This window comes from Pomacea canaliculata, linkage group LG7, assembly GCF_003073045.1.
Source record: "Pomacea canaliculata isolate SZHN2017 linkage group LG7, ASM307304v1, whole genome shotgun sequence".
NCBI lineage: Eukaryota > Metazoa > Mollusca > Gastropoda > Architaenioglossa > Ampullariidae > Pomacea > Pomacea canaliculata.
In genome coordinates, this window is record NC_037596.1 from 14,180,844 (window position 1) to 14,238,969 (window position 58,126).

The 58,126-nt window shown below is 41.6% G+C and overlaps 1 long non-coding RNA gene across 1 annotated transcript; it reads right to left on the bottom strand.

Annotated features, from left to right (window-relative positions):
* Positions 1–18,919: 18,919 nt before the first annotated feature.
* On the bottom strand, positions 18,920–42,756 carry LOC112569423. The gene is made up of 3 exons (XR_003100426.1): positions 39,449–42,756; positions 34,807–34,919; positions 18,920–26,594 (listed from the first exon to the last, which is right to left on the bottom strand). It is a non-coding gene; the product is annotated as an uncharacterized LOC112569423 (long non-coding RNA).
* Between the last annotated feature and the right edge of the window lie 15,370 nt (positions 42,757–58,126).

Below are 58,126 nucleotides of genomic sequence, written 5' to 3' on the forward strand. Positions count from 1 at the left end.
TGACCATGCTGGAAAGCATCTGAGCTGGAAAATTCATGGATAAAAGTGTTAAAACAGAAACACGATGAGTCCTACATTTTCTCGCGATTCTCTTCCTTAAACAACAAGAAAGAATTTTCAGATATCCAAGTTTCTTCAGGTCAGAGGTGAGGCTGTTCGTATCGTCCCTCGCTGTGTAACTCCACGAGTTTCGATAATTTTCTTTCAAAAAAGGAAATGTTAGCACAATTGTCACTTGTTTTTGTATTTGTTTTAAATAGTGATCATCAAAAACTGAAGCAAAACTTGACTTGTTTACTTTTGAGTAAACATATTCGTGCTGTATATTTATCAACTTCCTCTTCACATCATTGCACAAAGGTCTGTGTAAAATACGGCTGCAACCAACAGTGTTATGACAAGAGAATTTATTTCCCAAGAGTAATAAGAATTTTGTTTGCTATGAACATTGAAAAATCCTCCCAAAATCTTGGCATGGAGACAAGAAGACCGGCCATATGTCACGCATGGAGAGAGTTGCAAGATTTTTTTTTTTTTTTTTTTTTTTTTTTTGGTCCACTTGAAAACTTTCTGCTTTCACACACTTCACATAAGGAAGTCACAGTCATATAACAGGTCCTGAGAATACATTATAATTTCCCACTTTTGTATGGTTGTAGAATCTCAAGAGAAACGAACAACACTAAAATAAAATTATTATTACTATCTTCAGTAACGTGAAAATCTTCTTATCACAAAAATAACTGGATTTACTTTGTTTTTAAAACAATAAGGTGGCAGCGGTGTATGATCAGTGATTTTTTTTTTTTTTTAGAAAAAGATAGAAGGCGAGTGCGAAATTCAAAAGTGTTTTTTTTTAAAAATTATTATTCTGCGGGAAGACGATTGATTAGGTGGCCACCTGGTACAGGTACAGTTGGCAAAGGGTTGGTAGGAGGAGGAGCACCTTGAGTGAAAGGTGCACGGGTCAAAGCCGGTCGCACCTCCCTTCACTTTGTGCACTGACTGCAGGAGAAACAAAGGTTGGCGGAGCAGCAGAGCGTTGCCCATAGCAACCGCTGGTGCAACAGATTATTTCCGCTTCCAGATGCCACATAAGCAACAAGAATGTCTAATCATTCAGTCGGAAGATGCTAGGTGTGAACAAGATTCGAAATATTATTTTCAATTTTTACTGCTTCACACAAACATATCGTGCGAGTCGAAAGATTCACAAAGGCTCAACAGATTATTTATTATTCCTTTACATGGGGAAAGAAAAAAGATTATTTACTGAGACTATCATATATTGTGATGAACATATCTAAAGCATATTGTTGGATGAGACTATACCTGACAGAGTGGGATGACACTATTAAGACGACGATGAATAATGATGATGAATACTGACGATGATGAGGAGGAGGAGGATGATAATGGCGGCAAAAATAATAACAACACGAAGACAAAAGATTTTGACTGATGTACTGAGAAAGTTTACAGCTTATGCTCTACTCGACAAAGTTTGTTTTGAAAAAAAAAATTAACTGGAGGAGACACGATACTTGTGTCATCTGTCTCTTCTCTGTCATCTCATCTCTCACCTTACCAACACATGTTCGGTAGTGTCACCCAGACGAAAAATCTCCATGTTTCTGTTCTGTCCCCTAATGTAGCTGGAGTGAGAGAAAGGGTCGTTAGCTACAGGAGGAAAAGCAAGACCAAATACTTGGCAAAATGGTTTGAAGAAAACTAACAAGATGATTAAAGACCACCAGACCGAGAGAGTATTGATAGACTTTTTTTTAACACTGCGCAGAGAAAACAATTGTTAACTGAGGTTTTTTTTTCCTCCCAGTTATTGAACTTTTCAGTCCTATTCATATGTTAATGGCACACAGGTTGTTTCGCAGATGTCTGGGTCGTTTTCCTTTCACTCGTTCTGCGGTGTTATTCTCTTCCCCACCCAGTGTCTTTAATTTTCTCTCTTCGCTTCTGTTCGCCTTTGTTCACTTGCCTTCCGTAATGACGGCGTAACTGGTGTTTGCTGGCTATTTATAGCTCCTCAGTCACGAGCTGCGCTGCGGAAGATGCGCAGGGAGTGTGCGCAGTCGTTCGTAATTAGTACTCGTGCTATTTAAAACAACCATCCACCCCACCAAAGAAAAATAAGATCTGGGTTGCACTTCGTGATCTTTGAACGTTCGTCTGTAATTGCCTGAAGACTACTCCCGTCTGTCGTCTGCCACAGGCCTAGTTATTTTCTTTACATTTCACTATGTACACCGCCGACGTCATCAGCGCTGTAATTAAAAGGTAAGGACGGTAGTTGCCGACTATCAGCTCGCGGAAACCTGCTCACAAAGGCTTTGTTTTCAGAGTTGTAGGTAATCTCCTTCGAGCAGACTGTACAGTAGAGAGTATTTGTATTGTGTAACGCTCCCAGGTGGGCTGGCTGTGTAATGGCACGTTACGTGGTGGCCACGTAAAGGTGTAATGCCGCGCTACGTGGTGGCCACGTAACGTGTAATATTCGTTGTTATTTGCGATTGTTCACCCTTGGTCTGGCGTAGCTCCCTCCCACTTTCCTCCTTACATGCCCCTACCCACAGTCTTCTTCCTCCACCTGCCCACCCTTCTTATCTCTTAATAAAACGTCTGGTTCCAATGCCAGTTTAAGAATCAACCAGACAGACAGACGGCCAGCCAGCCAAAAGTCAGTCTCGTACACGTCACCTTGCATTTCTTCTCTCTGTCTCTAATGCAGCATTACATCCTATTCGCACATACTTCATACACAACAACAGAGCAGAGAAGGTAGAATGTTTGAGAATGTTTCTAGACAGAGGAATCCAATAGTTCTTTGTCAAGAGAATCACGTACCCGACATCCCCTAGAGCTAATATCCAGTCGCTCGAGTTACTTCTGCGAGACTTAAGGTAATGCATTCTTACATATATATTATATTGTTACCTACACTCAGGTATGAAATTATCGTTCTACCCGTCCCCAGAATTATCCCTGCAAAACTTCAGACCAGACAGAGCAATCTGTTTTGTCTTTGAATGACCAGCCGGGTAGAAACTTCTCCTAACGATGGGAAAGATAAATTGGATTTCTTTTTTTCTATCGGCTACTTCTCTACCTTCCTATGAGAATCACGATACCCTTAGTTCTTATTACCCGATTCATCTTTGCGTCTTCTGGTTTAGTAATCTTGTCTTAGTCATCAGTACTGTTGTTCATCCTTCCGTCTTCCCTTTGTTGTCCATGTCTCGCTCCTGTCTCACAGGTAAGAGCTTTGTATTTACGAGCGTGAGTATGCACTGTATAAATCACGTGTTTATTATTGTTATTACTATAAATCATCGCTCGGTGCAGGGTACTATCCCCCTGGAGTTCTGGAGATACCCGCCTGTAAATATCGTAACCAAGGGAAAGACAACCGCAACACAGGTGTCACCATTGTAGCTTCAACCAATCATCCGAAAAACAGCTTGCATTCCAACAGTCCTTTAACTAACACTCAAAGTTGAATATTAATAACATTGATTGGTTACTGGTTAATGAACATTGGCTTCAACCAGACTCACCTTTATGACACGGCATTCTGGGAAGATGGGGTGGGTGAGGGTCTGGTCACTCTCAACATCAAGGTCTGACAAAAATATTTGTTCAGTCCTATAATCTCTGAATATAATGACGATTTTAGATATGTCGTTTTAAAAATTATTTCCAATAAACTTTCCTTCTGACAGTTTTTTTTTCATTTACAGATCTGTCTCAGACAAGTACCTACAGCGTCAGCAAGGTAAGCAAACAAAGACCAAAACTAACAACAAACAAACAAAAAATAAACAAGAAACTAACGACAAACAGAAGTGATGACGTCAGCGAAAGGCTGTTGCAGTAGAGGTAGTGGTGGTGGTAGTGGTTGTACGTGCGTGGCGTGTGTGTGTGTGTGGTATATAATGTATGCAATACCTATCTGTTCTCTTGTGTTCGTTTGTTTACATATTTTCGTGCTTACATTTATTTACACTTCAATTCAAATGGCTATCAACAAAACAAAACAACGGATGAACAGGTAAGGAATTTTAAACATAAATATTTTCTTGCCTCCAGACAGCCACAAAGTAATCTTTCGACGACGACGACGACGATGATGATGATGAATGGAACTTCAGTAATAATTTTATTATAACTTTCTAGAGTTCTCACATTGTTTTTTTTTTTTTTTTGGTTTTTTTGCTGTTAACGGATCGAAAGCTGATGGAAAGCCTTCCTGTTAAACTTTGTTTACACATTGCAGCTTTCCGGTCTTTTGTCTCAGCTCACATCACAGCTGTGTACTTCACACAATCACTGTGCCGGTTGTGAGAGTTTCACACACAGCTGTAATCTGTGATCTTTGCTATTGCAACACACAAACGAACGAGCGCGACATGTTTCGAAAAGGCTACTGTAGAATAAACGAAAAAAACAGTGAAAACTATTTCCGAATTTTGGACATCACAGTGACAATTCTTCCCCTCACGAGAAATATGTCACACAAGGTCTTAATGGTTTCAGTCTGGATTAGGTGGGTACGTCACATATCCTTTCCTTCAAGGTTTAGAAGGCTTAAGAGAGAAAAAAAAAAAAACAAAAACAAAAACAAAAACAAAATCTATTCCACGAGTTTTAAACCTGGGTGAAAAAAAAATGTACTGCACAAGTTTTAACCCTTGGTTGAAAAGTGTACCACATACTTTTGATGAAGATTTTCTGCTCGTGATTAAATTGTCACGATGAACTTCTCCTGAGATGTCAGGATACGCGAAAACTGTGCATCGTTAAATATTCTTTAGATAAAAGTATGCACGACAAGTATGCTTTCGAAACATTCCCTCGACGCACGACACTTCCATGTGACAATGTGTTCCCCTGAAACTTTGAATCGGAAGGAGACATGAGTATTAAGTGTGTGACTCAAGGGAAACGCCTGAGGGATAAGTGTGGCGTCACAATTTCCCCCTCGAAGTTTCTGTAAAAAAAGGGGGATTTCCACATCAACTGTGTTCCATAGAGAACCAGGAGCCCAAGATAGAATCGCGTCACAGCTGTATTTTTGGCCATTACGTCACAGCTGTATTTTGTCACTTTCCTGACAACTCTACGTCACAGCTGTATTTTTAAATTTCCTGACAACTCTGCGTCACAGCTGCACACCCTCGACAAACTTCCATTACAGCTGTTTTTTCCCCTTCACACGACTAGCGCTCGGTAGACTAGTGGTTAAAACACAGAGGCCCTGAGTTCAGATCTTGCATCGCACACTCGCTGTCTGTGACACCTGTTCGCATGTTCAAATTTCTCCAGGTACTCCGGTTCCCCACTACCCCACTCCCAAACCCTCATCGTGCGAAATCACCTCGAGGTGGAAACACTTTCCCGCTAACTAATCAACCAGCGACCTCGACAGCCTCACCTTAGTTTTTGCAACATCAGGCCTTGCGGTGGTCGAGGGCGGGGATGAAGGTCGGTGAATGACCCAGTTGTTGGCCACGTCAGCACATTCATGTCACCATCTGGCCAGACCCAGACTCCATAATGGACGTGCTTTGTCTTTCAAATCCACCCGGCTTTCTGCGCATATTAGTGCGAGCTGAGCTAAGACTTCTAAATTACTGTCATTACGCGAGGCTGGGGTCGGTGGTGAGTGGGTGGGTGAGATGTGCGTGTGGTGGTGGTGGCGGGAATGGAGGATACACTTTAAAAAAAATGAGACATGCATAGTCAATGAACGGGAGAAATGCCTGAGTGTAAAATACATGAGTGGGGTAGGTGATGATTGCTCTTGCTACAAAGTAGATCATATTTCATTAACACACACACACATACACATAGAGGTGGGTGTACACAGACCTCATATCTCATATTCTCGCATTTTTGACTTATTGATTGTTTGTGTGTGTTCCATGCGTCATCTTAAATGTTTGTAAGTTTTGCAGAACACACTGACCAACACCACTGTCACGTATTATGCATGTATGTGTAAATGCATGCATTTATGTTTGGTTTGCTGGGTATGACTACAGTTTTCACTCCATCCTTACATTCCAACCGATATTCTAGAACTTTAGTCCTTTATTGTCACAAACTGACAGCCGCAGTCTAATTTTTCGATACTTAATACTGCAAAGTAATTAACAGTCATTAGCACTGGTTTTTTTTTTTAGTTCTACATAGTAAATGGTAAGTAAACGACAGTGGAACTAGCTAAACACACGAGTATACTTGACAGGTCAAAGTGCATGCTAATTAAAGGTCGGCCGGTATTTACCTTTTGTAAGATAATCATGACATAGTCTGGAAATGATAGTGTTTGTGTGTTTGTCCACCTGCATTCATCTATGTGTATACTTGAGACTACTTTCAGAAGTTTCAATAGACTATCAATATAAAGAACTTCTGTCCGTCTGTTCTTCTGTCATCCTCTCAACCCTCCCACCCACTTTCCTTGCTCCTCCTCCTTCCATCACCCTTCCCCTCACCCCATCCACTCCCTCCCATCCAGTCCTGGCACCGTGTTACTAAATCTCGGGCCTGCTGTGTTTTGTCAACCTTTCACCTCCCCCCGACGCCATCTCATGCATAGATTATTCGCGCGGATTAGCATATTCACTCACCGCACGCTACTCGGTCTCGCGAGAAGGGCCGTGGCCAGGCGAGGCGAGGTGCTGACGAGAAAAGACTGCGAGACATACTCTCCGGCCCAGCGTGCTTCCAGCACCCGCCAGCTTCCTTCACCAGCATCCCTCCGTGCTCCGGCACACCAATGGCGTTACGGTTGGTGTCCACGATGACAAAGTTTCCTTTTTTGTTGTTGTTGTTGGGTTTGTTTTTTTCGTTGTTGGTTGTTTTTTTTTTCTTCTCCTTCCTTTCCCTGTAGGAGAGCAGCGAGAGTTGTCGTCCTTTCCAACGCGGAGCAACTTTCGGAGGGTGAGGCTTGATCGAAAGATGGCGGAGAGGCTGAGAGAGAGAGAAGGAAAGAGAATGGTAGGGATAGAGTGGGTTGAGAAGGAATGATAGAGAATGTGTGTGTGTGCGTGTGTGTGACGTGTGTGTGTGTGCACGTGTACGCACGCGCGAGTGATCGGCAGACGACCACGCTTCGCCATTCTGTCGTCTGCACCGCGTCCGACGATGACGACTCGCGCTCGGGTCCAAGTCACGCTCCGAGGCCGTGGCGCTCGCGAGCAAGGGCGACTGTCGTACATCCACAACTAGACAACCGCCCGCCGCCACACGACAATAATTTACACTAATTATCCGCAATATTTGTCTTTTTTTTTTTCTGTGTGTCCTTTTTTCATACATCCTCTTCTTTGTGGGTTCATGTGCCTTGCAGCACCTCTCCCTCTCCTCCCACCCTGCCACCCGTATATGTCAGAGACTGCGAGGCTGACGTGCTCAGGGAACTTGGTGGAAATGGTGCAGTCGTCTGATCTGAAGCTATGACCTGCGGCCATGGTTCAAAGGTCAAGCCCAATCTTACGGAGGGTAGAGTTAAGACAAAAGAGGGATCGTGGGTGGATCCGGAGGTAGGTCCAAACACACATTTGCACATGCACATGCACGCATGCACACACATACAAGAACATCCACGCTCACACACACACACGAGGTCGAATCAAGAATAGTGTTTCATGTACTTGTCCTCCCGGTGATGAAAATTCTTTCTCAGACACATTTGTTTTTACATCACGACCCCGACTGGACAGACAGCTTTAGCAAAACGATCGTGACAATCGACATTATAACAAATAATTCGTGAGGTAATTAATTAAATTAATTAACTAAACATCACTGTCATAATCCTCGTTCTCCTCCTCATCATCATCGTCATCTGCTGGGTATTGGCACCACGCTCAACATAACATTAATTTGTTCTCTTATCTGTCAGTTTTCTGCTGAGAAATATATATATATAAGAATTTTAGAAATGAAACTGAGATACTGGAAGAGAAAACACCAACATGTACGGCGAATGAAGTAGTACCTAGAGAGGAAGAATAATAAATAAACAACAGTTAAGATAGTTAACTTTATGTCTGAATGTAGCTTCACTGGCAACTGCGTGAAAAGTTAGTAGAGAGTTCACTACCTCATAATTTTATTTTAGAATAGCTTACAACAAAAACAAAACTTGTGGACTGTAGTATAGCATTTAAACAGATTTTCACAAACATATTTAATAATATTGTAACTAGGTGGAACACGGGTGGCTGGGTACACAAAAGAGACCGCAAGAGAGCTGAGATTGTGAGCAGGTAACTTCCACCCTAGTCTCACCACCCACTATACTGGTCTGTCTATGGCATGGCACCCACTTCAAGCTCTTTGTGAAAAGTTTATGACCTCAAAGGCTTTAGAAATACGGGTAGAAACATGCACGAGGCTGAAACTGTCTGAACTTTGTGAAAGTTCACCCAGTTTGGCAAGCATACTACAGCATGACCTGTACAATATATTTTGTAAAGTACCCGAGATATCTGCATGAAACTTGGCGCACAACCCCAACACATCAAAGGCTAAATATTGGTTATAAAAAAAATATCTGTCGACTATATATTCTGTGATGTTTGAGGAGTTGGATACAGGTATCTAAGCAAACATAACAAAGTAAGATTGGAGTACCTGTAGATTCTTGACATGAGAGTATAGAGTGTACCCGTTTCACACTGTTTTATATCTCCTTTGTTTGAAATAATGTAACATTAGAAAATGTCAATATAAAAAAAAAGTTATTCTCGACAGGTTTATGTTGAAAAGTAGACCACTGACATTCTCGGCGTTTTTACTACCGAAATGAGTTCAATTTCCTCTGATGTTGAAATTTTTGTACCTATATATCTACATAATAGCAAACCTCTGATTCAACTGTTAATTTGTGGTTTTCCGAGCAGATTTCTGTAATTGCACTTCGTAGTTTTTGTATGACAATTACAACATCCAAACGAACACTGTCGCCTTGTCGTTTAATTGTGTCTCGTCTTTATTTCTGACTTTTTTTTTAAAAAAATGTTAAATTATTTGCTAGTCTCTAATCAAATCCAACATAAATACCAGGGTAAGTGATCAGTGTTTTGCTCAGCCAGCTGGTGGCTTTTTGCTTAAACAGGTTGTCAATACAACAGGTGGAATATATTTGTCATTAAACTGAACATATCAGTGGGTAGACTGAACATACACATGGTAAATAAAATGAACATATTGGTAGGTAAATCACACCTGTAATGTTTTTCTCCCCACTACTATCGGCATGAACTAGAAACAAACATTTCATGGAGTATTTCAAACACTTATGTGTCGTCTGTCAATAATTACCGATGGCCTTATCCACGGAATAAAAAATAGAAATCTTTACACCGAGTTACGAAGATAAAGGAAAGTGTATTCTTGCAACCTTTACCTGCAAGGTGTACATTGACAGGTGCTATAAATATCTTTCCGTGTGTATGAGAGAGAGAGAAAGAGAAAAGAGAAAGAATCCCTGATAATCAAGACTGTGGCAGAGAAATTTTCACCTGAAGAGTCTGGTTTTGTCGAGATACAGTTTGTTTTAATCAATGTATATATGTACATATCTATATAGAGAAACCTTGGCTTGTGTGTAAGGAGAAGAGGATGGGGTTAGAGTTAGAATAAATCTCAAACAATATTTAGTTGTTGATTTTTTAATCTGAATGAACGACCTGTCTAAAATATCTCTCTTGATTTTTATGTCTGACCTCTGAACTATCTGTAAGAGAGAGAGAGAGTGTGTAGAGAGTTTCCGATACCTTGGAGATGGAATAAAAAAAAGAAATATAAATGAATATTCACTTCTTAAAAATATTGTACGTCTTTCATAAATGAATAGAATCTCTCCGTCCTTTAGGATCTGTTTGCTTACTTGTTTATTGTGCTGTTCGGTCCACACATCCACCCCTCCTAAAGTCCTCAAGACAAGCACATGGGAGTTCCTACAAGTATCATCTTGCATTGATGGGATCGTTTCAACAAAAATGGAAGATATCCCTCTGACTTACTGCTCAGTTTTTTAAAAGAATTCCATACGATCAAGCTTTGGTTTTTTTCCAATCCCATATCTTTCTCTTCCTTCAATTGATTCCTTTTTTCCAGCCATATCTCTCTATTTTTCGAACGTTTATCAAAGTTATTTTTCTTCCTTTTGTTTGTCAGCTGTGATGTAGTCTATGTTGCTGACAGGCGTTAAACACCGCCACCCGACATCCCTAGTCCTCTAGTCTTACATCTGTTGCTTTGTCGCATCCTGCCATGATGAACATGAGCACCAGCCAGGCTCATTTCACATCATTTCACATCATTTCACATTCTCTATTGATGCTTAGCCTTTCACAGACTGGCAGTCACCTTCTGCATTTTATTATATCCTTTTTCAGCACTTTGCACACCTGTTCAACAGGTGAGCTTGGTATGCACGTGCACTGAAGTCGTGACTTTACCACCTTTATTTATCAATAATATTCGCATACAAAGATCAGTTTTCAGTCTAAAGATAAGTATCAATCCAACATTATCAACAGTTGATAATAATATTATAGTGATAATGATACATCATTATCATTAACTACCTTACTCCATTATTTGTCTCTTATGAAGCGTTTCCGTGTGTCAGTCCTTTAGCTGTCCTTGTCTGTCCTTATCTCTGTCCTTCCCATTGTGTATATCTGTCTTTACCTACCCGGCAAGTGTGAGTGCCAGTTCACAAATAATGAGATTTATTGTCGTTATTTTTCTGCTTTCTTCTAGTCATCTATACACAGAGTTCATTTGTAGTACTGAACGATGACAAAGTCTTTCTATGAACAGTACCACAACCCAGGTAACACAGTAACCATATTTTTTAGTAATTATGTGATTAGACCTAACTGAAAACCTTGAAATGAGGTTGGTGGAGGAGTAGGAAATGGCAGGGGACGGATATTGGACGGGTGGATGAGAATACAAACAATCGCACTACGGACTGTAAGAACATGAAGACACTTCAGTTGTCGACAAAGAGAGAAAGAAAGAGAAATGAAATGTTTTCACATTTCTCCAACCGTATAACCACTAGCAACACTACAGAGTGTCTGACTTGTCATGGCAACCTGAAATATCTTCTTCTAGCTTAAGAAAAGTAATGAAAAAATATGAAAAAAATGGCCAGTCCAGTGCATCAAGGCGAAACAAAATATTCCATCGTAAACAAACGAAGCAGGTTAGCCAATAAAATGAATACAAAAATAATTGTAAATAAAGTTTAGGTGATATGAGGGGAGGGGCGACAAGTGAAGAAGTATTTTACATGTACAGCAGGCACATACATCAGTGTGAGAGCAGAAAACATATCGTCTTCCGCTTTTTTACAAGAGAAAAAGAAATCTTTACACCGCCCTACTTATGTCAGCTTCTGACATATTTAAATCGTCACTGATACGACCCTTGGAGGTTGTGAGCATGCTCCTTGCCTTTCAAAAAAAAAAAAAGGAAAAAAAAAAACAGCCGTGCTCACTTTGCTGTGGTTCGGATCTTGCACATTGTGGGAATATCGCTTGTGACTTCCATATATCGGGGCTTTTTAAGGGAAAAGGTGGTCCCTGAGTGTTCTTTCTCTCTCTCTCACCTTACACACAAACACACACACAAATCACTCACACATACGCCACACACATGTGCGTGGATATACATATACACAGACGGGAAAGGAGGAACGATGAAGAGATATTCTTCCGAGGCAAAACAATTTTATTCGCTTCTCGGATTTCCCGAAAAAAAAGTACGAGGATGACTTGCAAATAACTTGATTGATTGACTGATTGATTCACTGATTGATTGATTGATTGATTGATTGATTGATTGATTAGGGTGTTCGGAATCGGAAGATATATGTAAAGTTTATTGTCGAGCGTCACAGTCGAGTTGAGAGATGATTCGGACCAACGACTTGACTAGAGTACGATGACAGTCTTGTTGCCGGTGGCAACCGCGTGCTTTTGCAATAAGATTCGCTTCCTCTCACCCAAGCTGTAGTCCTGGAAGGTGTTAGAGAAGAAACAGGATCCGATGGTCAGGAAATGACCAGCTGGCAGACGACAATAACCCAAACAAGAACAAAGGGAGAGACAGAATGAATGAACGAATGGTCCTAAAAATTTGCCGCCCAGGATGAGGACTGGTCGACCTGCAGTCCGTAGACAGAATGCGATCTCTTATTTGCTAATTTCATTGTCTGGACTGCTTCCATCAGTCGGATTTAACGAAGCAAAAGTTGTTTTTTGTATTGTTAGCTTTTTTAATACTTTTTTTTTGTTCGGCGCTTTTCTTGACATGAAGGTTACCAGGCAGCAGATTTCCATATTGCAAGATGAGCAGGGGATAAAGTTTAGCCCAAAGTTCAAAGTGATTTGCACGCGGTGGTAAAGGACAGCCAGGAAGTTGGGTACATGCCACAGTTAAGTTGGCCTCCCACTAACCCCCTTTTTTTAAAAAAAATCTTCAACGTTAACCTGATGTATATTCACCTGGTTTAACCACTACCTACTGTCTACTTCATTTTGATTAAAACCTGTTCTAGCGTTCCCAGCTTGATTCCAACAGAAAACGTTTTCTGTCACGATAAAAAAAGTTCTGATGGTGATGTAATCACAAAGCACGACGAGGAGCACTTGTTTTCCCTCAAAACAAATAGTGTTTGTTTCCCTCTAAATAAACAAATAAATAATTACTTTATTCTGATGAACGATGTTTTGACTCAAGTCTTTGTCGAAAGCGAAACGCCACAAGCGAAATGTTTGTGAAAACTGATGTGGCACATGGCTGACAAACCTTCGCTGCACGTGCCTGACAAACTGACCTTTACCTGTAAAACTGACATCACTGAGAAACCAACGTCACCACTTGTTAGATAAAGTGACGTCACCGAGTGCCTGACAAACTGACGTTATCACGTGCCTGACAAACACACGTCACCATGACAAACTGACGTTACCACATGCGTGACAAACTGGCGTTGTCACCACGACAAACTGACGTGACCATGACAAACCGGTGTTACCACTTGTCTAAATGTACTCGTAAACGGAAAACTGTTACTAGAGATTGCAAATAAATAAAATTAATAATTTTCTGAGTTAGAATATTTTGGAGTTTCTCCCCGAAGGCAGTAAAATGTTTTCCCTTTAAGCTTCAATAGTGAAGTTAATTATTTATTTGTTTATCTGACGGACATCAAAGTGAATATACAATTCTTCACATACCTTTTACACAGACAGTTGATTTCGACATAAATCTTCACTCATCAATCAGTTCTATTATCTTTACCAATAGCGACTGTTATCTAAGCCTTATCTGTGATAATTAAATCCTAATTGCTGCTGATCGATTCAACATTAGACTGGTATTTGACAACAGTTCTTGAGGAAAGACTACTCCTGTGGGTACATCTCACTAAACTATCCTGATCAAACATTTATCCCATTAAATTAATGTTCGCTCAGCCTTTTTGTTACTTGTTTTTTTTTAAAAGATTTGTATCCTTGATTTTGCTTAACTCACAATTTCTTTACCTTTTTAAAATTATTTTTTAGGAAAAGACTTAATTTGCAGTTTATTCTAATGGTTTCTTGTCTCTTTAAAGACAACACAACTGTCTGCTTTTGGATTCCATTATATTTTCCTGAGGAATCTTCTTTTGATTCAATAAGGTTTACATTAGTTATCCTGCTCACGGTTTCTGTAATATTTAACAAAACAGACCGAACATATTGTTAAATATCAGTCAATATTATTACTTTCTATCACCAGGACTTTTTAAAGAATCGTAGAGACGTGCGTGCAGGTTCTTCTACCAGCCAAATAGTAATTTTCTCAGTAGCATGGGCTTTGGTTAAAGCTTCTTATCATGGAATTTTCTGTAAAGCCTTAATGTTCTTTGCTTTTTGACAGAAAATGTCATTTAGTACATCGGTCTTGACCGGATGATCATCATGATAAGATGACTGAAAGCAAAGTTCGTAAGTTGCTTATTCCTCAACCTGTTCACTAATAACAACACTTCCTACCTACATGTTGTCTGCTAACTAGCATCTTTCACTTTTAGTTGTCGACTTTCTCTCTATCTTTCTATGAATGTTTATGAATGTCCAGTCCAGACAGTCTTGTTTCCAGTCTTTCTTCCTGCAAAATTTATCTCCCAAAGCAATATACACCCAACAAAACGCGTCTATCGTTAGGATAATGAATTTATGAAACTTAATTCCAACAGAAGAACAATAAAAATGCAGAGATGACTTCCTTCACCTTCAGCCTGGTTCTAGGGTCAAATTTTTTATTAGGAACTCACATATTCTTCAGTTCTCCCTTCGGATTTTAATCATGTATTGATCACTTATTTATCTATTATTTATTTTTAGCATTTACTTTAATATATTTAGTAGAAATGCAACAAAACACTTGTAGCATTTGTAATGATCTTTTCTGTTATTGTTGACATTGAAGCATCGCTTTTTAACCGAATCTTCACCTGCTTCCCTCACAAGGTGAGGTGTCTGTGAACACATCTTGTGAACGCCTGTTGTCTGCTATTTATATTTATCTGTGCAAAACTAGCTTACATGTGTTGTTCCTATGAACCACTCATACTGTCACTGGTTGAGTTATATCTGATGTTAGTTCCATGAAGTCAAAATGAATTCTTTCTGTAATTTTTGTTCTTAAAAAAATAGATAAATTGGAGATAATAACCGAACTCAGACAACGAGGTTACAGTTTCTCTGTATTAAGGTGTAACACGATCATTTCATCACAGCATATATTAGATATACAATGCCCTACTGTTAGAATGTCATATGACCATCATTAATCACATTGTCGAGTAAATATTTACAGTATACATCACACAAAATCACACAGTCACCTGGAGAGCATCAGTCGTGGAGGTACGATTACTTTAGCCTAGAAATGAGTTTCTGGTATCGAAAAAAAAATTCAGGTTAAAATTAATGTTCTCCCATAGCACTAGCATCAAAGAAGTGGCGCCATAAGTCTTGTACACTCTTGAGCATTTTAGTATTAAACCTTGTATCTTGTTAGACGGGAAATAAAGATTGTCTCGACTGAATGAAAGGAAGAAAAGACTATAGCATGCTAAAAAGAAAAATATTGAACAAACAAACTTATTCATTCATCCTTTGACTCGTACTAGTTGACAAATATTGGTCCGCAGGTATTGTTCGCGGGGGGATAGATAATAGGTGGATAGATACAGAGGTTGACAAAGCTCGCTCCTTACACCTGTCTTGCATGGTATGGCCAGTCCTTTCTTTTATGCTTTACTAGACAGTTTGCTTAGCCCCTGTCTCTGTTTCAACCACCCTCCAACGGTACCCGACATCATGGTCTTACACAGAGTGTCGTGCCGGGTCACGTGTCCAAATTGGACCAGCCTGGGCCACCTCCCTGTTGCCTGATGACCCAGGAGGCTGGCGACTATGCTTCGAACAAAGTCTTTAGCTTTGCATCCCATTCAGAACATTCACGACAGTTTTCTCAGGTGGAGCACCTGGATTTTCTCCTCTCGGCATCGGCAACCAGAATCCGTACAGCAGGATGGGAACTATAGACGAGCTGACAAAGTAATTATTTTCCTGACTGGCAAGAAATATTTAAATAAAAGCTCTCTGGAAAATCCCCGGTTTAGTTACTGTAGTGTGAGGCAGAGAACACTAAAAAGGCTGGAAGACAGGAATGAGTGAACGAATCAATGAACCACCGACGCGAACGAACGAAACAGAGATGTAGTCAGGAATCGCAAATGAAAGACAACTCGTGGCTAAATCATAATTTCCACTAAGGCCACTGATTTCCCTTGATTGGGGGTTAGACGGGGATATCAAGACAATTCCGACATCTGGAAAATAAGCCCCGTGGCGAGATGACCGGGTAGGGGCACGGGTAGGGTGTAGAGGATGAGCAGAAGAAAGGTTAACCGACATTCAAGATGGCAGTTAAGGCAACTTTTCGAACTTTTTTTTTTTTTAGTAACGATTCGTCTTGCGACTAAATAGGATAAGGTCGTCAGACAGGATAACACGGATGAAGAAAACTGAGAACAGTGGAGCAGTAGTAAGAAAGTAATTACCTTACTAACAACAATAATAGGTCAGGCAGCAGTTAAGAGCGATGCTCAGACAGGATAATGGATAATGTTTACCTACAGAAGTATTCCGCGACTGAAGACTGAAGAAAATAAATATTGAATAGCGCGAACAACAACAGTAGTCAGGTTGGTGACTAACACAGCAGTATGGTATCTAAGGTGTCTGATGTCATCAGAGGATTTGTGTGATGACAACAGTAGTGTGAAAATATTAATACCAATATAAAAATATAATTTTTAAAGACGGGAATGAGTAATAAGTATTGCAAGTACAGTCTTTACTGTTGATGATCAAACAGCATCAAGCCACCCGTATGATTGTAGTACGGGTACATTACTTGTCAAGATACTTCTACCCATTCACCCCCACACTGTATATCTATATAATGTATGAAAACAATGCACAGACACGTGACACATCACACTCCCCATATTAACTCTCTACCAGTAGGTACTCCAAGCTGATGTGACTGCGAGGTTGTTTTGTGAAAAATACTTTCAAACCCGGTCCCTTTTTATTATTGTGTTTTGAACATTGATATATGAACGAAAAATAATATTTGTTTTATTTTCTTTCCAATTGTGGTTTTTTTTTTAAATTACTGAATGCAAATGAAATGACAAAACTTGGCTTGGAACTACCCTACCCGCGGCGTCAAAGGTTGGTCATGGCCGTAGTCAGACTGCGATACTTTGGCTTTAATCCCTACGTACAGGAATATAGAACCTAGCAATAGGTAATTTCATCATCTATGGGAGAGAATAAGCTTTAACTTGATACCAAAAGATGACAACTTTTATTTCAAAAAAGTGCGCAAAAATGAAATGTGTAAAGTGCGAATAGCGATTTGTTATCATCAGAAAACACACATTGAATTTAATATTGACATAACAATAATAGAATTTAATAAATTAAAAAACTTGTCATCTTTATTTTTATGAAAATAACTCTTACATGTTGGGATCTGCCTGTAAAACATCTTGTAAAACCGGATCCTGCTCCACTGCCCATCGCCGCCATGGCGGACGACATTAGTGAACCTGATCGGTGTTCGCGTTTTTCGACTGAATATTTTTGCCTCTATCGTCCTTGCTGTTCATTTTGGAAATGATTGTTGGTAAGTTTACACATTTATTTCAAGTTTTGTAGTTCACTAAGTTTGTGAAATGTTATTAGTTGGCGAGAAAATTAAACTGACTAGACACTAGTCATCGTTGATGTAGTGTCATAGGTGCCGAGGGTTGGGTGGAAGAAATACTTTCTGAATTTTTTTTTTTGTGATCATCTTTTCACGTGTTACTTGAAAACTTCAGATTCAGAAAATGTTTACTTCATGACCACAAATTTCACTTTTGTTGATATCATACCATTTAGAGAAAATGTGCAATTCATGTGGTCACGTGACCTCAACCTTTACACAGGCTTGGGAAGAAAGAACCATTCATCTATGAAAATGATTTGTAAAATTAAAAAAAAAAATGTTATTTTCTTTTTTTCAGTGACCATAGAAGTAACATTTCTTTAACAATAGATATTGCCTACTTCTTTCGTTCTTTTTTTTTCAGTTTCTAGTCATGAAAGTACTTTCTGTCATCTTGGACGTTCTGTAATTCCCGAGGAATGCACAGGGAGACACTGGACACCACCCTTCACTGAACATGTCAACACTGCTGATGCGCCCATGTAGCTTCAGACTCCATCTGACAGAAACAGGTTTCCAGATAATGTTAGGCGCACACTACTAAAACTCCGAGGAGTTAACCAATATCACAGTGTGCAAGTGTCATCCAGATGGTGGCCAAACTCCAAAATTTGGTATTACATTCCTAAGAGTGACCTTCCGGGCATTCAGACTACATTAAATGTTGCTGATGAAGGCCAGGTGTTGTCACATTGTCAAGCTGCTGAAAATATCTTTCAGGCAAATCACACCACTGTGTACTTTGATGGTACATCACGTGGTGACCACAAATTATTGCACACCAAGTAACTCTGGATTATGAAACCACATTAGGACTGTCCACTGCTTCCAAGAAAGTTGCCAGCACACTGCTAGAAACAACAGTAAAGCTTCTGGAAGAAATTTGTAATTTTTATATTAGCAAACCTGGGGCTGAAGCTGGTGATTTGCTGAAACAACATCTCAGCAAAATTACAAGCATTACAGCAGACAGGGCATCTGTCGTGAAAGAAACTGACCGGAAATTGCAAGATTTTCTTTCATGGGAGGTGCAGATACAACTTATTTTTTTATAATGCACATTTTCTGCTAGGAATCAGCATATGTGAATCATCACTGAAAATCTTGGAATACCAGGTAAAAAGGTAGACAGAACATGGGGCGAGATAGACTTCACACATTTTCTTGGTTCAAGTCCACTGATTCAGCAACCAAGAGTCACTGGCATGTCATGTGAGGTCACAGGCCCCGGAGGAGATAAAAAGAATGGCTGCGCATGTAGCAATATGAATCGTTGAGCCATATGAATCGTTGAAGCGAGGCATTCGAAGAGAATGTACTGAACCTAACAAGAAATAAAATACTACAAAGTTAAATTTAACAGTTGATAAACAAATGAAACGTTTAGGTTCAAATTATTATAGCTTGCAAGTGATGTGGATAGTGGACTATTTTTGTTTGATATCACTGCGCGAGTGGGTGTTTGATCGTCTGCTAAAGAGTAAATACGCGTCAAATTTAAATAAAAATAACATGAAAAAGCTAAACACATACAACTCACGCTTTATTATTGGTTTTGATTTAGAAAAATACCACGAAAATGTCTGCTAATTCATTCAACAACACTAGAAGATCCATAGTTTCTACGCATGAGCATGCCTCGCTTCAACGGGTCATATTAGTCAACGATTCATCCTGCTACACCCACTGTGGGGAAGTCCAAACCAAGAGCTACATGACAAGTTTCCGCTCCAACCGGTTTAACTGCGTGTTTGAAGCTGATGCCGCCATTATTCATCACAAGGACCATCTTAAAGGACTGCTTGGTAGTGAGACACCGGGCCACACTAACAAGTTTCTCACTACCAACCTGAATAGTGTGCATGCTGACTGCAGTGACAATAATCTCCTGTGCCTTGTCTGTGCCATTGCTCTGCTGTATTTTGGTCTCACAGGTCCTTTCTGGGCCTTGGTTGACAGTAAAATCACAGACACAGGTCTCCTTCTCTATGAGCAAAGCAAGGAACATAGTGTTGAAAAATGGGGAGAAGATACATCTGATCTCCTTGACTTATATTTTTCTGGTGTTTTCCACAACTTTAGAGAGATGTTGTATTCCCATCTGCCACTGCAGACTACCAAAATGTCAAGTCAGTAGTATGGGTTGCAGTATACAAGCCTACCCCATTGAACACTAACAAGAAAATGTTCTTCAAACAACTGATGACACATTTCTCTCAGGCATGTTCACCTTTAGTAGGCATGACCAGTAGCTGACCGTCTGCTATGATCATCAATATTATACTGGGCAGGATGTGAACATTTTCTCACCAAATTCCTGCAATTGTCCAGTTTTCTGAGAAGACATCTAAAGAAATGATTTTTCTCTAGTGGTCAGGCACAGATGAAGTAGAATCGTGATTTGTGTTCCGTCGGTGCTTTAATGTTCTGCCAGTGATGACAGAATCTGTCAGGCTCCAGATATTACAGCCATTGCTGACAGCTATGACAAAAAAAAATTAGTAAGCAGATATGTGAGTGGATGTTTTCTGCCCGAGATTGTACTTCTGATATTGATTAAAATCTGTTATTTTATTCATGAACAGCTCACACAACATCTGATGCAAGTCTGAAGTGCAGTGGAACAAAATGAGTAGACACTTTTTTTAAAAAGGGTTCAAGAATCTGAATCCATTGATCCATTTCTGTAACTTAATTAGAACTTGCTTTTTTATCTAGGTGTCAGTAACGCTGCTGTTTCAAAGCAGTATCATTTGCTTGAAATCGTAATTTTCAATCATATTACCAGTATGTTTCAGTACCTAGCTGTCCAGAAACAAATTAACCCAGTTCTTTGTAGTGCTACCAGATGGCTGGTTCTAAGAGTGCTTAACTATTAGTGTAGGATTTTCCAAAATCAGCATTTTATTATCTGTTTTGTGCAATAATTTACCTGGAAATTAAAATATTAAAACATCGGAACTTTGTTACAATTTGAGATATAGAAAGACTCTCAGTACCATTCAATCAGAATTTTAAAAATATGTTTGTCTAGGTAGTTTAATTGGTTAACAAAAATCAGCTTGGAGTACCTACTTCCAGTGAAAAGGTTTTTGAGGTTGAAGGTCTGAGCTGACAAGGGGGGAAAAGGGACAACCTCCCCACACCCCAAATCAAGTGTAGACTGTCTATATCTCTCTGTCTACTTTCTACTTTGCTTCAAGAGAGTGTCTTTGATGAATTGCCTTTTTTCGGAGCCATTATATTGAATATGTTTGACAAATTGTTCTGCTCGCCAACACAAAGTCACACAGTCGACACCATATGCTCGCTTCATCACATCATAATGAGCCTTGGTCTGAGGAGAATACTGTCTGTCTGGGAGAAGCTTCCAGATTCTTCTCCAGCAAGCTTAGCTCTGGCGGCCTTCGTATATGAATAGAGTGAACACAAGAGTACTGAAGCATAAAATACAAGAGACAAAGAGGCCAGGTCTAGGGAGGGTTCCTATTCCCTGCAGGCTTGGTCTGGATTGGGGGACAAGGGAAGGGGTCATGGTCCTGGGGAGGGCTCTTTTTTTTTTCACTTCGCACATGGTGGAAACAAAGAAGAGTTGTATTACCTAATTGGTTGGAGTTTACAAACATATCATCAAATGAACTATTTGATGATGACAGACTTCTAACTCGAAAGGCCTGTAAATTCGGTTGATGACAATCGTGTAAACTCGAACCAATTCATTTGATGACAGGCTTGTAAACTTACAACAGATTTGACGATAGGTTTGTAAGCTCGAAACATTTAGCAAGAAAAGTTTCATTACTTTCTTCATTTTTGTTTCTTTTTTCGTTCCTTCTTGCATCCTCAGTTTTTATTTTCTTTCTTCTCAATTTCCTTCGTAAATAGTTTTCCCTCTCTAAAAGAAGGAGAAGTGTATTGTCTTCCACCTGCTTCTACTTCACACTAAAGGAACACGATTGCACCTCGTGACATGTTACACTTGCTGCTGACTAGTAATGGCTTGCCGGTGTATCACTGTTGTTGTTGTCCACCTGTATCACAACATTTCCACAGGTGGTAAGTGAAACAAGCTTTAAAAGTTTTAAACTGTCTTAAAATTCTAAGTTTTTGTAGCTGACATCAAGGCTGGAATGTCTGAAATTATTTTGTAACAAATCTCAGACAGCCCTGTAATATGTTAATACAAAACAAGCTTATATTTAATATCATAATAAGGGTTATATTACAGTGATTATCCTAAAACAGAAGATAAATTAGAACTAGTATTTCAGAAACAGGCTTACTTAATACTTGATTGAGACTGGCTGTTTGAAAAAAAAAAAAAACGAAACAAAACGATGGGATGTGAACCTCGTCTCATATTGTCCGACTAATGTTGTTCATTATGATAGGGACATCATGTAATGATAGACCAGCAGGAGAACTCAAAACACAAAACAAATATCTGACTTACAAGCTTGGATATTGAATATGCAAGCAACCTATACTTGAACTCAAAATCCGTGCAATGTTTTAACAGCTTTTTGTTTGTTTTGTTTGTTTGTTTGTTTGTTTGTTTTTCATTGCGTGCTGTAAACTTGGGATGTACATGTATTATGGCAAAAAGTAGTTTGTGTGCTAGGTGTGAATACTATGCTGTTATCACTACTTGAGAACGGACTATGGCAGCTTGACAGGCAGACAGACAATCAAACAATTGACATATACACCTATGTTCGTAATGAAATTATATAAAAATAAGTAAGAATATAGGTTTATTCATGCATGCATACGTGCGTGTATACAAACTGTTCCATCCGCATATTTGTTTAATTGCCATCTGTCCCATTTGGCCTGATACTCCACCCCTGAGAAACCAACAATCAACTGCAATATTCGATATTGTCAAATAAAGTTAAATAAACTTTCAAAAAATCTTTTAAACTTATAGTCCTGGTGATGAGGGTAGGGAGTAAGATATGTCAAGACGATTCTGAAAACCGAAAGACAATCAACGGCAAGGGGACCGGGTAGCGGCGGGTACAGGGGTGGAGAAGATGAGGAAGCCAAACCCGTTAACCGACATTCAAGATGGCAGCCAATGAAATTTTCTGTAAATATTCTTTTTCCAAGATAGGATAGTGAAACAGTTTGATTTACATTCTTCTACACATCATTGATTACTCCCAGAGAACATTTGTCTTTTTACCTGGAATGGAAAGATGATTCCCGCACCTACCTTTCGACAGGTAACAGGTGAAAATGTTATGTGCGCTATTTTCATGTGTAGCCTTATAAATCTTACTTTTGTCACACTTTATATTGCTTTTTGTGCGCAATCGCGAAAGTTTGTTGTTTCTAACATGCCGACAGATAACTAGTTAAAATTTCCCTTATTTTTATCTATCTTATAAATCGTGTTTGCTATATTATATCTGAAAGCCAATGGTGATGTTTCATAGTTAATTTTCTTGTGTAACTGCAAACACCTTGTTTGCTGTATTACACTTAGTTACACACACAGCAAGCAAGTTAAACATTTCCCTCAGTATTTCTCTTCATAAGATTCTATGGACTCTTATAAATCATGTTTACAATGTCCTATCTAAAACTACGATGATTAAGTTTCACACGGAGTTTGAGTGTGTAATCACATACACCTTTACAGTTCCTTATAGAAGAATATACGAGGAACAAAGAACAAAAGAACCTCAGATAAAATTATACAACACGTATATGTATGTACCGAGGGCCATATAAGTCTATACCATGTAATTAGTTTTATCATGATGTTCTCGACCACCCAGACATCGTATGTATCAAATGCCACGAATATCATTTTCTCGGTTTCTAAAATGACGATCGGTGATGGTATGTCTCGTTTCTAAACATTACAAAGATTTCCAATCCTCTCCCGCCCACTCCTACCAGCCACAAATAGTGCTTGCAGACTGCTGATTCCAGACGATTGGTACAGCTGCGTGTTAAAGACCAACTCGAGTTCATACTTATTTTTTTTTTAAATTTACTTCATTAAAATATGTTCATTCACAAAATTTTATCAAAAAAGCTCTATTCTGTTCATGAGAATCAAGCCTTTGAACATTGCAGTTCTCACCTGGGTTTTTCAAAGAGGCTAAGTCGTTATTTCCTGTCACGTGACATATGTCGGCTTGCTGATTGGCCGACGCCTTGTTAACACGTGCTTGAAGCTCAGGCACAGGCTGTAACCTTTAATGATGCCAGAAGCACGAATATCAGTCATTCCACGTCTGCTTGTCTACAAATAAAAATTACGGCAGAAAAAAATTAACAGCTTCTATTATGTTAATTACCCCGCAGCTTTGACTTTATGTTTGGTATTTCTCGGGTTGACCTTTAACAGATACACCACGGTTGTCCGTTCCTACACCTGCCGAGGTAGAGACACGTGACAATAGATTACAGGTAAACACCTTCCATCCGGTAAATAGCAAGGCGCGAGGTGGAACATTCAGGTGATGCTATGCTTGGCTAAGCTGCGCTAACTCTGGCAAGGTTTGTCTTACCTGAAATCATCTCCCTTGACCAGATGCGCAGAGAAAAAGGAGAGTTGAAGAAAATTGAGGTGCCGGGTAGAGGGAGAGAAATAAGGGTGCAGACTGGTCATGTATCGCCACATACACACATCTAAAGGACAGTCGATGAACATTCTCGAAAGATACAGTCCGTTGACGGATTTTTTTTAAGATTCTAGAGACGAGTTACTTTCAGTTGAAACAAGTTTCACTCCGACATGATCTATATCACATGACAAGAATTTGCACGTGATTAATGTATTATACCCCGTCCCACAAAACGGTACTGACAATAAATAATAATAATTTATAATATGAGAGGTTCTTTCACGACAAAGATGTCTACTGTTGCCAGGTTGTCATGTTAACCAAAGTATTGACCGGACTAGTCAATCTGGGCAAGTGATGAGGTCCACAAAGTTCACTGGAGTGTAAAAACTTCTCACCCCTCGACCAAACCAAAAAAAAAAAAAAATTGAAAAAAAAAAATTTGTCAAGTGGTAGCATGTATTTAGAGGAGCGCAAAAGTTTTTACATCCAACATCTGAGTGAAGAAAATGAAGCAAAGTTTGAAAAGCAAAATTAAAAAAAAACAAAAAACAAACAAACCACAACGACTTAGTAAACAGTCAACAAAAATCTGCAAGGGGTGTGGTCGGCAGCAAAATTTGGAACTGCCGGTTGTTGTTTTTTTTCTCCCCACTGTTGACTTGAGACCAAAAGGTCCGTGGGTGCAGATTGTTGTGAACTATTTGCTCCTATCCTCCGTGCATAACTGTCTCTGTGTTTGTGCGTTTGCGCGCGTGCATGCATGCCGTGCACAAATAGAAGAATCGGGGGTTGTGGGTGGGGTTGGGGGCTTAGAAGAAGGTAAGAACGACAGGAGGAAGAGATGAAATCCAATGACGCGAGGCGTGGAGGCGGGCAGCAAGACAGTAGGAGGAAGAGAGAGAAAGGGGGAGATGGTGTTAGGGGAGGGGTTAAGAAGTCAGCTAGCGACGGACAGAAAGATAAACAGGCGGACTGGGAGTGAGGAAGAAGCTGGCGGAGAGAGAGAGGACCTTGCAGCAGCGTCTACGAGGCGAGCCGTGACTGCAGACAACTCCAATAGTATAGCAAGCGCAAGGGGGAAGCTGGGTGGTGGGGTGGGGTGGGTGGCTGAGAGAGAGAGAGACGGCAGAGGAGTGTGTGGGTGGGGGATAGGTAGGGGAGAGGTGATGCGCTCTTACAGCCAGCCAGTGACTGGCGGGCGATGTCGGTGGGGGTGGAGGAGGAAGGGGGGCGATCGGTTGGGGGTTTTCGTAGTCAGCGGCTCCAGCCCTTTTTCGCTTGTGGTCGTGGAATATGGAGCAAGATATGCCAGACGACCTAGATACTGCTTCTCCTCCCGACCAGCCGAGGAAGCCTCCTGTCTATTCGTTCCCCTGGCTTTTCTTTTTCCCCCTTTGGGCGAGAGCAGGAGGCTGTGCGCTCTTCTCATCCGTCGCCCCGGCTCATCGCCGTCCTCCACAGACGTTTCGTCGGCCCACCTTCCTCTTGTCTGCCGGCGCGGCGTCGCTGTCGTCGAGAAGGACACCACCAGCACCAGCACGACGGCCTAAAAACCTATCGCCGCTACCTCCACAACCACCACCACCACCAGCACCACACGGAGAACTGACTACACACCTTGGCTGTGCTCGCGTATTGCGATGTCGGTGAGAGAGGGGAGGTGTATGTGCGTGTGTGTGGGAGGGGTAAGTGGAGGGGGGGCAAAAGCTTTCAGGGTGGTGGTCGTGATGGTTGTGGTGCGAAGGTGTGGGGGTTGGAGGCGCACCTGGCAACAACTTTCCCTCCCACCTTCACGGTGGGGGTGCGATCGTCGTCCACGCGTTTGACTGTCTGTCGAAGAAGGTCACGTGAGCATTCTGTGTAACTTGTCTGTCTGTCTGGATACAGCTGATTGGTCGGTGCTACCATAGGCGTGAAAACGCGAGATTATTGTGTGCGAATGTGTATGTGTTGGTGTGTGTGTATGTATGTTATCCGACTTGGGGCTTTATAATGTGTCATGTATGCAATGGATGTGATTGTCTACTAGAAATACCTGTTAATATTAGCCCTGTGCTTAGACACCTGTAGCTAACCAAGGGGACATAATGTTTTGCCAAGTCAGTCGTTTTTCTCTCTATCTCTCTGTTCCTGTTTTCATTACCAGTCTAATGATTATCGTCGTAACAAACTCTTTTCAAACAGGTTTCTAACATATGAGAGAGAAATCATGTGATACATAATATCCCACCCACGCTGTCTGCATTTTTATTCTTCGGTTTAGCCCAGGAATAAACTTTTCTGACATTTTTTTAAAATTTTTTTTGAGAAAAAATAAGAAAAAGAAAAAATTACACACATTGATGTAAGCCTGTTTCTCTGGTCGAGGTCACCATAAATTATATAAATAAACATTAATATGAATTTAACTGTTCTTCTCCAGCTATTGTGGTGATCTTGCTGACATATTTTGAACTTATTACTGTTAAGAGTGTGCGATGAGAGAAGTGAACTTCTGTTAAAGACCATGATCACCCTACCTGCTCACGTGCGTGCTGCTTTTCAACCAGTCCCAGTCCTGTTTTGAATGGGGATATGACTAGTCTGCGCCTTGACTATCTTACAACACTGAAGGTTCTGCAAAGAGACAGTAGGTTGCTGTAACTAGAGTTCCATGGAGACATGATATCTTACAGAATGACTTGCTAGAACTTTACACTCCACAGCGACTTGCCTAGAACTGTATTCAAAACCAGAGACTAAAATCTGTTTTGAATTCCGATGGACTTTCAACCAAGTTTGGCAAAGATTTTCTTTATAACCATCAAGTAGATACTTTTACAAACTTGGTCTCAAGTCCATCTACGGTTGAGAACATCCTTTATAGACCCTCGCTAGTTACTGGCATCCTAAACTAACTACCATCTTAAAGTGCTTCCCAAAATAATAAAGTCCATAAAACAATCAGATTCCAAAACAGACTGCATTCCCAAAGCAGAAGGTAAATAAGAACTAGTATTCCCAAAACTGAGAATAACTTAAAGTAGCATTCTAAACGAAAGTAGCTCACATTTGATATCCTCATAAAGGTTATATTACAACATTCTCCTAAACCAGAGAAGAATTACAACTAGTGTTTCAGAAACATGTTTACTTAATACATCCCAGACACTGGGTGTCTCAAAAAAAAGTTTCATAATAAAAGAGTTAGTTTTATTCAAAGAGACTTTTTAACAACTAGGGTTTGATGGGCGTTAGCCTCCTTACAGGGGTTGAGACAGGGCGGTATTGTTTTACCAAGGGTTTTACAAATCTGACTTACTAAATTTCACTCATGGATTAATCTTCAACAGTCTGGGTTTTGTAAACACTGAGTACCTTACAGCAGCGAAATGTTTTACAATGATTTCAGATTTTAAAAATTTTACAAACTAAGTATCTAGTGACCCACGAACAAGAAGTTTCGTAGGATAACTGGAGGTGAACTGTCAGGCGCAGGTAGGGGGAGAGTGAGCTTACCCTTCCAATACCTCGAATCCCACAAACATACACACGCCAACTGCCAACTGTTCCAATGCAGTCACGTGTCCAACAGTCCAGCATGCCGTGGTTCCGACAGTCCAACATGTGAGATTAAACACTCCAACAAACCGTAGGTCCAATAGTCCAACACGTATGTTCCAACAGTCCAGCGTAGGTTTGACAGTTGGACACGTGGCGGGTAGCTGAAAACTAACCTTCGTTAATAACAATTTTTGCTTCAGACCTTTCCACTGAAACTAATATTTGCTAAAAACTCTTCTGCAAGCTCCATTTCGCCCAACCTCTGTCCTTGCTTCATTCAGATGTTTTTACTGATTTATTTATCGATGATATATAGCATCGACTTGCCTCAAAACATGATGGGTAGGTTTATAAAGCCAAAACGAAGAGGCAGAAAATTATTTAGTAGGTTTTTTTTATGATTCTTGTTTGTGCCTCTCAGTTTGATTTATCGCGATACAACAAAGAAAGGTGAGATGCTCAAACGCACACGACAGACAACAGGACAAAGTATCAATGCCCATCCATCTCATACAAATCATAGAAAGTAGCGGCTTCGACAAAATTCACCGAGTCGGGACATTTCCGGTGGGTAGGTGGGTGGGTGGGTTCCTCCCGCACGTTTTATCTACCCAGGATTCGTCACTACCCACAATGCAAGGCGCGTTATTATTCCGCTGCTCTGTACATCGTTACAGTTCCTCCATTTAGACGTCTGTCAGAAATGTCATATTGCGCCGTGCCATGACATGCCAAGAAGGGCAGTCTTTATTTATCTTCCACCCGTCTGCCACCCTCATACCTACCCAGCTAACAAATTGCCCGCCATCACGATCCTTGCACACGGAACTTCAGATGATTAATAAGAAGGAAGAGCGGTGAAAGACAGGAAGGCAGTGAACAATACTAGTCATGACAATTCTAAGAGAACCGACATTGGGACGAGAGTCCTGACCGTCCGGAATCGTGTGAAGGGAATCAGGGTCTGCTAGGGAATGTCTAGGGGAATCGAAAGCAGACATCAGTAAACGACGTGATAGTTGGCGAGGGAGGCAGGAAAAAAAAATCTGATATCAACTAAAAAGCTAAAGGTAATCCTCTAACCGTTCAGTCTTGTTGAATGAGGTGTGACACACTCATGGCCAGAATTTTGTAATGGGAGTTGTTCATCTTCTCTTACCTTTCCCAACACTCAACGGAGTCAGGTATCCAGCTGGTTAACAGCTTAGTTCGAGTGAATTGTAGGAGGAAAGGGGAGGGTGGACTTTGCTGCACCACACGGGTATCGAACTGTCCCACCTGCAGGTTCAGATGACTGATCTATCCGCTACAATACAACTACATGCTGACTACTGCCACTGTGGTTAGTCGATTCCATCCCACCTAAATGAGACATCCTGGCACAAAATAGCAGCAAAATGTGAATTTTGGCGATTTTTCGCGAACACTGACTTGGGTAGGCAGGGATTGACAGGGTCCTAGCTCAACACCTGTCCGATCCAGGAAAATACCTGCGCGTAGATATGATTCTGGCCCTACAGGGGCTTCCCCAACTAGCAAGCCTGGTTCCTGGAGATGCTAATAATAAATTTGTTTGCGATGGGCGAGGGGGGACGGAGTAGAAAATATCTGGAAAATACAACTGAATGCCCTGGTATCGCTCACTTATTTTATCTGTGAATGTAAAATCTTTTAATCTCGGGTCAGGCAGGACACCTGAAGCCAGTTCCGACTCTTAGTTTTCCACCTGTATTGAGAAACCTTCTCAGTTTATTTTTTTAAAAAGTATGAAAGAAAAGTTAGATAACAAGCAGCATTTTCTCAATGGTGGTAGCAAGTGAGCAGAATGGAAGGAGAAAAAGTTAACAGGGTTAACAGTGTTAACAGGTGAAAACTTAGTCTAACGGTTAAACTGTTCGTCTCTAGACACTTGGTGCGAAGGGGAGAGAACTCAATGCACTCAACTCAGAACTTTCTTACCAGTTGTCTTAAAATAACTAAAGACAGAATGGACAGCAAGGTCTGGGACTTGTATCTTGCCTTTATACTCTACCATCCCTACTTCTACAGCTAAAGCTACTAATCACGTATATGTTTATAGAGCTAAAGCTAAAAGCAAGGTAGGATGTGTGGTGCTAAAGAACAATCATGGTTCTAAAGCTAACAAAAACATATATTTGTTTTTTTATTAATACTAAAAGCAATCTCCCTATTTATGGTGTTGTAGTATAAAACAAAGTACGTTTAAATGTTGTACAAACATATTGTAGCAGAGCTTATAACACTATACATATATATAACGGTGAAGCTTAAAACAAAGTATATGTTGTGCTAACCATAAAAAGTTAGTGTAAAATGTTAGTGTTAGCATACTTTCAACATAGAAGGGATAAAGAAATTTTTGATGACCCCATGCTGGACAAAATCACTAAACAAACAAAGAGATGACAGACCCGGGAGTGTGTCGGTCTTGAGTGAAACAGGTGCTGTACTGAGTAACCTTTATTATTTTTGTAGATGACCAGCATTCCAAACAAACGATAAGCAGCTTGTATTTTTAAAGGTGTGATTTTCGTGTGACAATTAGCTTGCCCTATCTGTCGCGCGGCGATGTAATGCAATTAAGCTAAAGCCCTCGGTGAGGTCAAAGGACTCTCCTACTTCCCGCCATCTGTAACAAAACCACTCCTACACCTGATAACTACACCAGCGGAGCTTTATTTCTTTCGTTCTCACACTCTTCTTACACCTTATTATCTAGTAAACCAATCATGCTTCTAAAGTTACCCTGAATTTTATTGCTTTTGTAATTAATGTGTTGACACAATCCCAGCCTTCGTCACCGATTTTTATGGGGTTTGATATGTTGATCGCAAAGTAGAGGTACATAACTTTGTCACTATATATAAAATTATTCATTAAGGCTTCAGGTACTTTTATTTATTTCTTTCACACATCGCTTTTGAAACAAATTAATGGAAGTAACGGATGAACTGATGATGATGATTAAAACAAAAGGAAAGGAACTACATTTTGTATATTCACCTAGTGTTACATTTGTACCCTAAGGTAAATCTTGTAAACATGTTTGTCTAGGATACAGAATGTGGAGGTTTAATTTTGCCTAGCATATGTCCACATGCAACATTTGTAGGTACAGGGAGACAACAACAAACAAAGTTACGGGTGGGGTGTTCAGGCAGCGGGCAGAACAAGGGAGAGAAGAAGATATGAAAGTAAAGTTTTCCAACCGCCTGAAAATAGGAGTAAGCACCGTCTATAGATGGAAAATGTTATCAAAGTGTGAGGCGAACAAAAATGTTACAAAAGAGGGAATTCTTAAAAGATTCTGCGATGTCTAAATTAAGGATATCGAGCAAGATCTCACCGTAGGCTAATTGAACATATGTTGACATTTTCTGGAGAGGAGGAGGAGGAGAGTTTATAACCGCGGCGATTCAGATCTTAGACAACTTACTCTTATCAGTCTTACTCACCAATCGCAAACTTGGAAAATGCATGCTCAAGTTTCCCTAGGACTGCCCTCGGTATGTGCAAGCCTATACTGTTATTCAGTCAACACAATAGCGGTTTGTCCCCAAGCCTTAGCATCTGTGTGTACGTGTGTGTCGTGGGGGGTAAGGGAGGGTTCACCTGCTGTTTTGGGAGGGATAGGGGGAAGGTAGCAAATGATGCAACCGCTGCAGCATGGAGCAGAGCTGTTGTATTACTCTCAACGTCATCCAGCAAGGTTAGCGCTCGGACAGAGGGTTCTTTATCCCCTCAACCAGGGGTGGGGAACCTTTTTTCTGCCAAAGGTTATTAAGATATTTATAACTTCATGTGAGGACCATGCAAAATTCTCACCTAATAAATGGGCATGCTATATTTGGTCAAGCCATAGTTTCTGCAAGTGTGTTAACATTTTTGCAAGGTGTACATTGCCATCCTGTATGATTCTGACTGTCCTCTGAGTCATCACAATGCAGACAGACGGGCCGCGGGTGGCCGAGGAGAGGAATGCATTGCTATCCCGTCATCTACTCGTGTGTCGTCCTGTCTTTACCGTGAATAGATGTTCCTTGCTTGTCCTTCAAAATTTACTTTATTGTTAGAACTCACTTAGTGTAAATGTACATTGCTTTGAAAAAAGTTTTTTGTAATTTCGAATCCCGCCTGGAGTTACCTGGGCAGGGCCAGACCAAATAATTGTTGGGGCTTTATTCATTCCCCATCCTTACCTTAAGCAGCACCAAATTTAACTTTTTAAATGCTTATCTTTTTTAAAATCCGTTTTTGGTAAGCTTGTATCATTTACGAGACTGATCATTTACTCAGGTATGTGGAATCATTGTCTTGAACTGAACCCAGCCACAGTCATTTGAAAAATAAAAATATTGAATAGGTAGGTACAGGCCTTGTAAGGACATTTCTAGACCTTTTAAAGAACCGAGTTTTGAGTATCCCTTCCATATACCCCTCCCTAGGCGTGTCGAACCACTCACAGTTGACAGTCACTATGGCACTAAGCTATATAATCTGCATACCTTTAGCTTCTTCAGACCAAGAAGAGAGCTGAGTGCTCGGATTACATCTTGAGCGCCTACCTATGACTGACTAAACCAACAAAGAGTGTATTGTACACAGTCTACCCACAGAAAGGTAAACAGTGGTTTGTGCACGAGACCAACGCGCATTCATCTTGTCCTCACACCGATGAAGAATATCCTCAATACAAAAATGACGACAGCGTTTGCACCCGTCAACTTCTCTTCTTTAGGACCGTCTGATCCATAAAACTGGTTTTGCAGAGATTTCTAGAAGGTCCCCTTAGCATCCAGCAGCACTGCGCATGACAAGAAGCTGGAAGCAAACTGATGATGTCCGAGACACTAGCGATGTATCGACAGATTTATGTTCATCTTAGTCGCCATGGTCATCGCACGCGTTTGATTCTTTCCAATCCTTTCATCGGAAAGTTTCTGAGGGGGGACTTGGTTTCCCCGATTAGGAAAGTTCCCGCGTGACCCTCTTCGATTTCATTTATCTGTCACTGCCTTCCTATAAATCTCTGCCATTCACTTCTAGTCCATCGGAACATAACTGTTCAGAGCTCGTTTCCATAACTAAATAATAAGAACTCTGTCTGGTTGCGGTATGGACCAATAATGTATTTGTAATTGTTATTTGATTGACTGATTGATTGACTGATTGATTGATGATTGATTGATTGATTACAGGTATCGCCAGTGACGTCAGAGGGGTTTGAGTCACGTGCCACCTACACATTGCTATGCGGTCAGTGGAGGAAACGAGGACAAGATCAGGCAGGTAAGACATAGCTGATGTGACCCTCAGAATTAAAAAAAAAACGCAAGGTCAGTAGACAGATTTGTACACAGACAGATTAGCAGACGCACTAACAAAGCAAGCGCGTGCACCAACAATGTCTCAGTTCCTTGCAAGTGCGGCTTTCTTGTGACATTCAGGCAAACAAATGAGCTGATCGCCTCGCGCCACTGCTTAAAGACTCGCCCGAGCTCGACATGAAATTATGATTAACGGCTGATTGTATGATTAACGGGCAACGTAACGGCTGTTGTTATTGGTTGTTACCAAAGTGCATCAAGGAGGACTCAAGAAAAGAAAGAGACGTTCGGAGGATAACATAGAAACTAAATGTTTTATTCTAATGTAGCTTCCATCTTACCTTCCAAAGTCTCTTTGTTTTTTAACGTCATCCTTACATACGTCAGTACCGGTTGGCGTCATTCTCTCTTGTGATGTCAGTTTATATGACGTCAGCTGAACTCTGATGTAGTACTGCTACAGTGACGTTTTAATTATTTTTAGAAGAGCAGACGTGGATTCACCTACATTCGTATTTTTGATGTCATTGATGCAAGTCGGCATTTGTGACGTCACGGGAAATGATCTCTTGACCTCTTTGGGGAAACCCCGGGTGGAAAATGTATTTATTCAAATGCTTGAATCATGTTTACCCAACGTAATTTTTTCCTCTTAAATTTCGGGAATTTTATCTTTTAGTAAAGTAAGTCTCCCTCGTTTTGAAAACATTTCTCCGCTTGGGTGAGTCTTCATTACAATTTTGTGTCACACATTGTCTTGTGACATCCTGTCACGCTCTACTTTTTGCTGTATCACAATTTTTTTTTAATTCAGCACTCATTGCTTTCTGATTTCAAACCTACAACACCTTCCTTCAGATATACATCCAGACATCCAACACTAACGGAACTGGGCCCTAGGGTTGTAACTGATAATTTTTGGTCACGTTACCATACACTGATGACGTCACGAATGTGCTAGTTCTTACCGTGTAGATGGCGGACCAAGTTTAAAAGGTAAGTACCTGTCAACGGTCCCGTGCCCTATCTTGTGTAACGATCTGCTGGTAATTGTGCACGTGTTGTTGTAGATAAGAAATTACAGTTTACTGGCAGAGTTTAAAATGCTTGTGTTCCCATTTTCTCGCAAGGATTAAGACACCAGGTAATGTTTCGAATGCCAACCCCGTCGCCCGGGAAGCCGTTTCGGACAATGCAAGCACATGTAGACATACATCACTGCCAGGCGTTTGTACCTCTGGAGGAGGAAGTTAATGTTATGGGTATGTCGAGGTGGTGGGGACGGAGGTATGGTTGAGCCCCTCCCGACTGGCAGCAGGTCACCTTCACCACGTTTCTCCTCCCATTCGAATCTACTCTACTTTTTTTGGCGCAAGGGCCTCTCCCATGGAGTAGTCATTCAATGTGACCTGCGGTGCTTCTTCCAGAGATGCTCGGCCCCTACTCTCCCCCTTCAGATGAAACTGTTCACAAAAGTCTGACAAAGTTTGAACTAACAACACCTTTCTTGCTAACCCTCATCCTCTCCCTTTTTTCCTGTCTGTCCTACTTTTCCCTCCACAACCAACCCTTGCCCTAAAAATACGAAATTAATTGATTTCCAGACATGTGGAATGGCTCAAGGTGCATCTGTGAATGTTATTGCACGGAAACCGTCATCACTGAAAGGTCAGCCCACAAGAGATTATATTTATGCTCAATTATATGCCCACGTCAGCAGCAAGTGCTGTCTGGCGTGGAGCTTGCATATGCGTAATGTGGAGGTTTGTTAATTAGGAGGAAAAGGACAGTTCAGACTGAAAACATGATAGGTTCAAAAAGAGGACAAAACCCGGGGATAGAACATAGCAATGCCCCTATCCGCGCCACCCTCTCAGAACAGTCATACCCACAATCCCACGTCTACATTCACAGCACCCGTCACACCAACAACATACCTGAGATGGGAGCTGAAGCTAATCAGTCTCCACGGTGACTGTAACCATAACGACCGAGTTCAGCAGTCCTTTAGGTAAGCCTCCTTTGCCCACTTGCTTTAGATGACAGTCGTCTCAGGTAGAAAAAAAATAAACATTGCAAGAACTCAATCAACAAATTTGTTTTCAGGAATTCGACTACAGAAAGAACGAAATTGCATGAGTTACATTAATGAGTGTTGTTGTTATTATTTATATCGACTACTTTGCTACCTTGTCAATTTATATTTAAATTATTCCTCTCTGTGCTTAGGTTATCTAAACAGAAAATAAATAAATGCATTTCTGAGACTGCAACTGTTAAATACAGGAAGATATTATTTCCGCCTGGATATTAAATCTTTGAGCTGGAATGTCTTAATTACATGCTAGTGCTCGCGCACAGAAACGAAAGTAAGTCAAAGTTGAACTAATTAAAACCCAGGTCATTTCCGGGGAGATAACAGTAATTTCCTGTTAACCAGAAAGTTTATGTCAATGTTTCCTTAAAACTACAAGACCTCTAGGCCGACATTTGTTAACATATTGAAGAAATGAATATTTTCACGGTTCCAAGTGACAGATTAACAATATCAAAGCAAAAATTTAGGAGGAAGGGTTTACACTTCAATGAACGAGACAAGTTTCAATACACTTTGTTTGAATTTTATTTATTTATTTATTTGCAAAGTTGCATTATTGTTGTACTGCTTGTGATACAGGCAGGGGGTATTCAAACCATATTCAAACTTCTAGTACTATCAATCTCCCATCCTCTCAATTCATGGCAGGTCTCAGTCACTTGCCAACATTCCCCATTACTTGCCAACACTCAGTCACTTGCCAATGTTCCCTCAGTTACTTGCCAGCTCTTCTCAATTACTTGCCAACATTTATTCAGTTACCCGCCCGTGTCTACCAACATTCCCTCGGTTACTCGCCAACGCTTCCCTCAGTTATTTCCCAGCATTCCCTACTTTCGTCAGGAGTGCTTCCTTATTAACTTGCTAACACTTTATTTAGTTGTCTGTCAGTGTTTATTGCTAGTCTCCAACATTCCCTCACTTACTATCATTCCTTTGTTCTTCACTAACATCCCCATGTTTACACTAAATTTTTTCAGCTCATCTTAATGTCCTCAGTGGATTCTTAATAGAAATTTTAACAGATAGTTAATACAGAAATTATAACTGTAAGTTCATATCCAACTGAAATAAATATAATTTAAGTTTATGTGGACGTGGAGGCTATGCTTGCTGGAAGAGGTTCAAGGGTTAAGAATTGAGAAAAGATGGAGAGAGGGAATCTGGACCAGGATGGACGTTGGGTGGATGAGAGATAATCAATGACATAACAAATGTGGGGGTCATTCCTGGAGGGGCATGAAAAGATGATTTACCCTCTGATGATTGTGTGTCCTTCAACAACAACAAAACTGAACTGAGCACCAGGCACCTGAAAGCTGAATATGTGTGCATGCCAATCCATCATCGACTTCCAGGTCAGAATCATACAAATCAGTCGGATCACCCAAGCAGACAGCCTGTCACAACCATTACCCTTTCCTTTCGAGCATGCATAAAAGCGGCCTGTGTGTGTGTGTGCGTGCGCATGTGGGTGTGTGTTATCCTGTGTAACATTTTTAGTTCCAATACAGTCTCAGTGTTAGAAACTGTTGTCAAATCCCAGGAACCACACAGACTGGACTAGGAAGCGAGCTTAGAGAATTACCGAGCCGGAAAATGTGAGGATCAGCATTACACTCCAGATAGCATTACAGAAGCTGATAGACTAGTTGATAGTTTATACCCACTGTCAGCACATGGCACAGAGACTAGTTGACATGGTAGTTGACAGTTTATACCTACTGTCAGCACATGACACAGAGAGACAATACTATTAGATATAACTGTTAGAGTCATCAGACATGTGATCAGTATTAAGAAAATATGTTGTAAGTACTATTAACTTTTGTGCATTATCAATTTTTTTCTAAAACTATAAACATTTATTATTAGAAACGCCAACCACGATGACAAGAAAACCAAAAAAACTTCAAACATTTTTAACTTAAAGTGACAGTAGTCGTGTTCACAACTCAGCACCTTCTAACCTCTAGGGATGGTCAAACGACAGATATGTTAACCGAACAGTAAATACTCGCGATGTCATCCTTGTCTATTAAAGTTTGTTGATTTAAGTTTAAATTTACAGCACAGGTCATATTAGTTTGTAGAGAGCTGGGTGGATTAGGTTTGGGACAACCGGTGCAATGGATGCAAGAACACGAGACCTCAATAACAACACTCAACATGGTGTTACTACATCACCAGCTGCATTCAAATGTAACGGCCACAGGTTTCAATGATGAAAATATTGTTTGCTTGAACTAGGTGATTGGTCATTTGCATATTGGCTACACTGAATGTGTGTGAGAGAGAGAGACAGGGAGTGTATATATATATGATATATATTTGTGTATATATTTACCACCCTCCATCCGTTTTACATCAACATTCAGTAACAGTAGACATACAATAGTGTAATATGCGGGAGTGAATGTGAACTATTAGTGATGCTAGGGTCAAATTATAATAAGCTTAATACGAGTGTTTATGTGTGGCGGGTTGATGGCTGTTGGTTTAAGTAATGGCGAGGCAATAAGGCTACATGCACAGAAACATGGATAGATGGATGTTTGTATGTAAACACCTATGTTTATTTTGTCCACAGTTTAGGATTAAGAAGTTAATAAGTCTGGAGAAAATATTAGTATTACTGTTGAAATTTTCATTTGTTGCGTAGAGAGATGACTAGACAAACCAGAGGCTGGAAATACATCAACACATCAAGCAACATTCTAAAAGAGTTAATCAACCAGTTAGTAAGCTAGGTAAACAAAAACAACAAACAGGAATGACAAAACGAGACATTATTGTTGTAAGACGAATGGTAACTAAATGTAGGATTAGGCGGTTGCCCACCTGATGCTGTGTAGGGTTGTAGGATTTGAATTGAAGATTACAATAAACCCAAGGTATGAAAACAACAAAATGGCAGCTACCTGTCCAGGTGTCTACTGTTTAAAAAAACTGATTCTGAGTCTGGTAAATGTACATCCCAATACAAAAGTTTTTAAATGTCTTGGCAGAAAATGGATTTAATTGTAGAAACAATGATTTTCTGTGATTGGGAAAAATGTTGTCACAAAATAAACTGAGTTTGATACCTAGAAAACGTTTAGCACCTGTCTCGTTTAAAATTTTAAATGTAGAGGTTGGTTAGCATCCTGTATTTAAATGAAATGAGTTGAATTAAGGTGTGTATGTTCCTAATTTGTCAGTTGGTATAAATGTATTCTCATTAGATGATGATAATAATAATAAGACTACAGCATGCACAGTCACAGTCTCCATATTGTGTTGGTGTATCACATTTTGCTGTAATTGCACGCTGCTGGGGGCTGAGGATTGACATAACCTTACATTTGAATGTCGACGACCCTTGGCCCACAGGTGTCCTTTTGAAAAGAAAAAAAAAGCAGGCGCTGATTGGCAACTGGTTGTAGGCTTCTGACCAATCACGGTGAAGACGCGAGGGCTGCGAGCTCCGCCTACCGCGAGCCAGACGCTGTGTGGGTAAGGAGAATTTACATGTTGGCTGCAAAGATCACACGAGGTCATAACCCGCTGACACGACAAATCCAGGCGCGGGGAGTGATTTACTATCGAGATCGTTTTGTCTGGAATAACGTGTCCATTCGACACACACCGACGACGAGAAAAGCGGGGGATGACACGGCCAAACGGGCAGGTGAGTGTTGAGACCTAGTTTTTACAGTCGCATGCACAGTCTCTTTTCGCCAGCGCGCGCGGTCATCGGGAATGTGCACCGAGTCAGACAGAGAGAGAGACAGAAGGGGAGAGAGAGAAGCCTTGTTGTCCTGGCCTCGCGCACCACAGCCCACGTGCCGTCTGTCTCGTCAGCCCAGCCACGCTCCCAGGGTAGGTGGAGAGGAGGAAGGAGGAGGAGGGGAGAAGAGAGAGATGGAGGGTATAGTTGTACGCCATTATTGCACGAGTTTATGTTTCCTCGGAGCGTGAGACATTTTCTTCTTTCCCTGTTTTCGTCGATGAGAGAAGAGAAGATCGATTCATTCTAATCGGTTCGGTTTGTTTGGATGCAGCGCCGGCCGCACGAGGTAGTCACGCGAGTCGGTGTGCACGCGCACGCACGCATGCAGTTCAGGGGAGAGAAAGGAGAGCGAACCCAAACCTTATGGCAGTTACACCAGGATCTAGCTCGCGCCTGTTGGTGGTCTACATCTTCGCCACAACTATTTTAAAATTCATTTGATATACAATGTCATCCATACTCTTTCTTCTACCTTCCTTTTTCATGCAACCAGTTTGCACAACCCAAACCCTTCCAAAAAAAAAAAAATACAGACAGGGTGGGGAACGGAAGATTTGAAAATGGGCGACCGTTAGTGGTTGGAAACATTCACGTGAGGCGGACAAGTCTGCCTTGAGTTACATATATACACACATACCTACGTATGTATGATTGCATGCCTGTATGCTTATTGGTAACTCACCTTCGTGGGTTTGTCAACCGTACTTACCGTTAGTTGAATACGTAAACATGGGTTTTAGTAAATCCTAGACAGCAAACAGACCTGTGCTGTTGACAGCAACAATTTTGCTAAGCACAACATCGATGTAACAACAAACTGCTGGCTTTTGTGGTCGAGGGAGAAAAAAAAGCCTTGATCACTTTTAGACAACACAATGAAGAGCTATAGGCACAGCCAATTTTTTTTTTTAATTTTCCAAACTGGCGTTTGTTCTTCCAAAGCTTGTCTGTCGGTTGACATTCATCTGCATGTCAGCAACACAGATCTTTCCAACGGAAACTACACTACGTTGTACGTGGCGGCGGCGACGGCGGCGGAGGCATCGGAGATGTGTCCTGCGAGGGGTGGCTTTCAATAAATCTCTTGCGCTCGAGCTTCGGGCGCGAAAAGATTTGCAGACGGTTTGTTTTGGGTCGTCAATCTTTTGGCAGAATTGTGGCTGCGGATGATTGTTTCCTAAGGATGACGAAGTTTGGCGAGGGAGGCAGCGAGAAGGATGGATGTGCACTCAATTATGTGAGATTCTGTGACGAATCCTCCTCCTCCTTTCCTCCTCATCCTCCCTCTTGAAGCCAGGTCGACTTGTGTGCAGGGAGGAGAAGGAGGGTGTGTTGAATATTAACTAGCGCAGTATTTTGTGATGTTGAATTCCCGGTATGTGACGTCAGAGATGAAGGAGGAAAGACAATGTCTGAAGCCTGTTGCTGTGAGCCGTTGGCGTGTGCAGCAAGTCGCACCAGTCGTCGTGTCGTTCTGAAGATTGATGTACATGTGTGTGTAGGTGTGTGTGTGTGACATTTTTTGTTTGTTTTTGTTGTTGGTTTTTCCCGGTTAGTTACGTCAACAAAACAGAAGACGAAGCTTGTGCCAAGCTTGTTTCGGTTCTCGTACATCTCGAGCAAGAAGAACCCACAGTCGGTGCACCTTTGAAATGTGTGACACATGTGGCAGGACCTAGCGTCAACAGACTCGAGGCACAACATCTACCATGTGGTGCAGCGTGCCAAGATGAGGCATCAGCTGAGCCGTTTTCTGACGCGCACGATCTGACGCCCTCGACAAGTCTCGACACAAGACCTATTTACTATTTCAAGTGCATCTAGACTTGTCAGCGGATGGTAGGATATGGTCCACTCAGTCACCTCTTCACATCCCCCACCGAGTCTCGAATTGGAGCTTTCTCACACCCCTGCTGTCGACATGAGAGCACAGCTTGATGCTTTCATCATCCTGAGCTGATCCGAAAGGCGCATGGATTATAGTAAACACAGCTCTCGGCGGGTTTAAAGAGGGAGATGATGGGGGTAATTGTCGAGTCGTTTCATCTTTGCCAACAACACACCTGAGTCGGTCGGTCGGTCGGTCACTCACTCACAGCATGAACCTTGACCGTGGTCCGACAAGTGAGACACTGGCCAGCAGCAGTTGTGGCCTTCCGTCGCCCTGAGACAATTTGGAATGTTAATTTGTTTTGTAGGAATGATGACACTTAGGGGCCATTTGCTTGCTGCCAGACTGCCCGATACAGCAGGCGTGTAGCCGAGAATAGAAGTGAGGCAGTGTTGTATCGATGGCCTGGGCGGTCGATACTGGTGGGGGGGCGTCCCGACCTGCCTGCCATCGTCAGGTCAGCGATACCGTTCCTTCACCCACCACCACCATCACCACCACTACCACCACCACGTCGCCCTACAGCCGCTGTGTGTGTGTGTGCCAAGGCACAAGATAGCCGCGGAAGGTGACAGGCTCTCGAGCATGAAGAAAGCAGACTCAGTGAGACGATGACATAACGCACTGGTTGGATGTGCCTTAGTGGTAGTGGTGGTGGTGGTGATGGTGACGGTGGTGGGAACAGTTTTAATGGAGGAACAAACGCACTTCCAGCGAATCGAGTCGAAAAGTTGCTCGCACACATTGCCTGCTGGGCTTTTTTTTTTTAATTCTTGGAGACACGTTGAGACCGGAGCTGAGATTTCTAAAGTTGACACAGCGAAGTGATTTCGCACCTCATGCTGGTTGGCTGGCTGGCTGGATGGATGGACACAGTAGCAAGTGGTTCCTGTGAGAGAGAGAGAGAAAAAAAATGACCTGTAGTAGTTTGGTGTCACAAGTAGTCAACAGGTCGACGACGGTTGGCAACAGCGAGGGGTTCGTGCAGTACACGCACGCACACCACACACACGCGCAACACAACAAGCCGAGCCTTATGACCACCGTCGTCGTCGTCGTGGAGAAGCTCGGTGGTGCATTATGTGATGTATGTCAGATAGTAGAGGCGCAATGGAGTGGTGTGTGTCAGTTAATATCGGGCGCCGTGCAGTCAGAGGGTTGTTGCATGTCGTATGATGGGCTTGCTGGCTTAGCTAGCCGCCCAGTGTTCTCACGGAGTGAGAGAGGAGGAGGTCGAGTTAGCGGGAGGGGGAGGGAACTCGGCAGGGCAAGCCGCTCCGGTCTGCTCGCCCTTGCAAACTCCAGTTGGCGAGGCAAACCAGGGGCCTCTACTCCGTGCGTGTGTGTGTGTGCGCGCGCGCGCTCACTGCAGTGCGGGAATAGCCCGCCTTCTGTCTGTCGTGTGTTACACAACGCGCTGACTACCCCAGGGTGGATTCGAGGGCATGGGGTGGGTATGGGGAGTAAGGGGGTGATGGCTGAGGAGGAATCTCGCCAAGATGTACAAGTTTAATGCTGCTGCATGTTGCGTTGCATGTCGGGAGGGAAGGATGTGCACACTTCGCGCCGAGCGAAGGGCATCGGGGGGTCGAGGGCAAGGGAGGAGGGGGAGCCTCTTGCGCGAGCAACATGCACTGCATCGCTTCCTGCTTAATGCGTCGCTCGCTCGCTCGCTCGCTCCCTCCTTCTCTCTCTCGCTCCATGGAGAGTGCGATGACTTTGAGAGGTAGTTAAGTTCTAGATCATCGCTTCTCTTATCACACCACGCTCTGTCCTCTCTCTCCCCTCCCCTCTCTCTCTCTGCAGCCTAGCACTGGGCTTTATCCTGTGTCAGGCTGGTGGTTGCCTCCCGCACTTGCGGAGTGTCGGTTCACGGCAGGGCGGTAAATCGCACTGAAAGGGCGACTCACTTCCAGGCATATTGTGACGAATGTCTAGCCTCCACCTCAACCACTGCACCGGGACATGCATCCCAAACTTCCCCCCTCCATCCTTCTCCCTCCTCCATGTTGTACAGGACTGCAGCCATTCCATGTCATTAGTACAGCAACACGACACCATCTCACGGTTGTAGAAGCTTTTAAGGTAGAGGAACAACGCCCTCTCATTCCCCAACTTGTATGTCAAGAAACCTCCCTGATTTTTTTTTTTAACTGTGTGGGTGGGGGGGGAGTAGTAGCTGGTGGCAGTTGCCTGGGGTGGTTTTTTTTTTTTTTTGTCGAATGAGGAGTCGGGGTGATCAAGTACACGTCGTCAGGATATGAACACTCGTCAAGTAAACCCTAATGTTACAGCGAGCCTTGCCAAGAATGGGGGGACCAACTCTTTTCCTGCCTGCACTCAAGGTCTTTGGGCGAAAATGGAGGAGCAGAGAGTGTAATGTAGTTTAGAGTGTGGGCTCCAAGGTTTGCACGTGCATGTTGCACCAGCGGTTGGAGGGGTTGTGGAGAGGAGAGGAGTCCGGGGGAACAATGTGCATGTCATTTAATTAGCTGCAGGTACAAGTAGGACAGTCATAACGAGGGTGTGACAAGGGAGAAAACTACCCGGTGGGAACAACTACTGTTTTGACACACCTAACCACTCTCTGAATTGTAACCATAGTGACGATGTGATATAGCGTTGACCTGGAGACTGTACATCTTATTCAACCTTGTCCACCATCTTGTGCCAACTTGTTGCTGTGATTTTTTTTAATACCAGAAAAGTATTTTCTAGTTGTACTGCGCTGGTCATCAATTTACCCCCACACACCCCTGATTCCTCTGCACCCCAAAGAGAAAGAGAGAGAAAGCATTTGGCGCCGACGAGAGAATCGACTATAGCAGCCACTGAACTCGCAAAAATCTTTTGACCTTACCAGAGGAGGAGTCAACAGTTCCCGCTTATGACCTTAGTCCGACGGCGTTCCAACAGCCACAGCCAACCCCCCGCCACCCCGAACCCCACTCTTTTGCGAGCAAAGGGGCGTGGAGTGGGGAAAGGGGGTTACGACTGATGAGGTGGGAAGGGAAAGGGGTTGGGGAAAGGGGTTCATGGCCACAGACGCGGGAGGAGATTGCTGGCGTCAGCGCTTGGTGACGCAAGCAAGTTCGGTCGTTCGCTGCTCCGCCAGTTGCCAGGCTTCTTCTTCGCCCAGTCACGTGACGGTGAGAGTGAGAGAACGAGGGGAGGAGGATGGATGGTGGTGCCTGAGCTTGCCCTCCACCACCAAATCCGCTGTGTTGTGCAGCAGACGCCATTTAAGTGAATGTTAGTTTTATTTGCTCCTACTGCTCTCGTCGCTTGCTCGTCTCCTAGCTCCTACTCTAGATTTTTATAGGTAATATTTTATTTGTAAACCCCGCCCTTTGACACAGTTTTAAGTACCAACGGCGAACTTATCTGATGACCATCGCATTACGAAATATTTGTAAGCGGATGAACACACTCAAACGCAACAATTTGTTTTTTTTTTTTTTAATTAGATGGACGATGGCGACAAGGAGCAAGACAGTGCCGGGGTCGACCCCGCGGTCGTTGCATAATTTGTGTGCAGCGCGCGTGCGCTGGTGTGACCTGCGTGTTGCGTCGGCGTGAGCTGCAGACGTGAGCCGGTCGCCGCGGCTTGCATCTGTCTGGCCGCCATCTTGCTCCTCAAAATGGCGTCGGAACTCTGTCACGTCGGCCCTCGGTGTAATTGTGAGCATGCGATCGAGCGCAGCCCCTCGGGTACATACGCGAGTGTACTCTTTTCACAACAGCAGTCACACAGGCAGAAAAGACATTTTTGTTTGATCGTAGGTAATCTACGTTTGTCAATGTTGTTTGTCTCTTTTTGTTGTTGTTTTTAAAATGAAAGCTTTTGTGAAAATATGAAAACTGATTGAAAAGAATTTTTAAAAAATATTTATCGAAGTGTTCGAGGCGTGCGTGCGCACACACAATAATTGTAAATTTAACATTGACAATGGATGGACTGCTGTTAATTTTGTAACCACTATTTTTTTGCTATGTGGCAGATGATATGAGGCTGATCATCTCTTGTCATCTTTTCTTCAAATTTCCATACACGCCTGTGTCCTTTAACCCTTCTTTTTCAATGACAAACTCCTAGTAGAGATTATTTTACCAACACATACAGTGCTACGTGTGATCAGGGATTATACAGAGTAACACAAAAAATTAATACACTATATAAACTATTTTATAAAAACCTAAAGACCTTGATTACCACAGGGAGGGACAGCAGGGGATTTCATACAATTAGTCTAGTCCACTAATCAAAGACTTGTAGAAGTTGGGGTTGGGGAACGGAAACAACACAAGACAAAGACCAGCTAACAGGTTCCTTTTTTAATGCCGGTCCTCTAATAGAAAAAGCAAGGTCGGGTGGGTGGTTAGACGGGTCAAGTCTTTGACACTGTCTCACCAGTCTTCACACCGCTTGATTGCTCTTTCTGACACCTTCCCGCGTGCTTTGCATGAGTGATTGTCGAGGGTTATCACAAAGCCAAACCATGGCAGCTTCCCCGCCTTAAATTCAGTCCTAGGATTACCATAATCACAGGATTTATAATATTACCAAAAGGAAAGGGGATTTCATGGGATTAGCACACAACACCGCTGTCAGCGTCCCAAAGATTATTGCTGATGTCTAAACGACTGGTGTTGGTGTTGTGTCCATCATTCGAGGGTTTGGTTGTTTAGTCTTTTCTTATCACTCACTGCCCATGAGCTCCAGTCGTGCAGGACAGGTCTGAATAAAAGTTTGAGAGTTAGGGGTTAGTTTGGTCTCAAGATCATGTTAAGATAAAAGTCATCATTTGTGTTGTTTATTTTTAATGCATGCAAAATTGTATTTCTATAATTTAAAGTTAAAAGAGAAAAAGGACTGATTTGGTAATTGTTGGATTGGTAGAGGGCAAAACGGCAGTTGAATATGGAGATGGTGATCATGCTAGAATATAATCATCTGCATAAAGTCTTATAAATGTATAACATCTCTAAAATTGATAAGAAGCGATAAAAATTTCTATTGTCGATTGAAAGAGTTTGATTACATAAATTCAAGTTTTATAAGAGCTTTTCCACCTGTTTGAATATCTGTTTTCGTCCTTGATTTTTTCCAGCTGTGTCGTAAGCGGATGACCAATGTCACAAGTCAAGTATGTGTGATGTTTTCTTTGTTTTTGTTTGTTTTTTGTGGCATACATAACTTTCCTGTCCATTTAGTCATAGTTTGTACTAATCTGAGATTTATAAAACCGAGCGTACAAGCCAGGTTTATCTCTTTGGACCTTTGACCCATAGCAAACTTTAAGTGCATCGCCACAGATTGGTGTCAAGTAGACGTACCCATAAAATATATCTAGTTTACATACCAGTGAATTACATTATTTTGAGGTTTTATCCAACACTCGCATAAAAATGTTAAATGTCAAGCTTTCAGTCTTCCCATTTCAAATTTTCCTAACCTTAGATAAGATAATTTAGCTGATCGAACATTACCACTAAAAGAAGTACAAGAAATGATCAGGAAGCTGCATTAATTTTCTGCACCAGTAAAACTTTCTGTTCTGACAATAACGAAATATCAGCTTTCATCTGGTTTATTACATGTCATCACACACGATGCGACCTCCCGATCCACACTCACACTGTTTTTACACTCGCTAAATCATTGAAGTTTTCTTCGGCAAAATTTTTCTCGACGGGCTAAGGTCTCGTTTACGTGATTTACGCTCGTTTCTACGTGATGGGAAACACCGGTGGTGGCAGTTGAGTCAGCGTAGTGCTCGCGCACTTTGACCTCCGCATAAAGGTCACTGCATGTTCTAAATGTTTGAAAGCAGATGTTTGAAGAAAAATATATAGATTACTTGAGTGTTGTTTTTTCTCAAATCTTTCTTTTCTTTGTTTTCTGGTTTTTCATAGAATGGTGATTATGTCTGTGGGTTTTCAGGACAGTGATGACCTCCTAGAGTATGGGGTGGTTTTTTTTTTGTGGGTAGCTCTTTTGTCCGAAGAAATGTCAGATGTCGGCAAATGTTGCCTTACACCCCAGGCTATCCAAACACACACTCTGTTGGCTGCAGGTCCGACTGAATTAATGAAAATACCAATACAAAATCCAGATGAACTAAAGGTTTAAAAATATTTTCTTCTTGGGGTAGATTTCTACCCTTGTCTACCTGTAAAGATTACCTTTTCACTTGTCACTATGCATGTACCATGGTAGTTCACTTTGCTTGCTTTGTCTCAGTTTCTAGTCCAGTCATATTGGGTAGTTATAGTAATTGAGAAGCCTTTAAATAAAATGTTTTGTGTTTTAGGATTTGTGATCATAAGTAGAAACATTCTCTCTTGTTCAAGAGAACAGAAGTAGTCCTTTATATTCGTGGAGATTTTTATTTTTTTCATTCACTCTATCTTTCTGTTTTGCTTTTGTTGTGTTTAGCTTAATCTTTATAAAATGGTTTCTGAGAGGCAAAGTTGAAACACTATTTATTTCTCGACATTCATAAGAAGACCGAAGTCATCAGTTCTTTTGTGGCTCTGGTAGGGTCCTCCCGCCATCTTGAGCACCCTGCATCTTCCCAGGGTAGATTCGCCTGTGAACTGTTGTGTTGTCTGTGTTCACTTGTTATGTATGGAAAGCAGTTTCAAAAAAGGACTCAACTCGAGTACATGTAACTGTTATTCTCATCCATCTTTTTAATTTCAAAAAAAAAAAAATCACACATGCCAGCATAAATTCAAAAATAAATTAAATAACATGAGAAGCAACAAGTGTTGGCAACACAAAGATCCCACGGTAGGGATATTTTCTGCGTTTGGTGCTGTTTGAGCTTTAAAAGAAAAAGAAAAAAAAAGTCCACATGCTTGCAGGGTGTTGACGCACGCACACCGCAGGGTAGGACAGGACAGGTTGCACGAGGTGGCTCTATTGAGGTCACTTACGGCGTGACACCTGTTTGTCCCAAGCTACACCTGCAGGAGGTGAGCAGTCGACGGCTGGCGGGGCGACACCTGGCAGTCAGAAGTAGGTGACAAAGCGGGCGCGGGCCCGCCAGCGAACCCAGTGACTCAGCGGACGGCGCCAGCCACCACCAGCGCCAGCTCCGCCACGGATCACGTGATGAGGGCGCGCGGGGACGACGTTGTTGTTGCTCGAAGGGGTTAGTTCCCCTTCAGCATGGCTTCACCCCTCGCGTGTTGCTCAACCTTTAGTCTGTTACACAGAAGTACATAAATACTATAAATAGAAGTGTAACAATAAGTAAATAAATAATGCATACGGGTACACAACTTGATATTGGTTCACTTTGCTTTAGTTCAACGACTTTTATAATGATGCCTTTGTTCATAAAAACACTTGACAAATTTTGGGTGAATGAATGGGTTTCTTATTGTTATTTATCTTCGAAAAAACTAAGAAGTGTCTGTGTTTTCGCAGTGGTCTCTCCTCCAGCAAAAGGATTGATTGCTGTATAGGTACACATTACCCCTGTCGCATACACCCACTCATTCCCCCTCCAGATATATATGTATATGCATCAAAATTGCTTTATTTTGTCTTCCTACATAACATCGAGAAGTTTTGTGCATTATTTATTTTAAATTTATTTTTCGTAGTTTTTGTTTTCTTGGGTACTTCTTTTTCTTCCTTTGTTTTTATTCTCCTGTCTCCCCTTCTGTTGCTGTTTTTGTGTGTTGGGGTGGGTGAGTTCGGGTACACAACCACACACACACACTAGCAATTATTTAAAATGCAGATTAATTGGAAGATTTAGACAAATGGTTTTATTTTTATACATTGGTGTTGCGGATAGAGATTAGTCATTAGTCAATATCTAGCGGTGTCCTGTGTTATTCAGACTATTAGTGTTATTTAAAGATTAAATGCACTTACCACAACACCCTTGATGACTGAGACTTGCTTTAATGATGATGAAGAATAAAATTAGAACCAGAAGAAGATTTTTCTGCACATTTCCCTACTGTAAAACTCAGCACAAAGGAGTAAAAATTCACAAATATAAAATATAGACTAAAAAATGAATATAGCATATACACACCTAAACACATCAACAAACACACAGCCACATAGTATGGAAGCATAGGAGCGAGTTCTCGCAATCGAGGTGGAGAAAGGTGAGTGTAAAACTTGCTTTAAAGTTGTTTTTAAATAATCTTGTCAGGACAACACAGTTGAGTTGACATCATGATTACTGTCCCTGGCACCGAGGACACATTAAGGAACCTGATACAGTAGTGAACATGACATTATAGTGAACATGATCATAGGAGTGTAGAAATATGGAGTAGTAAATACAGGGGCTGACCGAGTAAAAGTTAGCTTGCTGTTCGCTTTTTAAAGAATATTCCTTAACATCCTTGCTTTCTCTCGACAAAGGATATTATGTTTCAGCCAGTTCAATGCATTATTAATAATCAAAGGAGCAGAGTAGAGTGTCACATGTCATCATCCTCTTAACGGATATTGATAGAAAGAAAAATGCTGTGTGATGCACAATATCATGACAATAATTCTTAGCAGGTAAAGAGGTTTCAGTCAGTGTATCATTCTGGAAAAATGGAGTCCAATTGCTACAGCTATAAAATGGAGCTTGCCATTAAGTATCACATACAGCAATAAATTTATTTTAAACATGCATTTTATCAAAATAAAAATAAGCATTGTATCTCTCGTGAATAATGTATTCCCTTAACAAAAAGATTGTTTCAAGGGAAGGCTACTGAAATAAAGGAGTGCAACTACTGGATCATGTATGAGCTTATATGAAATATTTATTTTCTAAAAATAAAACGGAAATGGAAAGTGTTTCTGTATATGGAAAAATATCTAAGCGATTGTTTAACAAAACTCTGGTATGTGTGTGTTTATATATATATATCGATCATTATTGTTTGAAAGTAACATCCTGTAATACTACATAAATCAAGCTAGTAACCATAAGGATTGCTGATGGCAAGAGGAAGCACGGTCAGCCAAAATAAACATGGTGAACATTAGTAGATCGAGAATTAAAGGACCAGAAACTGTCCTGGAACAGCATGACTAATATTGTTGCTGATAGACAAAGTGGAGATCGCTAGTGGATGTTTTATGTACTGACTTAGGTACAGAGGAGTAAGTAACCAAACATAAGGATATTTTGAGGTTAATATGGAATAATATTAAATTAATTTAATTTTTTTATTATTTTCAACAGAATATTTTGTAATAAAGAGAAAGAGATTTCTGATGAGGATGCAAAAAATAATAATGTAATAAATAGAAGTGAAGGTAATATAGCTGTAGCATATGTTCACTATTTCACACTTACTACAATAGTACTCTTCCTTCATGCAGATGATTCTTAATTAAGCCGGCTAATCTAGGACTAATCTCATTTAGGAGCAAATCACGTTTACAGCCAGATTAAGTTATTTAAAGTCGCGCGTTTGCTGGTGTTGGTGAGTTGAAGTCTGTGGCACGATGCTGTTGTTAACTTTGCTGACACAACTCAACAAAGTGTCGGGAAGGTGAACCGCGAAACAAAATTTCTTAAAACAAAACGTCCCAGCTCCCGTTGTCCTCGCCAGAGCTCGCGGCCTGCACCTCACGGGACTAATGAATATGCATGATGATGTGTGACGTCACCGCGTGTCCTCCGCGGTCGGTGGAACAGCGGGTGGGTGGGGAGGGGTGCGAAGAGGGACAGGCGTCGTTTGGGGTAGGTGCATCTGTCACGTGTGTCGACACCGGGGAAGGGTGGAGAGAGTTGCGAGAAGGGAGAGAGGACAGGTTTGATCGGGGCCCTGGCTCTGTGTTTATATGACAACAACTGTGTAACTGATTAACTTCTTAAAATACTTCATAAGCCTCAGAACAAGATATACTTACTAACAACTTTATAGCAGGTTATTGTCACGCCATTAAGAGAAAGTATTTCTTTTGTCAACATCGCCACGAGCAAAAACAACAAACACATCAGCACTATTTATGAATTCATTTTATTGTCAAGATCTTGGAATCTCTACAAACGAGACCAGGCAAATTTCTATTTTATTTTATGCGTGAAGTCATATATCTCCAGAACTGAAGAATGAGGGTATTCATCCTGAGTTGGAGAAACAGGGTCTCGCATCGAGCTTTACGGAGTCATATAAAGAAAAACAAAGTTCACACCCGCTTACAGAGATTTTCACCATCCGCCATTATTTGTATACCAATCGTGATGAATTTTGTTACACGTCCACACGATTTCGCTGTAGTCCTTGATGCAGTTCTGTTGTGATCCTTTTTCGGAATCTGTTGATGAAACAAACTTCTGTGCTGTCCCCAGATTATGACAAATGAACAACTTTATTAACCCCAATGGGCAATTGTAACTTGAGTGTGCTCATTTAAGAACCAGAAAAAATGAAAAATATTATTTACAAGACAAGAATAAGGTAAGTGGTGCATCATCGACAACCACAAAAACATCAGTGTTTCATCAATAAACCATTTGTAAAGCACTCCTACACGCTCCTTCAATCAACAATTTATTTATGGTCGAGCAGCTGAACTGCCGAGGGTACAAATGATTTCAAGTGCCTCGTCTGCATACAGACAGAGCAGAACATCTTCCTGCAGGCAATAAAACACATTCTGCAAGTACATGTTCATACATACAAATCGCTGGTGATGTATCCTCCGAGACAGACACGCTTCACAGCAGATCTTGAGACAGACATATTGCTTGATGAGCGGGGAACTTGTGTCCAAAGCTTATATTTATATGTCCTGAACTTATATTTATATTATATTTCTACTGCATTGCTTTCCATCTCATTCTGCTAAATATATAAGATATTATGATCATGTCGAGTGGAGCTGCCTTCCTTGACATCACCTGTTTGTTACAACACCAACTGATTAAAGGTAGTCCAAAGGTGGAGGACATGGATGCCAGAAAGAAGTTTGTGGAAGGAGGTTATTGCACATGCGCATACGACACACACAAACACACAAATAATAATATTGTCACATATATTTTCTCAGTTCATCTCATTCTTTTCCATCTTCAACTTTCTGACCCCAGTCCCTTAATCAGTATTTAGTAGTCTGAATGTCTGGGATTTCTTTTCTGTTCCAGACGTCTGGCAGGACAAAGGTCAAACTCTCGTCAACAAATTGTTTGTCCAGATGGTTACCTGACCCAGTGTCCTAAACCTGTCGCACACCTGTCTGGTCGCTTGAAGATGGAGGCTGATTAGCAAAAAAACACAGGTAAATAACGAGATGCAAGAACCAGCAAGCGAGGGCTTTATTTTAGACTATAACACTGGCTGGCCTGCGAGTGTCTGAGAAGTACAAAGACATTAGAAAACCTAAAAATGAAAATTTAATCGTCTAGATTGCAGCAGGAGAATTCAGGAACTGTTCAGAAATGGCAATGATCCATTTATTCACTTTTTTAATCCAATCTGGTCGCTGTCTTTCTCTTAATCACACTTACAATCAGAGAGAGAGAAAGGGGGGGGGGGATTAACAAACATGAGCACTTTGTATACAAGACAAGGGAGAAGTTTGGTAAGATTTTTCCCACCTATATAATGCAAGGTCTCATGTGTGGATGACAAAGTTACCTGCCTCTGAATTTACATTATTGATATATGTCAATTGTCCTGCTTTCTACATCATTCTCGCATCTATACTTACATAACGTGAATAATATACACATTTATTTTGCACTTTTTTCTCTCTTTATTGTAGTATTCACTCATGCATATATATACCAAAGCATAGAAATTGCCTTATTTTGTCTTTCGGTGTACTATCTGTATTCAAAGTTTTGTTGTTGTATTTATGAATTCGTTATAAGCATAAAAGAAATTTTTGAAACAGAAGGCCTTCCTCTCCCCCACTCAAAAAAAAAAAAAAAAAAAAAAAAATCCAACTTGATGCACGTCGGGTTTGCCAACATATATCGAATTATTCTCATATAACAAACAAATGCTTATTCTTCCATTTGTAACGGTTTGCACTTATTGCCAGTCCTTTGAGAGACAGAGTTCATTGTAAGTTTGCTATTCTGATAACAGCAAGTCAGCACGACTTTGTCCTCACTGAGGTTTCGGGGCACCGAGGTGTAGATAAAGTTGCAATTCTGAAAGTGCATTTAAATGCCAGCATACGGGTGGAATCTAAAATCACAAAACCAAAAACATAAATGCCGTTAACACTGAGCCTGGGTGAGCTGAATGCCGAGGGTTAATGATGACAACTGAAACAGGCAATTTCGGAAAATTCATGGTCACCTTGTTTGCGTCCGTAAATGTCAGTTGATGTTTTCTGTTGATGTCTGCAACTCTGACTGATGGGTGGGTGGGCGGACAAGAGAAAGTGGGTGGTGTCGGGTAGACTGAGGAATGAGATCATATATTTCAGCTTCATATCACTTGAATTGCTTAGTTCATTTTTAATGTCGGCAAATAAAGGGTTTCATCCTACGTGCCGACAAAATGTAGGTCCAACCTACATACCAAGATGGAGCAAGATGACCCTGCCAAGCCACAAGATGGCGACCGGCGTTGACTCCCGCACCCGAGAGCCCGTTCGGCTGCCGTCAGAAACCGGACGGCGAAAACAAGCGGTCAAAGGTCACGTGATCATTGCCGTCGCTCGCCACCTATGAAAGGAGGTGTGGTAGCTTCGTCATGGGTGGCTGCTTTGTGGCTGGCGAGCCCCTCGTAGCGTCCGCCCATCGGACCAGGCAGCTGGCTGAGTGGGCCAGAGCTGCGACCTTGACTTCATTGGTTGGACGAGGCTCGCCAATCCAGAGGCCACCTTCCGTTATCCTCCAGAAAGGGGTAGGATGGCTGGAACTCAGGTTTCATATCAGTGGACAGTGGCTAGGCTGAGGCTGCGAAGCTTGGAGCAGAACTGACCTTCGCTAAGTTCATCGAACTGCCCTCGTCCCTTTCTGTTTGTTTTCGGTAAATATATCCCCCGGCGCCAAACTGAACACCAAACAACAACCGGTGATTCTGTTGTCCAAGGGGTATGAGTGAAGGAGGATTTGTGGCGGCGATTTCTTGACCAGGGGCAAAAAAACAACAAACAAAAAATCAGGGTGAGCTTCCATCTTAGGTCCCTTGCATGCACAATGGGGAAACGGTTGCACTTCTATGACGTATGCATTGCACAGCAATCTCTTTGTCGGAGGGCAAATAAGCTTGGATGCGGTGATTCGGCAAACGAGAGTATTGTGTGATAACTCTGTTTTGTCTCTTCGCCTCCCGACTCCCACCCTCTTCCACACACCTCCCAAAGCTCAGGCCGCCATCTTTAGCTCCCCTAACCGGCGTCAGCAGCGAGAAGAGGAGCTGATGTCAAAGAAGCTGATGCAACACACGTTCCTTAACTCGCGATCTGTTGTCAGTCGTTTCTCGGTTGCTTCTCCTGCTTAAGCTCAAGGGACAAGTGAAGACGCCAAGACGTCCTCAATTAATTGTCTTCATTAGTGATTCTCGGGTAACTGATGTAACCAGCAGCTGATGATCTCTGTGTGGGTGTGTCCAGTCGAGTCCACACTGATATTCATCCTAACCTACATATGGACTAATTGCAATTTGACATATATTCTGTAAACAATAAGTGGAGGTCAGTTCGCGATGTTTGAGCATCTGGACACCAGAGAAACAATAACAACACTGACATTTTAAACACAGATGATTGCAGATTTTCCTGTTCATGTTTCCTTCCTTCTGACAATATAAAATGATTGTCCACCTGTTGGTGTGAGAGCTCATCAGTGTTTTAAGAACCGTTCTAGGTGTACAGTTGCATAATAATTAGTATCATGGCTGACAGTTGTAACAGCTAAAACCCGGACCTGGAAAGGAGGATGATGTAGCTTATAACAAGAAAATGGAGTAGTCCTGTCTTAAACACTAATACTTACGGGTTGGGAGTAACAGACTTTATTATTTTCAGCAATAGCAAATATTTGGTGGCTTGGTGAATCTCGGGTTTTTTCCCCCACCAGTCAACTATCCCGCCATGGTTGTTCCTTGTCTGCGTATGTGTGGGAAGGCAATGAAACCCCAGACATGGGAAAGGGGAATGAAGATGCATTCACATCGTAAGATGTCACATTCCCCTCCCCCACGCCCTTCTTCCATCATTTCTCCCTCAGCAGACCCTGTTCCCACCCAGGGCTTCCTGGGGTAGATGGGAGCCGGGGTTGGTACTCTCCCTTGTCGCACTCTACGCGCGCCAAACTCTCACCTCCTCCTCCTCCTCCCTCCTTCCATCTTTCCCTAACCATCGCCCACTCCTTGCCCGTTCCTTTTCTGACCTATCAGCAAAAGCAGAGTCAGAGGCAGGTTCTCTTCTCGTGGTGACCAATGGAAAGAAAAAGAAAAAAAAAAAACTGGAAGGCAAGGAGCATTCAAGCATAGACGAGGGCAGAACGCTCGGCGGTTGGGAAGAGCCCAAACGGCATTCACCGTTAACCGGCGCTTACCGACTAAGGAGATAAGACCTGACCTTTTGACTTCCCATCTTCCCACACAGAAGAAAAGGTGTGTGGCCACACCCCTTTCGAGGTGGGTGGGGGAACGGTTTTCAGACAAGACAGAAAAGCATCTGGTAGAGAGGAGAAACTCTTGATTGAGATCCACTGGAAACCGCACGCGCAAGAACCTCGAGGAACATTTTAATAAACCGCAGCATGATCCGATTTAAATATCTCACAAGAACTATCAAAAATGACCAAACTTCAGGGTTGGCTCCGTGATTATTCATTTATTTTCAATACACAATAAAACATCATTGAGAACCATTTGAACCTGACATTATTGTGGAATACTTGACAGTGTTTGGCGACTGGTTTTGGACAATAAGTCATATGATAGACATAAAATAAACAGAAGATTATTTATTATGTATTAGTAAATGTCCAGTGAGGAAAGCCCTTTGATGAGACCTCCTTCTTCCTTAAAATTCTTATGAGGAGAAATGGAGGAGTAATCAACCGTGAGTCTGTAGTTGATGCTGTTGTTATTTTTTTAAAAAATTATGTTGAGTGCTATATTTTATCAGAAAAAAAAAGAATTGTTTTGTAAACTTTATCTACGGCTTTTAACATTGAGCTCGTTTCCGATCATTAGCTAGTTAGGGCAAGCCATCCTACAATATCAAAATAACAGATACATCGGAAATTCAGGGTACCTTGGAGGGTGACTTTAAAACTAACTTCACAAACACAAAGTTCACCTGCAGCTGATCTTATCTTCTCACTTATTATGTCGACCTTGTCCGAAGCATTAGACTAGGTTCTTTAAAACTTTTGTTCTCTTTTTTGTTTGAATCACTTATGCATGACAATTTTGTTTCTCCTCTGACATCTTGAAAAAAGTTTTTTTTATTTCAAAGAAACCAAATAACAAGTGGAAAACAAACTATGTATTTAAGATGCCATTAGTGTTGTGAAATTGTAGAGGCTACAAAACGTCTCTAAGCTGATTATATATAATGAAATACTGTTTCTTATCATGAATTAAACTGAGGTCAGTGGAACAAGTGTGGCAAGGTTTCTGAAAAAGTAATTGTAGTAGTGCAAAACAAATAACTTTCAAGTCTGAACTTCATAGAAGTTTGTCGAAAACATGGTAGAGAATCAAAAGAAAAATTGTACAATTTTTATAGACAGGTTAAATTACACTTCTAATACAAAGCCTACTTCTGATGCAGACGGTAAACAAAAAACAAATGGATGGAAAGATTTATAGCAAAAGAAAAATGTTAAGCCTAATTAAAAAAATAAGAATCAGTTTTGAATCAGAATGTTAACTTATCATTTCCACCAAAAATAATTTTGAAAACCAAAGGTTGTTTCTTTGAAACTGATAAACCTTGTGCTTGTTTACTGTCAATTATTTGTTATCCTTCGGGATGATGAAGGACTGACAAAATTTCTTGATTTCTAATGGGCAAAAATATATATTTTATTTACGAAGATAATTGTAGTGAGGAGAAGAGAAGAAAACGGAGTTTTGAAATCTTGAAGAGACTTGCTGGATGTTGCAACAGTATTGCTTGGAGATGATAATAATAGTAAGAATAATATCACATTTGCTGTGTGTTCCTCCCAAAAGCCTGACCTCAGCACTTTCCCGCTCGTGCAGGCAGGATGGCGGAACAGGTGTGCCAAACGTTTTCAGCCCAAACGGTTCTCACATCCGGTACGACCAGTGACATTTCAAACATGGTATTTTCAAAAGCATGGGACACACAGTATTTGTTTTGGAATGAGAGTTCCGACGGAGCAGCTTGAAGGCGGATTGTTGTCAATGGGGGACTGAAGGATTTCCAGACCTCCGTTTATGGCTTCCAAAAGTAGCTTGGAAAACTTTACCTCGAGCTGGACTGTTCTAGCATCTGCATGCCCCTTATATATATATAAGAATGTAGAACATGTAGAACAATAAATTAGGGTCCATGGACAGTTTTAAGTGTAGAAAATCCGGGGCTAAGACCTGTGGTAGTTCGAGCCATGCAGTTTTGTGCAATTTTTATGTGTGTGAGAGAGAGAAGAGGTAAAAAGGGTTTGAGTGTTCTTTGCGAAAGTCCCACGTTCCCTCCATTTTTGAAAGCTGACAGTTTGAAATGTATTTTCTTCCATGATTAGATCTTTTCCACCGGGAGGCTGCCATACTTTTTGTATGGTCGCCACCACCAAACACCAATCTTGGCTAAGTACACGCGTATGTTAGAATGCAAGGACCCCTCCAGACATGCCAACCAAAATGCTGTAGGTGTGTGTGTGGTGGGGGGTAGGATTGCATGAGTGGGGGAATGTGTGAGGGGGGGTAGGATTGCGTGTGGGTGTCTGTGTGAAGGGGGGTAGAGGGGTAGGATTGCGTGAGTGGGTAGCTGTCTGGTCTAGCCCGCATGCATAAACATACCTCCTCCTCCCTCCCCTCACTTACCTGCCACCCCCCATCCCCGTCGGTCCCACTCATCTGCCAATGTCACACCCCTCTCTCCCTTTGAAAGCTTGCGAGCGGCAGGCGATTGGTCGAAACCCACTCACCCCACGTCCTGACGCTATTTTCGTCAATGCCTGCTACATCTTCCCATACTCCCTCCTCCCGCCCTCGTCTGCTCCTCCCTTTCTCCCCACACCCCCACAACCCTCTCTAACCCCTTCTCGCGCCCCAGCACCCTCCCAGCCCCTAGACCATTTCGTCTGCACCCTTTCCTCCCCTGTCTAGACTTAGAGAGAAAGGGGCCTGTAGTCTGGGGCTGCGGCTCTAGCAAGTTGTCTCCTCGGGCCAGTGTGTGTGTGAGAGAGAGAAAGGCTGAGAACAGCCAACTGATGAATGTAAGCATGTAAGCGTGTTAAATCTTACACAAGTCACTTGTTGAGGGAAACACGCACAGCATTGTGGGACATAAGGACTCGGAGGGAGAGGTGCACAATGAAGGCCCGGGGTTTCATCGAACGGTTAGGT